The sequence below is a fragment of the Argentina anserina genome, chromosome 4, assembly GCF_933775445.1.
Source record: "Argentina anserina chromosome 4, drPotAnse1.1, whole genome shotgun sequence".
NCBI lineage: Eukaryota > Viridiplantae > Streptophyta > Magnoliopsida > Rosales > Rosaceae > Argentina > Argentina anserina.
In genome coordinates, this window is record NC_065875.1 from 3,611,556 (window position 1) to 3,683,644 (window position 72,089).

Genomic DNA, 72,089 nt, shown 5'->3' on the forward strand with positions numbered 1-72,089 from the left:
TCCACAGAGCCCTCAACAAACCTCACCTGAAAATTCTGAGGCTCAATCTACACCAAGCTCAACACCAATAAGGATGAGAAGGTTGAATGATGTGTATGCAAGCTGCAATGGCTGCTTGTTTGAGCCAGAAAAATTTGAAGATGCAGTAAAAGAAGATGAATGGAGGGTAGCAATGAAGGAGGAAATAAATGTGATTGTGAAAAACAACACTTGGGAGTTAGTTGAGAAACCAGACAACAAGGATGTCATTGGTTTGAAGTGGATTTATAAAACCAAGCTGAAGGCAGATGGTTCTGTGGAAAGAAATAAAGCAAGATTGGTGGCAAAAAGGTATGCACAGATACCTGGAGTTGATTGCAATGAAACGTTTGCACCAGTGGCAAGGCATGAGACCATAAGAGGTCTGATTTCCATTGCTGCACAAAAAGGCTGGTATCTACACCAGTTGGATGTCAAGTCTACATTTCTAAATGGAGTGCTGAAAGAAGAAGTTTTTGTGGAGCAACCACAAGGGTTCATCATAAAGGGCAAAGAGCAGAAGGTGTACAAATTGAAGAAAGCTCTATATGGCTTGAAACAAGCACCAAGAGCTTGGTATGGTGAAATCGATTCATATTTTACAGAGAGAGGTTTTAAAAGAAGTGAGAATGAGCCTGCTCTTTACACCAAAACTGAAGGTACTTCAAGTATACTTATTGTCTCCTTATATGTTGATGATTTAGTATTTACTGGAAGTTGTGAAAAAATGATTTTTGATTTCAAGTCTGATATGATGTTGAAATATGAAATGAGTGATTTGGGAATATTGCATTATTTTCTGGGAATTGAGATAGTTCAAACTGTGGAAGGAATTTTTATCTCACAGAAAAAATATGCAAAGGAAATTTTAGAGAAGTTTAAGATGCTAGGATGCAAGCCAGTGGCTACTCCTCTAGTTGTCAATGAAAAATTTTCAAAAGAAGATGGAAGTGGTAGTGCATATGAGAGTTTATACAGAAGCCTAGTGGGAAGCTTGCTATACTTGACTGCAACAAGACCAGATATAATGTATGCTGCAAGCTTGATGTCCAGATTTATGCACAACCCTACTAAGATTCACTATGGAGCTGCTAAGAGAATCCTGAGATACATCCAAGGTACTATGGACTTTGGAATACTGTATGAGAGGAATGTGGAACCAAAACTCTTTGGCTTTTGTGACAGTGACTGGGGAGGAAGTGTTGATGATTTGAAAAGTACATCAGGTTATACTTTCACACTAGGAACTGGTGTATTCTCTTGGGCTTCAAAGAAGCAAAAATCAGTGGCTTTATCCACAACTGAAGCTGAGTATGTGTCTGTATCGATTGCCACTTCACAAGCAATTTGGCTAAGAAGAGTCATAAATGACTTTGGTGAGAAGCAAGGGTCTGCAACAACTATTTTCTGTGATAACAAATCTGCAATTGCTATGAGCAAGAATCCAGTTTATCACAGCAGGGCAAAACACATTGCCTTGAAGTTTCACTACATCAGAGGTGCAGTTGAAGAAAATGAAGTTGATTTGATATACTGCAATACTGAAGACCAAGTGGCAGATATCTTCACCAAGGCTCTGCCAAGAGAAAGATTTATATATCTAAGAGGTTTGCTAGGAGTGAAGAAGCAAAGCATTAAGAGGGAGTGTTGATGTTAATGACTTCCTGCTGCAACTAGGAAACTGCTGCAGAAAAATCTAATAAGATTTTCCAACTGCAGTTTACTGTTTTCTCCACTCAAAAACAATCATAGATATTTTGTGTAATTCAATTTCAGTTTGAGTTCTTCTCCTTGCATATTTTGTAGGTTAACCTTTCATTTTGCTTCACTATATAAAGTGAGAGATGCTTGATCAATATGTAAGGACTAAGGAAATTATAAGATCTGGAAATATCAATACAGCTGCATGTTCAGTTTGTTTTCAAATCTATATTTTGTTCTTCATACTCATCTTGCTACTGCAAGATTGATTGTTCAATCTGCTCAATCATATCCTGTTACATAACAAGATAGAGGAATCGAATTCTAACATTTTGCCCCCAGTTCTCGAATCTACTGATCAAGTTCAAGTGTTGAACAGTTTTTACAGTAGCATGTTGAGATTCTTAACAGATTTCTTCCGCGTACGGTCGTCCACCAGTTCTCTGCTTGGCCAAATGAGTGAACCTTCTCGTTCGCCCGAAGGTGATGATAATACAGCGATCTCCGCACCTTACCACTACCGTTACATATATGGTTCAGATGCCTTTTAAAAAGGCATGCATCTTTAAGAAGATAACCTGGAGTCTAAATGTTGAAAAGAAAAACTGGAATACCATATATCTTTATATACTTAATACTTCACATCATATATGTACATTTAATGCACCACACACTTTCCAGAGTTAGCTGAAATAAGCTAGTAGAATACATCTTTGTAAATTTTTAAAATTGTACCGACAAAGCTACCGGCTTAGCTACTTAAGAAATTACTTCCCACATTAGATTAGGTATATGTATTCCACCCTTCTTCCGAAGCATTCCTAATAGGCAAGTACTATCAAACTTTATATGATTCCTAATTTCTAAGAGCAACATATAATTGATGTTTACAAACTGGGGCTCTATATATATTGCTAAACCAGTGTTTCAATAACGTGAGTATGGGGCCAGAAAGATATAATATGGAAGAATCAAAGTGGCACAAACTCCCAGTTGAAATTGTAGAGTTGATCTTGAAAAAGTTGGCTTCCATCGACATTCTCCGCTTCGAAGCAGTTTGTTCTTCTTGGAGATTAGCTGCAAAATCTTATGTTGCTTCCCCGTATTACCATCCCTTGCCTCAAGCTCCATGGCTCATGCTTCGCAATGATCAAGACGATAACAAAAGTTGCCAATTCTTTAGTGTCGAGGAGAAAAGGGTTTACACCATTCCGAATGTGTTTGAAGGCTTCCATGATGATTGTTGCGTGGGTTCTTCCAATGGCTGGCTGGTGATTATGGACAAGAAAGCTGCCTTATATCTTTTGAATCCGATTTCAAGAGCTACCATTGAACTCCCAGATATTCAGACTCTTCCTGACTTCTCCATCAACTTTTCAAGTGATCATATTTCAAAAACTATCGTTTCGTCGGACCCTTCTCGCAGCAATAACTTTGTCGTGGCAGTGTTAACTAGACAATATTCATCGTTATCAAGATTTGGATTCTACAAGCATGAAGATAAAACATGGAAAAGCTTAGATGGTGCACGTCACAGAGGCTATCAGGGTATTATATTCCACCACGAACAACTCTATGCACTGAGATTGAACGCCGAAGTAGATCTTTGGGACTTTGGGAAGCCAGTTCCTGTGAAAACCACATACCTATGCGTATAGTAGGCTATGAGACTTATTTGGTAGAGTCATTGGGTGACATTTTGCAAGTGAAGCGGATTTATCAAAGGAAGTTGTATGGTGATTTCTACATAACATCGCACTTTCTGGTGTACAGGATGAATTTTGTTGGAAAATAGTTGGAAAAACCATTTAAAACCAAATTTTAATTGATTAATTAAATTAAGTTAAACTTATAATTAATCAAAGATGAACATAGATTTGAGTTCTCCATAATGAGGGCTACAAGATCATATGTTTGTTTGTGTAATTTGGTTTGTGGGTGAATAAGAAATTGTCACTCAAAGATGGCTACTTAGAATGAGGGAAATGTATTTGTCCCACATTTGAAAAGAGAAGTGTTGAAAATACTTTATATAGAATCCATTGTGTATAAATTGTAAAGTCTGTAAGTTTTTTTATACCCTCTCGCGCACGCGCAGGGGTGCAAATCTTATTTCATAAGGGAAACCCGTGCGACCTGCGGACACGAATGCAACACCGAATTGAGGGTCGGATTCTTTTTGCATTTCCGAAAATTCGATTTTGACTTTTCAAATTCTCTTGACTGTTCAAATTCTAACAACTGAGTTATTGTGTGTTATGAAGAATTATAACAGAATTGAAATCAATATTTATAACTCATGTATGTAATGATCTTTTGATTTCTATAACAGCCATCTTATTAATTGCTTATTGCAAATCCTCACAGTATAAATAGCCACCATCCTTTCATTGTAAGATGATCCAATTCGAAACACAATCCTCTCCCACTCTCAAAATTCTTAGCTTTTCTCTAGTGATAGAAAGAGGTACATTTCGAGTTCGTTGAAGGTTCTAGTTAGTAGTGCAACTTCCTAGAATCGTTTAGTCGTTATATCCTCGGAGACAAGTGCCAAGCATCCTTGCACCGGTAGAGAATGCGTAAACGTCTTAAGGACAATGTGGTATCACACACGTCTCGACTAGTTCTTCCATCATCAATCGTTCGGTATTTTGGTTGAATTCTTTTTCGTGTTCTTCGTTTCTGATTTATAATTATTTATAATTCAACTTATTAAATTATATATGCAATATATCACTGTTTATATAGCAAATTTAACAGTGGGAGAAAGTGGAATGTTTGGGTGAGCGGATTTTGTTTTGGGGTCAACATGGATCGGTAAAATCATCAGCGACACATTTTACCAAATTTGATGAAAACTCGATATACCATTATGATAACGAAGCTAGTCATAATGTCGGTGTATACAGCCTAACAACTAAAAATTTTAAGCCATTTCACAAATTTGAGAAGTGGAGAACTGATCGAGCACCCTTTTGGATTGTTCCCAATCTTTGTGCAAGTAACAGTATTCCGCGGTCTGCTCTTCATTCATCTCTTTGAACTCCCATGAGAGAGAGAGAGAGAGAGAGAGAGAGAGAGAGAGAGAGAGGGAGATTACCACAATGAGTTCTTCTGGAAGTATGCTGCAAACTCTTACATCGCTGCACCTCGATCATTACAAGCCTTTGCCTCAATCTCCATGGCTTGCGCTTGGTAAGGGTCAAGAAGATCGACAACAGTTGCCGGTTTTCAGTGTCGACGAGAAAATGGTCTACACCATCAAGATCGTATATATTATTTAAAGGCTGTTGTGTTGGCTTATCATTTGGGTCATTGGGTGGCTGGTGGTTATGAACTTATGATCAAGGACAATCTTAAATCTTCTCAATAATCCAGTTTCTGGTGAAAGCATTCAGCGGCGGATCCACATAGAGGCCAGTCTAGGCACCTGCCTAGGCTGAGTTTTTACTTTACCCTTGATTATACAAGTTAGTTGTAGGTAAGAGGCATGAAAAAATAGCAGAACAAAAAAAAGGAAAACCCAGTAGAATTTGACGAAGAAAAAAAAACTTCCAGCGCACTTTTGTTCACAAACTATAAGTGTAACGACCCTAAAATTTCGAGCTTAAAAACTCAAAATCTTAAAATCGTTAAACACAAAAATAATCTCAATGAAATCGAAATCATTTTAATGTTGCAGCGGATCACATCTGAGTTTAAAATATAACTCAGTCAAGCCGATTATTACAAACCCAAATGATAATTCAACATATAACGAATGGAATTGTATAATCCTCACAACAACCTCACAAATAAAATCACACCAAATCTCACACACAATCCACGCTGGAACCTCACCACGACTGGATGCGATCGACTTCGAGTCTTCGGAGTCGTCACTCAATCACCACTACTCAGCACCTGTGGAAGTATCCCCTACACCATTGAATTGGTGCACCGGGATTGTAAACACAAACCCGGTAAGCTTATAGCTCGTATGAGTAAAATCACAATACAGTTCGCATATCAATATATACGAAAGATCACAAAACACAAATATAAATGCCCTCATGAGTCAATAGTCAGCCCATCTGGTTGACCCAAAGAAATATGAAATAAAACGCTCATGAGGAAATTAAGTAACCCTTCTGGTTACCCAATGCATTTATAATACGGGTACCAAGAACGCAGGTACACATCTGTTACCCCTCTCGTAATACACCGCTGATATTGGATAGCCACCCGCTACCCAACATCCAAAACAATCTGAGTACCCATGAGCAGATAACCACCCGTTACCTCGCATGCAGTACTACTCTGATATTGGGTAACCACCCGCTACCCAACATCCAAAACAATCTGAGTACTCATGAGTAGATAACCACCCGTTACCTCACATGAAGTACTATGGTGATATTGGGTAACCACCCGCTACCCAACATCCAAAACAATCTGAGTACTCATGAGTAGATAACCACCCGTTACCTCACATGAAGTACTATGGTGATATTGGGTAACCACCCGCTACCCAACATCCAAAACAATCTGAGTACTCATGAGTAGATAACCACCCGTTACCTCACATGAAGTACTATGGCTGACAGACTAGAGCTCTAACTGTATCGTAACTTTCGCCCGGCCAAAGGCTAGGTTCCGACTTGCCAAACACGTACAATAATCTCACATCATATTGTACCAATCACGTCCGAAGACAAATCAACATTTAAACAATCTCAATGTTAAAAATCACGTACAATAATCTCACATTATATTGTACGTTTTAAGACTTTCACGATATAACCACAATAAAATCATAACAGTATATTATATAGCAAACTATATATATTCGTATTTATTTACCATTTATACAATATATGCATAGTCCACTATATCCTATACATGTCATATTTCATAAACACCTGAAAATTACGTACGATAATCTCACATCATATCGTACCATTTGAATCACATACACATGCCAAATTTTTCTGTCACTGAAATGACTATTTTTAATGAATTAATAACAGTACGTAATTTAATGAACTATATATATATATGTACTTATTACCATTATACTGTATATATGTAGTCCACTAAATTATATACATGTTGTAATTCATTTAATAAACACACTTGCAAAATGTTGAATCACCACGAGGGTAGATTCGTAATTCAGTGAGATCTTACTCACCTTATCGACTCGAGCGTAATTCCACAATTCCCGATGATATTCCTTTCCTCGATTTAATGATCACCTTGAACAGATAAGAAAAGAATTTAGAATCGTTTCGTAACCTTTAAATGCCGAAACAGTAATAATCGGTTACTGTTCAGCAATTTTTGGTTTTACGAAGTTACTGTTCAGTGGTACTATTCACTGTTACTATTCTCGGATACTGTACAAATATGCAATTAATACGTATTTCTGTACGTATAAATATTAATACGTATTTCTGTACGTATAAATATTAATACGTATTTCTGTACGTATAAATATTAATACGTATTTTCTGTACGTATAAATATTCTATACGTATTTCTGTACGTATAAATATTAATACGTATTTCTATACGTATAAATATTAATACGTATTTCTGTACGTATACGTACGATTTAAATATAAATACAAATTCAGTAAATAGAATTTACTAAATTACCCTTTTACAAAATTACTTTTTACATTTACTGAAAGTAATTTATATTTACATTTACCGAAGGTAAAATTTAATTACATTTACCGTAGTAAATAAAAATTACATTTACATTTACCGTACACAGTAAATTACCAAAATACCCTTCTGTCAAAACTGTTTCCACCGCCGCACGTGGCGGCGCGTGTGGCACACGCGCCACCTCCGGCGGGCCGCGCGTGGGGCCCACGCGCCGAGGCTAAAAGTCGTGAAGGAAGTTTTCGCAACCGATCGACGGAATAAAAGTCGATATAAACGTTACGGAAATGTAACGTTTTTCAATTTAAACGTTCCGAGAACGTTTCCGTTTCTCGTTTACTAACGTCGCAACCAATTACGTTCATTCTAATAAAATTCGAAATTTTATAGAATTCCAAATCAACTAACATTGTTTAAAAATTTAGGGTTATTACAATAAGAACCACATCGTTTTATTAAATGTTAGACCAATTATACTCCTTTTAGAACTCAATTAGCTAGAAATGAGAGACTTTGACAGATTATAAATCTGTAACTCTTCCACTTAATTAGCAAATACATTCCTAATATTTGAGCCTTAGCTTCCAGTCATTAAAAAAACGTACAAGATGAGTTGCAAACATATATTTCAGATATTGCATCTGATGAGTCTGAATGAGGTCGTTGTTTTTCATATAAAAAAAACTAGTGATATATCTCGGCATGCTATATATCTCTTCCTTTATTAGTAATTGCATTTTCTTTTAATCTATTTTTATTTAAGACTATTATTTATTTTAAAATTTTACTTATTAGAATGAGAATTGCCTTGGTTGATTGAAATTTCTGGATCCGCCATTGAAAGCATTCAACTTTCAGATATTCGAGCTCTTGTTGGATTTTCCAATTTCTCTAGTAGTGATATATTGGAAGCTGTCCTGTCCTCGGAATAAGTTTTTCTGCACGATTTGCACTAGAGAAAATCTATGAGCATGAAGACAATACATGCATGGAGTTAGTTGCCTGCTATTCGTAGCTATTCAAACATTGTATTCCTAGTTCCTACTATTCTACAACGGCGAACTATCACATCGTTGCCGAATCGGAAGATGATGTTCAAGTTTGGGACTTTGAATTGATAAATCCCAACCCGGGCATAAGACGGGCATGCACTGTAAATCATTTCAAACCGCGCAGGCTAAGCAATCCATCTACGAGTCTCAGTTGTATAGTGGCGTCAGTGGGTGAGCTTTGGCGTGTGACGTTGGTGTTTAGTAGTTCCTACGAACAACCGTACTATGAGATCTCTAAGATGAATTATGTTGGTACTTCAGTACTTCTACTTGGGAGAAAGTGAAAATTTTGATCACAGATTTATAATTTTTATTCCAAGGGGAACGATGACATTATCCGCCCCACATTTTACAGCAGTTGAAGAAAATTCGATTTACTTGACGTCTTGTACACAAGGTTTGATGAAGGTATAGTGGTATGGCGCCCCAATGCCCACAAGCTAAGTCTGATGATCCAATAACGCATCTAATAGACAGACACGTTCTTTATTGTTCCCAGAATATCTCTGAGTTAAGCATGTTATGAGTTTGCTTGTTTAGAGCACTTCTGTTGGGATTTGATGAATGGATGTCTAAATTCAGCTACCTTCATTAAGCAATCTTGGTATCAATTAACGTCAAAGATGAGCCAAAAGCCAAACTAACATTCTTCGACGAAGCAGTATGAACACCACTTGGTGGTCTTTCAAAAACAACGTTCATCTTTTCTTGTCCAACATGCACCAAACCTTCACTTTCTATATTTTCTAATCTTTCTAGACAAAGAAGCTCAATTAGGAATCTGGAAAGATTGTCAGAGTTGTTCTTTCCTATTTTCGATGGGTACAGATTTCAAGCGCCATGATCAGTAACTAATGTTTTGATTAAAAAAAATTGATAAAAATCTGTGTCGAAAATCTGTATCCAAAACATTAGATCACCTGTTCGCCGAAAATAAATATCCACAGAACGAAAACGAACTCCAAACTTAGGTGCTTGAAATCTGTAACTGATTAATATATCTGGAGCATGTCAGGTTACAAATCAATAATGATTTATCCAACTCAAGACCGATCAACAAAACAGAAGGAAATACAATATCAGAAACCAATCACTTGTAGGCTCTCCAGATAGGGCACATACATTTTCCAGCAACTATCAACTAGTTCAGGACATGGGAGAGATGCCAACTGACACATCAAAAAAGTCTAGATAGAGTTCCACCATTAGCTGTATTTATCATTCTTCAAGTGGTGGCCTTCCAACGAATTTAATTGAGTTGAATACATCTGGTTTCAAGTTTGCGGCCATGTTATTGCATTATCTAGTGTGTGTGTGTGTGTGTGTGTGTGTGTATTTACAACAGAACCATAGAGGAACTGGTAAGAGATGCATGATCAGCAGTTGAGTGTTATATGTAAATTACACAAATTGTTTGCAGATGACATGTACCTGTATCAGCTTTGGGCGTTTAGTTTCTCTAACAGAATCTTGTTTAAAATCCCTGGATTTGCTTTTCCTTTTGACAGTTTCATTATCTGCGCAGAGTTTAAAAGTTCGAACCACCTCACTTACAAAAGGGAGAGTGGACAGGGGAGATAAATGTAAACTACACTTCGTATCACAAAAGATTGTATCCATTGATTGGACAAAAGTTTACCTGGCCAGCAAAATAACCTTGAAGCTTAGTCTTTCCACTGCGATATTGGTCCAGCTGCTTTGGATTCTCTGACAATACCTTTTCTACCATTTTCTCGATCTCAATGGGATCTACAATCTGTTACAACCAAAATAATTAGAGACAAATCAATTTTATAACAAATTATATTGTTATATCATTATCCTAAGATGATTATATTTTCAGATTTCTTAGCTGCAGATAAATTCTGTTTTCCATCATATAATTTTAAGAACTTATTATGTAAAGTAGAGAAATTAAAAGTCCATACAGCTGTGTTTGTCCTTTCTAATGATTCCACCAATTGACCATCTAACGCATATAGGACATACTATTGATGGAAACAAACAAAAAAAGCGCTTGTCTTTTGACTTCTCAAACTAGAAACCATCTTGAGAAATTCCAATAGTAGATATGAAATCCCCAAACTTTTAATTGAAATCTAGAATGTTGTTTTTAAGAAATGTGGTGATAGATGTTGAATTTTGTGTGCGTGTGTGTCCATTCCAATGATTCCACAGCATATAGGACACTATTAATGGAAACAAAAAAAGCATTTGTGTTTTGACACTCAAACTAGAAAACATCTTGGGGAAGTTCGAATAATAGATATGAATTCCCCAAACATTTAAAAGAACTGGACTGTTGTTTTTAAGAAAAGTAGTGATAGATGTTGAATTTGGAATGAGAAACTAAAGAAAAAAAGACATAAGTGAATGCCATATTAAGTGGTTCCACAGGCTCTGACTTGTGACCATAGATCCATCAAGTATTAACACATCTGACCAGTTTAAACAATTATGTGTTATGAACTAAAAAAACCTGGCAATACAGTAAACAACTTGCCTGAACTAAATCTTTTTCTTCTATCAGTCCCTTCACAGTACCACCTTTTGCTAGTAGCTCAAACAATATCTGCAAATTTATTGATTTAGATATAGATTTTTGTGTAAATTGTCCCAACACAAATAAGAAATCATTACCTGTTTCCCTATCTTCCCACTAATAGTCCCATCTTTTATGTAAGCTATTAACTCAGCCAACTCTTGGGGGGAAAGCTTGACCTCAGGGATGGTCAACTCTTCATTTTTCATATATGCAGCAATATCACTCATTATCCAGTTGGCAGCTAGCTTTGCATCAGCCCCCTTTGTAATAGTAGTGTCAAAGAAATCTGCGACCTAAGGTATACATTAACCATGTGCACCACTTCAGGTCATGTAAAATGATATACCATTTAAATACATATCACTAGCATTACTTTAAATTTTAATATAAAAGGCTCATTAAAGGATACAATACTTGAAACATCAAGCACTAAAACCTTCTGGTAACATATTACACCAAGTGCACAGACCATTGAAGAAGACACACATTTACTTTTATTTTGTTCTTTCCTTCTTTCTAATTTTCTCTTTCAATCCAATTTTCTATTTCCCCGACAATTTATCTTGTCTGAAATGAAGATTGATGACTTAACCTCAGTAACTATTTTATTTTTATTTCGGAAATGTCTAGCAATAATATGAACACTTGAACAGAGTACATTTACCTTTTTCATATTTCTTAGCTACACTGTCGAATATTCAAGCAGCCAGAAATCAACTTCTTCTTTGTTCTTTTAATAACAAATTCGAGAACAATTATCAACATCTAGGCAGAGCAAACATTTAGAAGAATAATACAGGGGACTCACATTCATGTCGTTAGCAAGGAAAAGAACGTCCTGCATGCTTAGGCCCATCTTTTCATACCTTCGACGCTTCATTTCTGGAAGCTCAGGCAGAGAGTCTTGAATACTATCAACATAATCTTTGGTGAGAAAAACTCCTGGAAGGTCTGGTTCAGGAAAATATCGGTAATCAGATAGTCCTTCTTTCTTCCTCATGGTAAATGTTTTCTGAACGTTACAATAGTGTTAACGAGGCATGTAACTAGACACAAAGGAAATGACAACTATACAGTATTGTACTAGTTTGACAAGATGATAAGAGAAAGTAAAATCACCTGAGCGCCTTCTTCCCAGAGCCGTGTTTCCTGTACAATTTCTTTTTCTTGGCCCTGACTATGAAGAAGCACCTGCCTCGAAATTTCATAATCAATTGCCCTGGTCACATTTGAAAAGGAGTTCATATTTTTTATCTCCACCTGCCAATGTAAGAGATTGATGAGGCACCAAAGGCAATAAATGATAGTATTATTATCATCAAATGACTGAAAGAAAAACAAATTGTTTTGCAACTTCTTTCTTCTTCTCACCTTTTCAGTTCGTGTTTGTGTATTGTGACTCATGGATTTCTAATTTCGGAGCTGTGACTTCAACAGTCAATTATATAAAACGCATACATATAATCTCCTTTATGTTGTTAAACATAAAGCAGTAATTTTCTCTCTTTTTATATCACTCTTGTCATTCAGGTACTATAGCGTTTATCTTTGTGTTTGATGGCACATGCCTTATCTATGGGAAAATGACATCAAGAACTAAAAGTAACAAAATTGACATCTCCTACTATTCACTATCATCGAAGTAAGGAAACAAGCAGTTCATTCAATGGAATACTTGATAACGATTTCAAGAGCACTAGTAGTTGAAGTTGGACAACATACCTGCGGGATTGGTTATGATTATGGTGAGCTTAGAAAGCCAACCATTTAAAATACATAATGGTAATAGAAGAATAAAAAAAAGGTTTCTGGTTATTATAGTTGCAGGGAACTTAAGGGTTATTATAGTTCAAATACCAAGAGATAGTTTTTTTTTTTGTGAGGAGGACCAAGAGATAGCTGCTCTCCTTATTTATATGAACTAACCAAGTCTTGAATTATTTATAATTTTATATATTATCAGTGACTAACTTGGACTCTTAAAGTATCATTGAGACTATTGTTTAGACCGAATATGCAGTGGTTTTGGTGTCGACCATATGGTCTATGCCTTGGAGTGTACTTCTTTTCTAGCCAAGCTGTAGGTAATACAACATTAGTTTCAATCCAGCCTTCCGACTTTCATGATTCCGTCTGATATGTGCGATCACATTCTGGAATTTCACACCAAAAACAAATCTACAGTATTTTATTTTGAGATATATTGGTCCCAGTCAATTTGCATTGCTGAAATCTTGACTCTTAGGCATGTCAAGATAATATTGTAAATGATAACCAGATATTAACAAAGTATGGATGACTAATCAAACTCAGCAAGATCTTTCATTTGCAATGATTTTAATTATCTTCACAACATTCCATTATTTTGATTATTTAGTGATTGTGGTAATGTTCCTCAGTCCCTTGTTCTTCTCTTCTTTTCTTTACACATTATCTCGTTATAATGGAACATTTGCTCCTAAAACAATAAATCAACAAATTAAAGCTACTTGCCTTCGTTCCAAAGTGTAATTGCCCAATTGGTCGAACAGAAACATTGACATCACAACGAAGTGAACCTTCTTGCATATTGCCATTACTCACTCCCAAATACCGAACCACCCTCTGTATTTCTGCAGCATATTCTGCAGCTTCAGTGCCATTTCTCATATCAGGTTCAGAAACAATCTCGAGCAAGGGCACACCCGCTCTATTTAGATCAACCTGCAGAGAATAACAAACAAATAAACATTACTTTATAAGAACTAGAAATTGTTTGATGGCATATAGGAAGGGAAAGGTACTTTCCTGTGAACGACTTCCATCATCTGAATGCATCAGCTTCCCAGCATCCTCTTCCATGTGAACTCTCGTAATGCCAAACTTCCTATGCCCACCACCAAACTCTACTGGAATATCCAAATCAATGTAGCCCCCGGTTGCAATTGGAACATCAAACTGTGATATTTGGTACCCCTTAGGAAGGTCCGCATAAAAGTATTGTTTCCTATCAAACTTAGAGTTCAATGCCAACTTGCAATTGAGTGCAAGTCCAACTTTGACAGCAGACTCAATGACCTTAAAGTTCAGAATAGGTAAAGCACCTGGCAGACCCATACAGATGGGGCAAATACTAGTGTTTGGTTGAGATGCATAATTATAGGGGCAACTACAAAAGGCCTTGGTAACAGTAGACAGCTGGACATGGGTTTCGATACCTATGACTGCTTCATAGTCCTTCAAGACATTCTCCAGTGTCTTATTCTGGGTCACGTTAGAAACTCTCACTTGTCGGGGCTTAACCTTTTCTTGGGTGGCTGCTTGGGTTTGTGCACTTCTAACTGTGCAGTACAAAAGAACATTCTTTCTTCGGAGTAACGTGGTGGGTTGTAACACAAAAGGGTGGCTCTGGAAGCTTCTGAAAATTGTGGAGGCCATATTCTGAATTCGATATCAAACAGTGCGGGGGCGGGTCTTTGCAAACATATTGGCCTGAAAATATCATATTTTGAATCTACATTCATGATAAATATCTAAACTTGAACAACAAATGATAACTCAATCAATACCAAAAACAAATCCAATACAGATAATCCTTTTCAATTAATCAAAACACAAACAGAAGCTATTGAAATCAATCAAATAGAGTGTACAGAAGAGAACCTCAGAATGGTTAAGAGTTGATTGCCTTAGTCGAGTTTAGGGAATGGAGTTTTGGGCTACAAAAAACAAAAGGGGAAGTTAAAGTTTCGATCTTTAAGGCGAAATTCAGTGATAATATATACCTCAATTCTATTCAACAAGCCAACCTAAGCATTCAGATACATTGCAATCAAGTTCTCTCAGGCATTTCATCAGACACGTTCAGTGTGTAAAAACAAACAAACCATCTTTTCTCTTTTTTTGCAGAGATTAAAAGTCATAAGAACTATCCAATACAGAGCGAAGCTACATTAGAGGCGTGTTTCCTATGCTGGGTTCAATTACACTGTCAAAGTTGCAGTCTTTAATTTGGTTTGGTTTGTAATATAGAACAAAATTGAGAGAAAATAAGCCAAAATGAGAACACTTACTTGTAAACCCACAAGTTGATAGTGTGGCCAACAAGAGTGAAGAGTGGGTGCTTACTTTGGTTAAAGGGAGTGAAGTGAAAGGTGAGGTGAGTTGGGTTAAGTGGAAGTGTGGAACAGAAACAGCAGCACCCAGAATCAGATAATGAAAAGAACCCAGTTCAACATAACTTTGCCCCTTCACTTTAGATTTGTCTTTTTAAACTAGGACAGTAGAGACAACGTAACATTCAAGTGGACGTGCCGGAGTGGTTATCGGGCATGACTAGAAATCATGTGGGCTTTGCCCGCGCAGGTTCGAATCCTGCCGTCCACGATTCTTTATTTCTTACTTCTATTTTTTTTCAAGGCTCGAAGTTTCCACATCCCAAGCTTTCCTTATGGTTCAAGACACATATGAAGTCAAGGACTCAAAGCTATGCCGTGCACGGTGGTTGGTCTTGTTCTCTGCTAACATTTACTATATATTAGACGCGCTATAGGTGGTACTGTTCTTAAGGAAATGGGTCGGGTTTTGCAATTGGTCGGGTTGCCAGGTGTTGGGTATTTGTTTGTTGATTGCCAGCTGTTGAGTTTATGTGGCTGTGTCTTTTCTTCCTTTCCTTTTCTTTTGAATCAGCACACATTACACAGAGAGGAGAGGGATAACAAATTTTTGGCCGATCGGCTTGGCATCTGAGACGAAGGCATCTTTTCCCACCAAAATTAGTTTCCATTATGATTAGCTCCAGGCATTGGGTCTGCAAGAGATGAAGGAGTTCGGTCAGCAAGAGAAGAGAAGAGGAGAGAGATCGTTCGGCAAATAACTGCCGGTTTTTGGTTGTGTCGCCTTCCTTCTTCTTTGCCAATACATAAAGGTAATTAGGTTTAGTTTTGTGATCTCTGGGTTTGGTTCAATCGCGAATTTCAGCTGGGGTGGGTTTTTGTGGAAGATTGTTCATTGATTTTTTCTGAATCTGACTTTGCTATGGATTTGGTTTCCATTCCTTAATTGGTTTCTTCTGGCTTTGTAAGAGATAGATAACAAAATACTGTCATAGTTTATGATTGGGAGTGATACAGAGCTACGATACTAATTGGTAATCCTGTTTAATTATCATGGGGTTTATCAAGCCGGCGAGACTGTTGTGAAAATAGCTGAATTTTAAAGCGGAGAGAGAGAGAAACATAAGTGATAGAGGGGAGAGTTTGGTCTGCAATTAAAGATAAGAGGGGAGCAATTCTAATGATTTCGTTGGTGATCTCATATGGCAAGAGAACAAGTGAGGTTTGCTTACTTTTGTTAAGTTTCTGATTTGATATCATGGGACTAACTATTTTTCTTTATTGTAAACCTCCACCGCCTGCTCAGTCTGCTCCGTCGCAGCACGAAGTAGCGCTTCAGCAGCAGCAACTCGGCGCTGGATCTCTGAGCTTCAACAGTAACATGTCTAAAGAGGATGAGGAGATGTCAATGTCAGCTCTCTTCACTTTCAAGGCCAAGGAGGAAGAGATCCAGAGGAAGAAGTTAGAGGTGAGTGAGACGTGTTGAAGAAGAGACCAAGCACTTGGCTACTATTCGTGAGGTTTGTCTTTCCTCATTTCTCTTCTACTTCAACAATAACAGGTTCTACCACTTTGAACTGACATATACATATATATATATATATATATATATATATTTATATATATATTAGGTTTCAAGTATTTGAGCTCAGATTTTGAGGTTTTTGTAAATAGAGCTAAACACTTAACTGTCACTAATTTCTTGGCAATTTTCTGGAACTTTTTGGTTAACAATCTTTCATGAAAAACTCAGACCTCAAATGTTTTATCCAATTAAGTCACCTTTTTGTTATTTCCGTTTTCAAATCAAGGTCGAAGATTAACTATGTTGTGAAGAAATATTGCAGAACACTATGATTCTTGGGTATTAATTTATGTTACAATTTTTATTCTCTACCATTTTTATTCTTGGTTGTTGATAATTGGTTAGCTTCCTCTGAAAATGATATTTATTTTTCATGTTTGGAAGTTAATTATATCTTTCATCTATATTTTACTCAGTGTGTGCATTCTTGACAGATTGGTAACACCAGATACATGGAGTATAGTAGCTAGAAAAAGGCAACATGACAAAGACCTGGAAGCTCATTGAGATTATTGAAACTGATTGGACTTTGGTCTTTTAGGGTGTTTGCATGCTAGGAACAAAAGTTTTAAGGTTAGATTAACTCATCATCCATATCACACAAGAATACATTCATGTTGCACTACTTCATATAAATGGTAGCCACGTGTCTAAAAAAATTAATAAAGTTGTCAATCTTTTTTTTCACCTCCACTGTACAAGTGTCATAAAAGTAAACAAATTTTCTTGCCTCAACCAACTTCTTTCATTGGTTTGCCAGATTTCCCTTTATAATTACACTTCTGGTTTAAAACATTGTCTAAAGTGTTCATTGTTTGTTTCGTCAAGATTTAAAATATCTACTCTAAGGTGCATATCATTCCATGAGTTAGGCATTATCGAGTTGATGTTCAAATGGTCGTTTATTGTATTTTCTATGATGTGTCTGCAACTTCAATCATTTTGTCTTGCATCTGTTAAACCATCATTCATTTTTATCTTATTTTACTCTTATTGACTCATAATCACGGAGACGATTCTCTGATTTCAGATTTGGGCATTTCATTCACTCAGTTGCAAATTCCCTGCAAGCACAAGAATTATGTTTCATTCAGGTGAGGCGGATTTTATAGTTTTAGTATCTATATGTGTATGTGTCTATGTTGGTATATATATAATTAATTGAGTTTCTAATTAAGCAGAGGTTGGATATCGTTTTGTTTGGTTATAATCTGAACCTTATGGTGCAACTTTCTTTTTACCATTTTATTTATTTATTTATTTCTACTAGAATGGTTGTTGTGTTGTTGTTTCAATGTTTCATTTACAATTTGTACTCTTGATTGGCCATAATGACAGTACTATGATGTAATCCATGTAGATTATAGGTTTATCCCAGATCCCTGTAAATCTTCATTAAAACACGCATAGTCGAACTCATACATGAATGCATGCATGATAAGAGCTAACTTGGTTAGTGTTATTTTTTGTGAAAAAATATGAACCTTAGATATTATGGAGGAGTTTAAGACGACTAGCTCTGGTGAAAATGCTAGGGTAGATACCACATATATCACTATATCATAGTCAAAGTTAATCTTATGAGGCTAGCAGCCCCGGTAATTTTTTTTAAAGCAATCATATATCAATATTCATGTAACAACTGGATTGACATCTAATTCTCAGCCTCATGCCAACTAAAAAATTATCACCTACTCGATTCATCCTTAATAATTTTTACACGACTGACAATAGCAATCATATGTAGCTATAGATAACGTTTTTTATTTGTTTTCACCTGAGAAAAAAAAATAGATCAATGCGAAATATGCCTCTATATTCGGGAACCATTTTCACTCTTCTTTTTCTATTTTCTCTGTGAAACTTATATTCAGTTGTGACTTGCTATTTTATCAATTGTTGCTATTACAAGCACACAACAAAGAAGTCGACTGGAGAGTTACAAGCAGACTGGATAGCCCTGTTATATTACAAATGAATTAAATTGAAAATGTAAATGCTTTTGTTAACCTGGAATGAATCAAATAATCAGTGTCAGTTGGGCAACAATCTCTGAGATAGTGTAAATAGCCAAGCTTGGCTCTTATATACCTGTTTTTTTTTTTTTGGAATTCTGAATGATTAATAATCATTTAAGAGCCCATATAAGAAGTTAAGAACAATGGATACAAAGAAGTAATTTTTTACCATGATCAAAGTACACAGACCCGCAGCAATGCGCGGACCATCTATCTAGTATATATTACACACACGTTGTGCCGTGATATGAATCACCAAAAAAACAAAGGAGGAATAGGAATGGAGGGACCGCAGCATTGGAGGCCCAGATTGTCGTTCAGGAGCGCCACCATAATGATGTGCTTGCTGAACCTCTTCACTGTTCTTCTTTTGCTTCAGGGCTTTCTCTCCTCTGCTTCTTCCCGCTCCAAATCCGCATCCACTGCAGGTCCATTTCTTCTCTCCTTTTCATAATTTGGCACTTGGGTATTGTTTGTCTTTGCAAAACTTGATGACCCATCATTTGAATTTGCTAAATTTGTGATCTTTAGTGTGTGGTTAGATCAATTAAGAGTTTTGGGTTTTTCCTTGAGGAATCCAATTACTAAGGGTTTGTTCATGAGTTTATTTGGAATGGATTGATTGAATCTTTATAGAGAAGCTGAAAACTCTATGAGAAGTTGTTAATAATTTGGATGCAGTACAGCTTATAAGGTGAAATCTTGATTAGTTAACTAGATGGTCACTGTGAGATTAAACGCATCAATCTTGTGGCTTTAATTCAATGCACTCCATTATCCAACAGTGGGATTGTTGAACAGCCATGAAGTTTGACTGGGGAACCAGAATGAACACCGCGTCGTCTAATTCCATTTTAGGTTCTGTAATAGAAGAGTTCCTTCTATCCTTCAGTTAGTGAACACCGTGTAAGAGTAATTTTGTTAAACACAGAGTTTCTGTATATGTACTTAGAGTAAATCTCAAATGATGGTAGACTGGTGGTTGTCTTCAGTAATTTGTTCAGTTTCATATCGTGATGTGTCTTGATTTCCGATATGGATCATTAGATTTCTTACATATACTTCAGTCTACTTCGATTTAGGTCCAATGTCTGGACAACAGAGCATAAGGGCTTAACAACTCACTCCATCAAAACCGAACCTAGCTAGATATTGCCCTTTGCTAAAAAAGAAGACGCACTATTGGTTCCTAGGGCCTTATTACTTTCGATTCTAATTTCTGCCAGGACTGACTAGAGCTCCGTATTCATTAGTAACCGATGCCTTACTCAACATTTTCTGTCTTAATTTTATTTTTTCATTTAGTCCCATTTTTCAACTGACGGATCAGTTGCAACTAAGATCACTTTTTTAGACTAGATTTATCTTACTGTGAACCTGTGAAGTACAAAAAATGGAATCTAACTTGATGATCATAATGAGCTATTATAAGAAAAATATTGTGGTGATTGTTAACATATTTCTTTGACTGAGCCATTGCAGTTCTTGTCCTGTACATACAAATTTCTCTATAAAACATTGGAGAATCTGATTTATTGATGCACGATCTTTTCTCTACCAACTGCAGCCACGCTCAGGTATGTTAGAGAATCTGAAGAGATCCGTCTTGCTATGCAACCCCTGGAACTAATAAAAAGAGTAAGTATGGATGTTATTATAGGACTGCCGTAATTACTATTCTAGTTATAATTATCTAGCTACTGGTTGTTTAATTATAAATGAAGTGGTGAGTGCCCATGTACAAATTAGATTAAAGTTGTTTTCTGCATGGGCTTTCTCGGTTTTCTTTGAATATTATGTTTCCATACTCGATCTGCCAGACAGTTTGTAATTATTGATTTTCACTAAAAGCTGGGATCATGTTTAAATTGTTTCTTTTCAAATCAAACAACTAGTTATCCTGATCAAAACTTCTTCTCTTGTCAGGTGAGGGAAATCCAACGAGAAGCATCTGGAGAACCAGAAACAGTCCAAGAGAAAGAGATAAGGCAGACAGTTGCAGTTGACCTTTCCAAAAGATTGAAGGATTTGCGTTCTACTAATGATGCTAACAGCCTGAAAGGTTAATATAATTAATATTTGTCTAACCATATTTTTTTTCCTATTTTTTTTCTCTCTTACTAATTGATCTTGCGGTAAGCTAAATTCTAGTACTAGACTATTGGGCATTTGTGTTTCCAGCTCATTGTTTTGATTGTGGATGCACGTGTTCTCCCTGTCTGTGTTGTATAGTGGAGAAGTTTCGTGTCTATTTAGTCTTTGATTACTTTTAGCGTTTTTCTTTTCTAAGATTGCATTTGTTTAATATGTATTTTGCATATTAACTCTGTGAGAGCTACAATAAGTAATATTGGTGAACAATTGTATATGCATTTTTTCCATAATTGTGTCACAGCACTTGCGGAATCCCGTCTGTAGGTCCGGAAGCGTCATGTCTGTTAGACTGTTACTTTTAAATAGACCATATATTCTTCCATTGGATATAGGATTTGCTGCAAGGAACTCATCAAGCACTATTCACTCGTAGTATGCCTGCTGTTGATGCTGGATATGGTTTTTGTTGTTTATTGTGTGATTTACATGTATGTCTATGCCTGCCTGAGTGCCCGGTGAACAATTTATTGATAATATCATGACCTCATGTTTTGAGTAAATGAATGTTTTGGTTTCCTCTTGTTTCCGTAGATGTTTAAAATGGGTTTATTATCATATTCTGCAGCCTTGGAAGAATGGCGTAAACGGAAGATGGAACGCGCAAGACTACGGGGCCTGGAGAAAAATGGAACAATACTCACCTCTCAAGCTTGAGCCATCTTTCTTTCTTGTTAACTGTTGATAGTATACTTCAATTTGAACACCAAAGTTGTCTGGATATCAAGATGTATCGTATATCTGATTCTGATTTATAAGCACAAAGAACATGTATACTTGTATACACTGAATTGGAGCAAAAGATTGGATGTATCTAAGCAGGGAAGTAACCCAAATAAGCAAGATAACAAGCTGAACAAATTATTTCCGAAGTATGAAAGTTTCACAACATTCCACCATCCAGCAAGGAAAAGATGTCAACTGAGGTTCTTGTTTCTGCAGTGAAACGCACGAGGACATTTCCTCCAGCCATATGTCGTATGATGTACCTAAAGCTTGTTATTCAGATGATCAACTGCCCTCTTTGGGAAGACTACTTATGAAACCACCATCTATGCAAAGCATAATACACATTAAGGGGCACGAGATTGATTTGCACAATGAAAATGATGCTGTTGGGAATTGGTTTGAGGATGTGTTTGTGGCCAGTCTAACACAGCATAAAAGACTTTCGGCAAGCACTAGGCACTAACCTCCTGGCTACTCCAAAATATATTATGCACTCTCAAATTCCCATTCTGCCTTTGCTAGTGCTACTTATTGCATACTTGGGGCTTGTTTTGGTTTCTGAACTGAAGGCATCATCTGGCTTGTTTTTTGCTTCACAACTTTCTCCTCTCATCTTCAGCACTACTGCGTCTTTCGTACTCAGGTCTCAGGGTGCTAGTACTTGCTCTTGGATGCCCCACTTTTCGCAGTTACTAGGATGGCTGGTTTATTTCATACCCTTGCTTTGAGTTCATTTTGTAGTTCTCTTGTATAACTAGTCATTGTTGTTCTAGTTTATCTAGTTCTCTAACTTTGTAAATGTAGTGTGCTTACAGTCAGAGCATTGGAAATTTGGAATTATTGACTATACACTCTCATTGTTGTCCATTAGAATATCCCACTTAAGAACGTGTTTAAGAATCAAAACTGAAAATTAAGTTCGAGGGGTAGATTTGTGAGTGATTATTCGTCTGTCAGAATAGTAATGTGACCAAATGTGTTTCTTAAGTCATCAGATTCAGACATAACACCTAGCTTCTATTTTTTCCATTCCATTTGAGATTCGCAAGAAGCAATCCTATCCGAGGTTATTGCAAACCACGCCCACTCAACATCTATTACAAATTGGGACCAAATGTCTACCAATTTCTGTCTCTTCTGCTTCTAATATTTTTTTTTCTATATTATTTAGGACGTTTTAGATGCCTTCTCTTTGTAGTTTTTCTCTATATCATGATGTCTTTTATTTGGAGGTGATTCTATTTGCACCTCCAAAATGGCTAAGTGTATTTTCAGTGCTTATTACACCTCCAAAAATAACAAAGTGTACTTCCAATGCTTATTAGTATTTACATGCGAGTTGAAAAGTCAATTAAGAAAAGATAAAAGATGGAGATGCATTTAGCCATTTCGGAGGTGGAAATAGAATTCCCCTATCATGAGAAAAAAAAACACCTTGGAAATAGTTTAGACCGAGCTTGGCCTTACTGGTTTTGGCTATCTAAGAAATGGTCATGCATTTGGAAGTGTATGGCGTTCCTTAGACCCTTACAAGTTACAACCGAAGCTTGTCCTAATCATTTTGAGGCATTACAGATTGTAGTATTAGCTAGTTATTCAAAACTTCAGGTAACGGCAGCAGTTCCTTGCTCAAGCCCACAGTATATGTTTTATCAAAGATTCAGAAGCAACCCCATAAGTCATAAAGAAATGGATCTTTGCAAACATCAAGTGGGAATACTAATTATACAATTTATGTACAAACTTCAGCCATTTGTCATTATATATACAATGCTACAAGTGGGTACAAGGGATTAGTACAGTTGGGTTTACAAGCTTGATAAACCTAAAGGGCAAGTATTATCAGTCGTAGTAGAATTGCTTGGCTGTGCAGGGCAGACTTTGTCATCAAAGAAGTCGAGAAATTATAAACAGTGAAAAATGTCAAGCGCATCATTGCAGCTACGTCTGTGGCTTGGTCAGCGAGCAACGTAATTGCAGTTTTTCTTCTCCACCTGGTAGCTGCAATTGTCGTGTACATCAGCCAAGCCAATACTTTTGGATCATCTGACAGGAAAATTTACATTGCCAGCATATACAAAAATTAAGGACCAGGGAACTCAAAAGCGAGATAGCAAATTTTCCGTAAACAGGGCCTGAATGAATTCTGCATAAGATAGTAAAGATACAGATCTAGTGAGCATAATGTATATATGACAATAGATTATCTAACTTCAAATGCAATATGCAACAATCACCAGGTACGTCCTACATGATATTGTAACCAGAGTCACAATTGGCCACTCTTGCTTATAATTATATAAAAATTGGACATATAAATAACTTAGAAGACTCGTGCTTACCCAGAAGCAAAACACTAAACTTTTCCAAACAAGATCATCATTTCCTAAAACTAATACATCTTGAATAAGTGTTTGATTGTGTGTGCAGATGGCGTGTGTGCACAAGCATGGATTGTGTGATAATACATTTTTGACAAACATAAAGCAATAACGCTGCTTAGTTTTGTAGCAAAGCGATCACTTGACATAGTTCCTATTCATAGAAGTGACTTGGTCACAGAGAAAATGTCCTTTGCGGTTCCTAACACAGGCTAAAGATCATAAGCAAGACAAGCAAAAATGAGTAGTGGCTAGAATCACATAAACCACCCACTACCCCACCTTTAGCTCGGTGAGAGTAAAGATCAGGATCGACTAGCCCTGCCAAGAATTCTAAAGGTTGAAAAATAATTCCTTGTCAGCATGAAAAGTAGAAACAATTAGTACTCTATACAGGACATATTATCTAGGGTGCAGTATGTTGAAGGGATGGCTATTTAGAAAGTATATAGATTGTGAAACTATGCCAGGCAGCTAACATTACTAAGACAACCGCTAAGAATCGTTTTGACACAAGGATGGGTTTGTGATGATACTAATAATGACATTGATACTGCTTACTGGTCTGAATATACTTGCACAACGAAGACATGCTAGAAATAGCCATTGAGTATGATTTTTAAAAGGAAATTGACAAGAGTTTGGGCAGGTCATGAATTTATTCTCATTGGCATATGGATGGGTGGGCTTAAGATTAAAACAAAAATACCTATATACTAAGTAATGGTAGTAGGAAACTGATACAGCAGATATCATCTGAAAGGGATAGATTCTACAACTGGCTATATCTGTGTCATATCCAAGTAGTATTACTTCCAAGTCTTGTTGAAGCATATTCAATAATTGAATGTAATGCATATGTGTTATGTCTGGAACTTAATGATGTGCCTAGAAATTCGTGATTGCATGCCTATTTAGAGAAGTACTAAGTATACTAAAGTTATAAAATTTCTAAGGCAAAAGCATGCATCAAGCAAACTAGATAGCATCTATATCTATAACCCTGACAAAGAAGTTAAGCTAAATCTTCCACACTAACTAGAACCCTAGTTTATAAGTTTGACAATTACTTATTGTGGACTGGGTAATCAGATATCATATACTAATCCCAAGAAGAAGAGAAGCAATAAATCCCACTCTAGTATTATGAAATGCAGGATGTTTTGAGGAAACCGATGACGTTTTTAATTCATGAAAATGATGCTACATGGAATGACTTTTGCGAACCCAAGGATGTTCATGGGTTCCCTGTTCCCATATCCTGGGTACATCATTCCGACCTGAAAGCTAAATCAGTAAATCACTCCCAAGCTGTGTACCAAACATAGGAAAGGAATTCATACACAATCTTGATTCCCAAAATTGCAAACAGACACTACCTAAATTAAATGCCTGGCATGATTTTGTACAATGTAATTAAATTACCTTAAATGCCTCCTGCAGACATCAGCTATGCTGAATATTAACAACTTCTGTTCTAGGGAACTTATTTATGAGAAAAAAGATTGCACAATACTTACCATCTTTATCTTAAAACAAAAATACTAGTCCCATGGGTAAAACGACTCCCCCCTAATTACTAGACAACCATGCAAAAATCAGCCCATAAACTACTTTGGCTAGAGTCAGCAAAGAAATAAAGTAGCCCTTTGACATCGCACAAAAGACATTACTTCATCTTCAGCTAGAAAGGATCTCCAAGAAGTGGTAATTAAGTCATCTTACCATTTATATAGTATATGTGAAAAGCTTTTATGTGAGGAAATGTAGTATATAGTTCTGATAGACAGATAATTCATCAATCGGATATATATATACATATACCAATAGAACTTATAGGAGTGGCACTGAGCCTGCTTCCATCCACCAAATAAAACGCTGAAATATCACTCTACTTCCCCGTGACTAAAAAAGAAAGAAACAAAAACAAATACAAAAGAAAGCAAAAACATACAAACAAACAAAAAAGAAAGCAAACAAAACATTTTCTCTGAATTACTGATATATTGCCTTTTTGTCATAGCGACCACAACTCTATATAGAAATCATTATGCTTGCTTTTCAATGCATACCCACATATCAGACCCAAGATGAAGTTTTACCTTTACCTGAGTTGAGACCCCCTTCAACAACTACTAGAGACACTAGACAACTACAATAGTCCTTAGACAAAAAAAAAAGATTTCTAGTTCTTAACTTTCCCAACAAAGACATTTTAGAAGTTAGATATACAATTAACATATCTTTAATTGAAATCTCAGGTATAGTTAAATCTCAGGAACAACTATTTGAAATTCACCACAATCTAGGAATCACCGAAACGGACGAGGACATTTAACTCGAATGACATTGCAACTTTCTAAAAACAAGGACTGACACGTTACGGTCTTGGACATTCATATTAAGTATATTAGTTAAAAGACTATATACATAACGCTGAAGGAAATAAATGCATTGTCATACTACCAAATAATGCACAATAAATTAAGATACCTATTCCATCAGTCAAGAGATACTCAAAACGGTTCTTATATATATTTGCAATCATAACCTCAAAAGTACATGCTGCTTTGTTGAATGAAATTGAAAAAACACCTAAAAAGTGTGCTCAGACGACACAGGTATCACTGCTGTGTTCATAGGAATATCAAAGTAAACCAACACTGATACAAGAAGTGTTAAGAGGCGCGATGGGGAGTGTTAATGTGGCAGTTGATCTAGATAAGAACATAAATCTTATTGAGATGCCCTTTGTATTTTTTATCCTTAACGTGTAACAACCAATATGTTGATCAACAATAAGTTCTACAGATGATCAAGTTTGAACAGTTCATCATTAAGAACTTAGCTTTTGCCAACAAAGACATCCCGTTTAGTATTTTAATGTGGCAAAATTAACATCTGCACAAGTTCTACTACTTGAAAATGACCACAACAAAATAATGCATGATTACAAATGACAAATTTGTACTGCTAGATGCACCAAATTTGGTGACTGCAATTTCAGTGTTTGCCGTACTAATAGGGGTTCGGGGACCGGAAAGTATATAACTCTATAACGCACTTGTTTAAATGAAAGTCTACATTAATCATTTGGGTCATCAACAAATATGTCTATGTATTGTAGTCAAATGAACCATTACTAGACCTGCTCACTTAGAATGCCCCCCCCCCCCCCAACTGACTAACCATCACTAGACCTGATCCAGCTGACATAAACAAATGAACCCATTGTAGTCAAATATAACACAGTCCTGGCATCTCACACACAGAAAGAGCTCGTAGAGATATCTCACACACAGAAAGAGCTCGTAGAGATAAAATACTATATCTACAGACCCTCCTATATAATAGCGATGTTACAACCACTCCAAAATTAGGTATTACTTCGCTAACTCATAAAAATTTATTTCAAGTTTCAGACATTTCTTATATATATAATAAAACTAAATTATTTGATAAGTTTTATTTAATAAGTTTACTTGTGTGAATCCCATTTGAACTGCATTTATCACCGCCTCATGCGATGCTAATACCACTATTTGAGATGGCATCATAGGTATTTCATCAGTCTTTACATGAATATTAATGTATATACCAACATAAACTTAATGACAACGAACAACCAATTATTGTCATTTTTATTGCCACAAGGAACAGAAAGAGGAATTGTTACCACCTTGGCACCTTTTGTCCATTTTATTCAGCTTTGGAAGCAGTTTGAAAGAAGAATACAAATAAGTCAAAGCATAGCTGGCCACTTCAGACCACCTAATCCTACCCAACCTAGAATACGTCCCTTTCTTTTGCTAATCATAATCCATATGGATAAGCTATCCATATTAATAAGAAATAAATAAAAGGATATTGTATCCAATTTCCTGATGACTACTCAATATCTCAACCAGAATAGTAGTACTATAAGGGGGGAAATTTGACTTTCTTCTAGAACATGAACAAGACCGGAAATATGTGGATACTCAGTAACATATAGAGAAAACCAAAACTAGTGGTCAATATATTGCCCCGATAAAGACTGCTGAAAGCAGATTTAGCCATGAGCAGACAGCCTATGTTCTAGTAGTAGGTTTAAACAGTCTGCTGCTGACAATCTATTCTAGTACTAGGTTCAACAGCCTCTGTTCCTCTAATGTTGATGCTCAATTTCCAGACTGCAGTTAACCAGATTAACTATCTCAAACTAAGTCCATGATATGTTCTAAATGTAGCTGCAAATTACTACTCATACTAATCATCCAAAACCAAAACAATATACTTAATCAGTTAATTGAAAGATTATTCTAGATACATTCAAGATGCAACCACTAAGCTTTTATCCTTCGAGTATGTACCTTTGCAAAAACATCTTAACTATTTAATACACAGCCTAATGTCCCAATGAAAACTAATGAAACTGCCATGCCCCGAAAGAGGCATAAATAAAAGAGGTAAAGCAATACTAATATGAACGGAAAACAATTGCATATGAAACAAACTGATGAAGAAATTATCCAAATACTACCATAGAGGCAAGGCAGATAAATAAAAAAGTAACCAAATTCATAACAAAATGAATGGCAATATGCTATTTTTTTTTTAAATGAACAAAAGTTCCACAGAAATACATGCCTCTCAATAATATAGAACAACACAGAAAATTCCATCTCATGGACCAGAAATAATGCACACACTCTACACGACTACACCTAAGATGAATGATGATTGACAATAAATATTGAATTCAAGCTATGACAAACGACAGGAAAAGACACCCTAACTGTATGTAATCACAACAATCAGAAGGGAATCAGGGGAACGCAGGAAAGAATGAAACATATATAGAAGTTCTTTTTGAAATGAAGTTAGCTTTACCTTACGGCGGCATATTCCCATAACTTTGTCGGGCATGTATCACACCTTCAAAATTCGTCAGTTACAGATAGCAAGTTTGCCTGTCCATTCATCAGCCACTGCTACCCCATAGTCAAGGCTTAACTCCCTCATAGGAGGAATGTTCTCCATTGCAAATAGCATAAGATGAGGAAACATCAGGTTGTTGTGATCATAGAGAATGAACTGCACCATCACATTTGGAGTGCTACTCTGACTCATATAACAAGCAACATTCCTCATTTTTGACACATCCATTGCAAAATCCAGAGGGGGAATTGCCGGAAAAGTAGGACGCACATAATCAGGATAAATCTGAGATAAGTTTCCCCATTCTGCCCATTTATCAGCAAACCGATGGGGATAAATCAAGCTATCACCATCCATAGCAAAGATATGAGCCTGCTCCCTTGTGAGAATAACTCCTGTATACTCGCATATAAAACCACCGGCATGTATCAAGTCCAAAGACCTAACTCCCCAACCTGTTTCCCTTGATCTAAACACTTCTAGTCTCTTTTTCAATCCATTTTGGCTGACACGATTCTTACACCCTGGGGGACAACGGCAGAAGGCCCCACACTCAAACACCACAGGCTTCCCCCTCAAAAGAAACCCACTCTGATCATAAGGATACTCCCCTCCGTTTTTCATGGCGCAGAAGCAACCGTCATTACAACCACTAACACACTCACAGCCATGGCCATTTGCCGACTGATGATACACATGAGTCGGAAATGCAGCCGTCCTAAGATACTCATAATACAACGGATCCTGATCATCATCAATGTCATTAAAAAGCAACACCGGAATCTTCTCCCTCTGCTGCGAGAGGTCCAAACTAAGATAACCCCTCGGCCTCACAGACAAGGGCCTAGTCCTAAGACTCTCTGCAAACTTAAGCACCGAGCTCCCCATCTCGGGCTGCCCCTCAATCCTCAGCAACTTAAACTTATACACACCAAACCCCGATTTCCCAACATCAAGCCAAGTCTCTATAATCCTATACAAACCATCATACACATACACCTTTTGCGAAACCGCACTCTGTATCTTCCTCCCCCTAATAACCCTCACATCAATGCCGTAATGCATACTCCTCTCCAATGCCAAGTTCCCTCCCTCGAGCTTCTGGTGTGCACATTGCTTGTTGAGCTTGTCCTGCCCTCCATGCCCTGTGTAGATGATCATATCGCCGGCATCCTCGTCGTCCTCGTAGCCACCGGAGACGATAATGCTCGTTGCAATCGGCTCCCTATTGGAGCTCTGGCTCCCCGGGAGGTAGTCGATTCCGGCCTGGACCTGGCCGTGTAATCCCACCACACAAAGCTCCATTCTGAAGAAGAACAAGTCGCCGATGTAGACCCCTGGGATGGACCCCACGATGCGTTTGTCGCGGTTGAGCCAGAGGCCGCGGTCCCGGAGCACCGACGCGGCCCGTAAGTCGCCCCGGGTCCGTTTCCCCTGACCCGGATTCTTCTTCTCTTCTTCGGCGATTGAGATGATCCGAATCGCGTCGTAGAGCATCCGCGTCTTCCTGACGACATCGCGGAAGTAGCGGTGGTCCTCGACGCTGAGATCGGTGACTCGGACGAGCTCGTTCGACCGCTGCGGGTACTTTTTCCGGTGGACGGCCTCCGCCAGCTGCCGGTTCTGGCCGTTGTCCTCCACCGGGACCATCGCGCCGGTCTCCGGGTCCAACACCACGCCGTCCTCCTCTCCTCCGCCGCCGCCGCCGTTATGGATTCCTTTGGCGAAGGCGGTGTGGAAGAGCTCCTGAATGCGGTGGAACTCGGAGTAGACGGTGGTCTGGTCGGCGGGGGTGGCAGCCGGAGGGGTAGTTTGGGAAATGAGGAAAATGTCGGAGGGATCTTGTGGCGGTTGGGGTGGTTGTGGAGCGGTGGCGGTGTCCATGGAATCATCGTAAGGCTCGGCTTTGGGTTCGATTTTGGGGACCCTGAGCGGGGCTACGGCGGGATTGGGGGCGGGTGGAGGAGGAGGAGGAGGGGTAGGGGAGGCATTGAGGTCAAGAATTGGGAGGCGGGAGCCCATGTGGAAGGTGAGAGGGTTTGGTTTGAATTAGGGTTTTGGGGAGAAGAAGAAGAAGAAGAAGAAGGGAGCTACTTTCATGGCGGAGTTGGAAATGGAGCTCTGCTGCTGCTCTCTCTCTCTCTCTCTCTGTTGTTTGTGACGTCAACAACAAAATTGAAAGAAAATGAAAGGGAGATTTTGAGTCATTGTTTTACTTGGACCGAAATGCCCCTCCACCTTCCTTGAGGCTTGAGCTTAGGACAGCAGCGAGGAGAGTGTGTGGTGTGTTTCAAATTTTTGGTATGAACCCCCAATGGAAATTGGACTTTTTTGACACCATGTTTCTCCATCTTGAGGAGGACTTGGAAATGGAAATGAACAGCATGGGTTCGTGTGGATCCTTATGCGTCTACTTTGACAAATAATGAGATCTAAATCTAAAGTCAAAACAAATGACTTTATCATCCATTATATAAACCATTTCAATATGTGAGAGGTCAAACAATACTTTATATTTACTGACCTGAACGGTTGCAACAAGAAGCATATTACCAAATAAAGTTTAGGCTAGACAAAATCAACAACAAACAAATGTCATTTTACTCTCTTTTATTCATTTTGTTATATCTTTTCTTTGATGATAAAAATGTCATTGTTTGAGCCAAACGGAACCCCCAATATATCTTCATCTTTCTTTCTTTTTTTGTTACCATATCTTTTAAGTTATGTAATTTACACACCCAGATTCTCTATGACTTTATCTTTCAACCAAAAACTTTTTGATGATTAATGGATTGCTATCATTATTGTTTTAAAAAAACACCATCATTTATTTCTACTATTTTAATTTGATTATGTTTTGGAGGTTCCCTAACTACCCTCTCGGTTTGGATAGTCACTACTCACTACATAAATACTAAGTTAACAATAGCTTGGTTAGTTTGTAGACAAAATCAAATTAAATGTAATAAATAGATAGAGAGGGTGGGTGGGTGTAAAAGTAAATTCAGAATTAGTCTACTCATTTCATTATATAATCGCTGCTGATGTGTGTATGATTTGTTTTTCAAAAGTATGGAAATAGGTGAGGATATGTAGTGGAGATATGAAGTTATTGCATCTACCCACTATCTTTTTCTTTTTTATAATTTATATTTTTTATTTTATTAATTACGGTTTTATTCTTTTATAATTTAAAAATTGATTTAAATTAATTTATAGTCTAGCGTTATTAATGTATCTTCACGCATCTTTTGCTTATTAATAGTAAAATTATAGCAGTAATTAAGGCTACATTAAATATAATAGATGTTGACTGATAAGTTATTATCGTTGATCGTAAATGCCTTAAGCTACTTCCATCAGTTACTTTGACGGAATATTTTTGTGTATGGTGTTTAATTGGCCTAATTGTGAGAGGATGAGAGAGCTCCATTTTTTTCTCATAGTGATCTCAACTTCAACTTTTTGAAATCTTGGTGCCATTTGGCGACGTTGCTCTCCCTCTTGGTAGAGCAATATCGTGATGGTGTTGTCCACAGTGGAATGATACGCATGGACGATTGTGTTAGCGACATGAGATTTTTCCCACGAGACTCTTTGTTTGTGTTGATAGAGGCTACAATGTCATTGGTATGGCGTCAAGCAAATTTAGTGGCTTTGTAACAAGACTCTAGCTGGCAGGGAGGATGCTAAGTGGCGAACCTTCAGACTTGTTGGTGAGCGAATGATGTCGGATCTATTTTGTTCTGAATCGGCATCAGTGCTAGGCTTTAGGGCTTCTAGTCGGTGATCGTGTGGTGGTACTAATTTCAATGATTGTCAAATTTGTGGCCTACGAGGTCGTGGAGTTTCGAGACGAGAGTTGTTTTGAGCTAAATTTGAGTTTGACTATGCTCTTTATATTGAAGTATACAACCAAAGAGTTGTTTTATACTTTGTACTAAATTATGATTATCAAAGTTATGTCAGAATGATTCCTCTCTATGACCATCAAGAATTCAAGAGATTAAAATCCAGTTTTAGAGGTACTACCTAGATTATGTTTTGTTCAAACAAAAAAAAATGTATTCTCTTTATATCCTCTATGGGCATGGAAAATTGCAACTCCCAAATTGGAAATCCCTATATGGTGGGGATTCCTAAAGGTAACACATAATAATTTAGGCATTAATACTTTTGTCTAATGTTGTAATAAATATATGGAATGCCCATATGGTGGGGATTCCTAAAGGTAACACAAACTTCCTAAACATACCTCCAAGACTATTTTTCTTTGATTTGGTGACCACACTATTTTTTCCAGGGTGGTCCGACTTGTTTGGCGAATTATATCGGTTTTTGCCCAGCCCTAGATAAATATAAAATTTGCCATCCTCTTCATATTCCCTTTGGTATTGAGCGAGCACCTCAGCCTCGAGAGTTCGGGGTCCATTAAACTCATGTGGATCCACTCTCACAAAAGTGTTGATTATGTTGTTGCTCATGGTCTCCAAATAAACAATTCATGGATCTCTTAATGCATCCTTAGCCTGATCATCCTCATAGTCATCACTTCCACTAGACATGTAAGCCGAATTGCATACATCCATCATAAAAAATGAAGTATTACGACTACACAAATTAAACGCTAAAAATTTGTTTTCCATCCTGGTAAGTAGAGAGTTGCTCAAAAACTTCTTGCGAGCAACATTGTAATACAGTTAAATTGCATTATAGAGATCATTTGCATTGTTAAAGGTTGCAAAATCTATGCTAGCCAAAAGCTTATCTTTTTTCTTGCTCTGATGGACACTAATTTTCAGGATGTTGGAACTAGAGTAAGACATTTTTAACTAATGAAGAAGATATGTTTGGCTAAGGAAGAAGAGTTTTGATATGTTGGCTTGTGAAATGAAATGAAGCTAAAGTGGAGACACATCTATGATATATGTAGCTGGGAGGGGAGACTCTATCCTTCTTTCGTGACATTGCATTATCATTTCTAGTTAAGTTAACCATCTCTCTCTCTCTCTCTCATTGTTTTTGTTACCAAATAAAGATGCAAATCACCAATGAGATTTTGATGCAAACATCGACTGCAAGTTTGCGGTTTTTGTAATATCAATATTTCTAATCTCGATTACCGACACAATTATAACTAATTAATTGACATTTATCTTAAATGTCGGAAATGTAATTTAATACGTTGATATTAAACTACACGTCGTCACGAGCACATAAGTGTTCTCTGAATAACTATCTGATGCCCGATTTTTGTTTTACGAATTTTTAAAGTTTATTTGTTTATAAATGTTATTCTGAATTTTTTTTTCTTTTTCATTTTTGGTTTTTAATTTAAGCCTTCTGAGAGAACAACCAAATCGTAAGGCCCAATATTCGAACCTATTTTTCTTAGCTCAATTCTCTTACCTTTTTGTTTTGTCACTTCACTCTTCCTCCTAATTTTCTGCACGATAGCAGAGAGAGAGAACTCTCCCTGCCTCTTCACCGAACACCGACAAAGCTTGTCCTCTGCCTCAAGCTACTGTCCGGTGATTCCAAACACATGCAATGGAATCACCTTACTCACCATTTCATTCTCTATCTATCAACATCAAAAACCTCTCCATACAACCCCAATTTTAGACAAATTGGAGCTAGTGTAGTGAGGGTCCAATGAGGAGCTCCGACGCCCAATTGAAGCTTCAACCACCGCTTTCAATTTCTGTTGAGTAAGCTTAAGTTCATTTCTTTGGAAACCCAGTCTAATTCCTCTTTCGATTTCAAGAATTTAGCCTAATTTCATGTTCTATGTTTTATGGGTTTTGACACCGTCGTCGTGTAACCACCGTCAACTTCCTTCTCGGCGTTACCAAGGTTCTCCAATGGGCATATCAACTTTATCCTAGTAAGCCCAATCAAACATCCGCTCCTATTTCTTTTTCCAATGCAATCGCCCTTTGTTTTTCTATGAATCAGTCCTTGATCATCTTTCCTCCTCTGTTTCGATTCTGGGTATAGAAACTACTAATTTTATCTTCTAGGTGATGTGGTAGCTACGTGGAGACCTTGAAGTGAGTGTGGAATGCAACGGTGTGGTAGTAACAGCTCGGATTCAAGAGGACAGAGCCCAACAACCTCCAAATATATGACTTTGAGTTCAAGAAGGTAGAAAGCCATCCCTTCATGGCTCTGATATATAGATTTGATGTTTTTGAATTGTTGTTGATGTTGAACTGGGTTTGCATGTTGATTTTGGAGTAATCGGAGATGGGTTTATGTTGGCGGAAACGTTATCGAATAGATAAGGATGAAAAATGAGTTTTTTTACGATTTTCAGTTTACCCTTTTTTACAGTTCACTGTCAATGTGAAATTACTATTATGTGTCACGCCCCAACTCAATTAAAGGTATAAACTCGAGTTAAGATGGTATCATACTTGCAATAGGTTTAATAAAGAGGGTGAGCTAAATTTAGTAGGCTAACTAAAATCCTAACAAAAATTTTATTTTCAAACACAATTAACAAAATCACATTGCAAGTAAACAATGCATGAATATGATGTTCACTCTCAATTCTGCATCACTCTCAAATCTATAAATTTTCTCTTTATTAGTTATCTCGTAAAATTCATGGCCTCCAAACCCGAAACCCTATAAGATCATTTTACCGGCATCCGTTAAAGAGGCTTATTTTCCCTAAATCTATACACATGTGGGCTGACCATGGATCTTGGATACCCTATGAGTAAACTCAACTACACAAGGGTTTTCAATAACAAATTTCATATCCCAACACTCATATTTTCTTTAACTTCCAACTCTCTTTTCCCCAATGAAACTATATATGTTCATGCATCACATACTTATAAGCAAGAACACTTGCTTTCTAAAATAACTTTATAATATTAGTTCAAAAATAAAAACACATGATTTCCCAACATAAATATTTTTATATCTAACCAATGTTTTGAAAACAATCAACATTTACCATTCAACATTTAAATCAAACAATGTCAAACATATCACACAATTACATATATAAACACCCCCATCAAACCCTACCTCGTAATTCCTAGCGCAAAACTCGAGATCAGACTTTGCTCCTAGACTTAAGGATCACTAAGAACGTCTCAAGAACCGTACCGAAGGAGTAAATACATACACAACAATGAATAAAACTAAAATTAGTAACATTGTCATTGTAGACTATATGACAAAGGTAATTGTGAATCAACAACTCTACTTAGTCATCATACTGAAATACATAAAACATATAAAAAATACACTAAGGAACACTACTAGATGACCACAGTTGCAGCTTAATTAAGGACCCATTTTAAAAACAAAATTCATGTTTTCCCAAGTTTAAAACAATGAGAGACTCACTGACTTCAACTTTAGTTTTAAATAACATAAGACTAGTAAAATCTATTGATCTATGACCTAATTGAAAGATGACATTACAAACTTTAAGTACATAGTTTATATTCGGAAAACAAAGCTTTGAGCAGAAAATTATGATCTTTCAAAGTTATGGCAAAATAAACAAAAACCCAGATTTCTAGTTTTCCTAAAAAATTAGCTGATTTTCGGAAAGCTTTTGGCATAGCAAATATAGTCCAAATCCAGTGATTCTTTAACGTACATAAAGCTTAAACAATGAGATTTTCAGATATACTTTTAGATTTCAAAACAAAGATACGAGCTGAAAGATATCTCAATTTAAAGTAAGCACATAAATTAGTTTTTTGTAAAATTTTCAGAATTTTCAGATTTGTTTCCACTCCTTTTAAATCAAGTTTTGAGGTAACAAATGAAGCTTCAATGCTTGGAAAAGAGTATGTTCAATCCAAAAACCAACAAACATTTTAAACTTCACAACCCAAGAATCATAAGCATCATAAAATTGATTAGAACATCCAAAACTCAAGAACAATGTTCTTGAACTTCAACCACATTAACCAAGACCAAAACTCACAACATATAATCAATTTCCTAAACTAGATAACAAATTTTGGTATGAAACAAGAATTTAAAACGAAAACAAGAGGAAATCACCTTAATCTAAAAACAAATATCTAACTTTGGGTCTAAAACTATTAAAATAATTGAACTACCTTAAGATGAAGAAGACTAGGCTTTTAGTTCCCAAATTCCTTACAATTTTTTGTCTCTCTTTGCCCTCTGCCTCACTCCCTCTCTCAGTATATCAAATAAACTATTGACACTATTTGGCCAGTTAGGAAGGACTTGAGAGCGACTCTCCTTTCCTCCAATCACATTGCTCATCTAAATCCACCTCTTACTTCAAAACCAGTTCTCAACTGATGACACCTCCTGCTTAAACTCTCCCACCCAAAATAGCGAAGCGTACTTCATACTCTAGCATATCTCAGACTCTCCTCTCTTATTTTTTTTCTTAAGAAAAGATAAAAATAAATAAAATAAAATTGCAAATGAAAATGGTTTAGTCCTAAACTCCTAATAAATGAAAAATGCAGACTTAGGGTGTCACATTATGCCCCTAGTAGAGAATTATTGTTTTACAGTTTGGCTTTATTAGTTTACGGTTTTATCCTAAGTTATCTTTTTACTATTTACCAAATGATTTTAACGGTTTTATTTTTATTGAGGTAACTTAATGAAAACTCATTTTTAATTAAATGACGACGAATTAACGTAACGCTTAATTACGACTAATATTAGTTCGGATTTCCGCCTTGTTCGAAATGGAGAACTGTATAACTTAGAAATGTGTTGGTATAATAAATAAATCATCGATACGATTCTGAGTAGCTTTAGTATCCTTAAAGTATGCTTAGTATCGCTCAACATTTGAAATTGGTCTCTTTTTTAGTTTTCCGAGTATTAGTCGATAATTGATCAAGATGGTCAACTCATGAGAATTGAGTCAACTTACGATACTCAAATTTGGTATTAACTCTTTTGATAAATGGATTTAGAGTTGATGCTACGAGATCGTACAAGGTTGAAGCAGCAGCAGCATTACGTTGAAATTGGGCTAACAGCACGGATTCTGCTCTTCATTCCAAGTAGGGTGAGCTAACCTCTTATGTGTTAATTTCATGCCCTTTAAATTCCTTGGCAATGCCTCAGTGGTTGTTTATGAATTAAAGTGCATTATGATTTGAGAATAGTAAAATCAAGGATAGACAGATATACATGTGTGTAGACCTGAGAATTAATGGGGCTCGGGAGTCCGGTCACCTCATGGTGTCGATAACCATAAACCTTCGAAGGGGTAATGTCATGTTTAAGACTTGGATCCATTCTTTACTATTTTATTGAACAACAAAGGCAATCGAACACGACTTAAGAGGTGACTCATTCACCTTCTAGTCGTTAGGATCAGTCACCACTGATTGAATATTTATTTGATGGTCATCCATATGCATTGTTTGCATGTTTTCCCTTAAAAGAAACTTAACCCTTTTATTAAAGGTTTATAGCACGTGCTCACATCTAAATGATTTAAGATTTCATAAAACTTAGTCTATCTTACTTTCAAACCACATACATGGGCGGCCCTATTGGGTGAACGAAGATGAAACTCACTCTTACTATAATTTTTTGTGCATGTTAGAAAACAATAAAGGTTTAGGAAACGTGAAGTTTAGAAGTACATCAGCCTTCAATTACTTTGTCTTGGCGTTGATGCTAACTTTATTAGATAGTTTGATAGACCATGAACATAAACGATATATCCACTTTGATTAAAAAGAGACCATATCTCAACAAACTAAAGGTCATATATGTTCTTGGGTTTTTTTTTGTTCCATTCCTCATCAATTTTGTTATCCTCTTATAGCTTGACATGCTGTCAGGATAACAACATCACCCTTCTTAACTCCTAACGAAACATACCTTTAACAATGATTCAATTGTATCCAAATACAGAAGCCAAACCCAGACCACTATTATCAACACCACACCCATCATCTTAAAAAGAAAATCCACACACACCTCAATTAATTCAATCAAAACAGCGCATTACCTTGTCTAAGTCCTGCTTCAACTCTTGCATTTTCTTGTTGGAAGCTTCATAATCGAACTTCTTCTTGTTTAATGCTTCACAATCGAACTTCTTCATAGCTTTCGATGCAGATGCATTTCCCTTCAGATACTTGTTGATATCACGATATATCAAATGGAGATCCACAACTAAAACAAACAAAACAGCCTCTCGCCTAAACACCTGGATCTCTTTCTAGGAATCCGAGATATTGTTCGCCTGCATAGATTCCTGGTTTTCACCACCACATCCAGATGAAAAGTCTTTACCTGCTCTTCAAATTCAATCAGTGGTCCAGGGACTTGGTCATCGCTGGAGAAAACGATGACGGTGACTTGTTGAGCCATCGGGGATGAGGGAGATCTGTGAGAGAGGGATTGATGGAGTTCGCGAGAGAGCAACTGAGGGTTTTTCTCTTTAAAATATTAGCTCAAAATATATTTAACAAAACAAGAGAGCAAGCTGAGGGTATTTCTAATCTTTGTAGGGGTGTATAACTGTATATGCAGTTTTATTTTTGTTTTTTGTTTACACAACTACTGTGGCGAACGAAATGATAAAAAGTTAAAAGCGCGCGTGATCTCCACTCGATCCAATTTCTAGGGTTCGTCGTCGATGGCGGAGACGATTCACTCAGCAGACGACATGAACGACTCACCGATTCAGATTCCGGAGGCCCCCGCCCCGACCCCACCACTTTGACATTACCCCCGCCCCCTCTCCTCTCAAGGCAAGCTGATGTCCCACGACATCGCAAGGGGATTGAGCGTTGATTTGGGAGCTGACTAGTCGAGTACTCTGTCTCACAATGCATAGTTTATGTAAGGTAATCTTTATTGCTTTTTTTTTTTTTGCTACTAATCTTGGGTTTTTTTCCTGTAGTATGATTCATTATCCTTATGGTTTCTTTGGAGGTTCTATATATTTATCCCTTTTCTTAACCAGCTATCTGGTCGTACTATATGCTTCAGAATGATCTTATCATTCATATTAATATTTGAGTGCATGGTTGAATGAGTGAGGCTCCATTCTGAGAATTATACATTTGACTAGGAACTCATAGAAACAAACAACACAACAACCTGCCTAAACGCCTGGATTTCCTTCTAGGAATCTGAGGTATTGTTTGTCTGGATCCTGGTTTTCACTTTTCACCACCACATCCGGATCAAAAGTCTTCACCCACTCTTCGAACTCAATCAGTGGTCCGGGGACGGTGACTTGTTGAGCCATCGCGGATAAGGAAGATCTGTGAGAGAGGGATTGATGGAGTTCGCGAGAGAGCGACTGCAGGTTTTTCTCTTAAACAAAATTAGCTCAATATATATTTAATAAAATGGATACGGTTTTATTGGTTTTCCACCCAAATCAATTTGATTTGATCAGTTTTTGGCTTAAATCGGTTTTTGCCCGGGCCTACTAGCAAAATCCTATTAATACTTACGCTAGTCAGAACTGGACACATGCAAGCCATGAACCGATCAAACATTGACGTAGAGTCTCACATCACATAATCGATGTGTTTTAGAGAAGATTAATGAAAAATATACAAAGACATTTGGGCATGTCCCCCCCCCCCCCCCCCCCCCAGATCAAACTTGACCTCAAGCACTATACGGGTTCGATTGGTTTGGGACGGGATGAGATTTAGCCCGTACCGATATTAATGGTTTGGAATCGTAAATTTCAAGGGTTGGTACCAAAATCATACCACTACAAATTAGTTCAGGACGAGTTCAGTAAATTAGCAATCTAAATTTGCACTTTTGCATGTACGTTCATCTATTTGCAATTAACTAATGTAAATTAGCATGGTAAACCTACAAACGTGTAAATGAAGAAAGTGCATTAATTCGAAAAATTCCGTATGGATCATACACATACCAAACTGACCCGCTTGGAAGTTTTCGGTATAAATTTTGCATAAGAGGGAGAAATTTTACTTATTCATCTTGACCTATTAGAATTCGGCTCGGTATGTTTGGTTTCAACCAATTTTTTGATATCATATCTCAACCCTAAAGTGTTCTGTTACCCGTTGTGTAGCTACTATAGTGTTATTTCCCTTGTTTTTAAAATATTTACCTTTGACACCTTTACCCACTCCCAATCCATTTAAACTAACAGATTCTGTTAGTTGCTAAATTACAAATTTTTCCTTGTTTTTTGTTTTTTGTTTTTTGTTTTAGGAAAATACTGAGGGTTGACGAGTGCTCGATTACTCGACATCAATATTTAACCCTGAACACATCATAGTAGTATAAAGCAAGAGGGTATCGTTCACAAACCGGGGATCCAGCCAGGGCTTAGGATCACAGTACTTACACGAATTCATAAAGGTTTTAAGGTTTGATATAGATTTTGGATTGAGTCATAAAAACAGTAAATAAAACCTAAGCTAATATATACATGTGATCAACCAACCAACACATAAACAATCACCAAAACATCTCATACAAAGAAAATCGAACCAAGCTCTATGTCTTTCTTCTAGCATCATGCCGAGACCATATATTGAACAACTAAGGTTGGATCATGCAATCTAAGTTCCAAATCAGTAACCTATATGCATAGACACTTAACACATTCAAGTCTTGCCACTCGGCTTCATTGAAATATAACATGTTCATCTTACCACATAATCCCAAAGTCATGCATATCGAATTCATTAAGTATGTCACCTACTTAACCCCCAATCATGCAATTTCGAAAATCATATAGAAAAGAATAAACATATTCATAGCATAAGTCTTTAATCCAACAACCTAAATATCATGCTACAATCGTACACATAACACTTAGAAATCAAAATTGATCAAGAACAAGGTTCGGCAGAAACCAAAAACAGAAATTCCATAAAACCAAAACATAATTTCGAATCCTTTACATAAGTTGAATCAAGTAGCTATTTCATAGACAAAATTGAAACAAGATTACTCTACACAAATCGCAACTCATCCAAGAACAAGAATAAAACCAAAAACCGAATTGAAATAAAGAGAGAATCATGGTTACACTTTATCAATCAATCGATCCTACAAGGTGTAGCCAAGACTTCTATGGATGAAACCTCTTCTCAATCGTGCTTCAAGGCTATAGATAAAGGTGGAGAATGGTGGAATCGGTTTTAGGATTTCTTGGAAGGATGAATGATGAATTCGGCAGAGCTATGGTTGTGTTTGTGTATAGGGCTGATGATGTTGCTGAATGGAGAGGCCGGCCTCTATATATAGAGGTGTAGGAAGCCTTCTTGCCGTGCCATAAGGAGATAGAATCCAATTGGGAAACTGAAATCCTCTTTGTTATGGATTTGATTTATGTACTCCATATCCAACTTGATGTAGGAAACCAAGTCCAATAGGGAGATCACTTTAAGGGCTGTACGGCAATCTCTTGGTCCAACTAGAAGTAGCTAGGCCGGCCTCCTCTTCTCCTTGTTCAACTCGAATATGATTTCCTTGTTCAACTAGGAATGCAACTCGGCAACTCTCCTTTCTTTCCAAATATGATTTGTCTTTCCTGAAAAGAAATCGTCGATTAAGAAATAGGAAAGAATGAAAATAGGAAAGTAGAGTCCTAGTCGAGTAAGGAATCCTAGCTCAATAAGGATTTCTAACACTTAGCACAATTTCATCATCAAATCATCCAAATTCGAAATAGCTCTACCTAAAACATACATATGACACATATGAACCTAAAACAACTAAATAAGAAGTAACAAAGCATAAGAATAGGGCATATAATCATTAAGAACGTCACACTTTGTGCTCCTATCAACAACCCCACACTTAGACTTTGCTAGTCCCTTAGCAAACACTAAAAAGGGAAATCAAAACATAAACGAAATCAATACACTAAAGCTATCGACACAACATTCTAATGCCTTCAACATTTTGTCTCAGAGATCTTCAAACTCATAGCATCAAGAATAACACGCAATCGAAATAGATAAGATGAATTCAATGGTTAATAAACATGAAATTTCGTTTAACAAGTAAGACATGGCAGAAACAAAGGTGATTTTAAGCTCGACATGTTCAAACAAGTTCAAATTCAACTCACATAGGATATGCACTCCAAATCTTTTCTCTCAAGAACATGGCATATGCTTAAAAGCTTTTCACACACAAGAGTTATGAACATAGTGAAAATCGAAAACCTCATGAAAGATACCAATCATATGCACAAATGAACCCAAACCATATGCTTACTTATGAAACAAACTCCACAAATCAAGAGCTACTCATTTTAAGAATCATGTGGATCTTTTAGAAAATGGTAGGCTAGGCTCGGCATGGATATATTTTCAAGGTAAAAGGAATCACAAAGGTCATCCTCAAGACTTAGCAGAGCAAAACATCCACCTTATGTCGCCATACTCCATAAAAACAAGGGTCAAATATCATCATGTTGGACCCATTCTTCCCTTTAAACATTGTGAAAACGAACAAAGGCTGAGTATAACATTATTGAGCCTTCAACAAATACATCACAACTCCAAATTCACATAAACAAGTATGTATGCCGAGATCATCATTCAAATTTTTTCCTCTTTTCTTGCCGTGCATCATGAATCTTTTCTTTATTTTTCACACGGCATCAATACATTTTTCTTTATTTTCATACTCTTTTCACGGCATAACATACATACAATAGCATAACCCCACACTTGAATCAAATCATCACTCCATATTAACATCCAAAAATCGGCTCTGCCAAGCCTCACAGACAAGGTAGAGATATAACTATACTAAGCAAGGATATAACATGTTGGTAATGAAAGAAAAGGCTTAACGTAGGCTCAAAGGGGTTAACACTAAGGTGTCCCAAGCAGGGCTCAAATAAGGATACGGCTTTTTGGCTTTAAGTGGTGGAAATCCTAAAAAGATCCAACAATCCTTTTCAAAATCAGAGTATATTATGATACAAAGCTTCGAAAGTTTCACAAAGTAAGTTCTAGCATTCTCTAGTTCATTGCAATTCTATGGCATATGAATTGATCAAAATAGATGTAATGAGGTTATAATGCCAAGAAACGATAGAGTAAACTCTCCAAAGAAAGACACATATATATGGCTCGAATCTCACATAGGTTACATGAATTCAAACAAGTAAGGAACATGCTCATTCTGTACCTAAGTTTCAAATTCCTCATCTACTACATGTTCGTACAAAATCTACACATCGATTAACCATCAAATAACAATGAAGTTCATTCCAATATCATGATCATCTATCAACCATAAATTCAAAGATCAACTCATCCTAGACAGTCAAAGGCATACCTAGGACTCAAAACAAAAACAAAACAACTAAACAACTTCAAAAATCGAAAAACAGAACCAAAATGACACTAAAATTTCGAAAATCAAAACACAAAATTGAAACACATAAGCATCAAACACTAGAATTCAACGAATGATGAATACCCCACCCCACACTTAAAACTTACATTGCCCTCAATGTACAATATGATAAGCAACGAAATTTAGAAAGAGATAAGGGATAAGAAAATGCAAACACTCGTTGATGGCTCCTTCTTTGGCTTAAGTTTAGAGTCTATAGCCTAGACTATCTCCAAAGCATCACTCGCTTGCCGTAGGATCAAGGAGAGACGTCTCCTCCACATTGTGTTCCACGAAATTGTCATAGTACGGCTTCAAGCGATGTCCATTGACCGTGAATTCCTTTCCATGCACCATGCTTTTGATCTGAATAGCACCAGAAGGAAAAACATTAGTAACAACAAACGGTCCAAGCCACCTAGAACGGAGCTTGCCCGGAAACAATCTAAGTCGAGAATTAAACAAAAGAACTTTCTGCCCAACGACAAAGTGTTTCTTCCTAATCATGCGGTCATGGAATGTCTTAGTCTTCTCCTTGTAAACCATTGCCGAATCATAGGCCTCATTCCTAATCTCTTCGAGCTCATGCAATTGCAACTTCCTATGTAATCCGGCCTCATCAATATCCATGTTAAAATTCTTCACAGCCCACCATGCACGATGTTCAAGCTCCACGGGAAGATGGCACGCCTTGCCATAGACTAGTCGAAATGGTGACATGCCTAGGGGAGTCTTGTATGCCGTCCTATAGGCCCAAAGAGCATCATCCAATCGTTGAGACCAATCCTTGCGTGATGGTCCAACAGACTTCTCTAAAATTCTCTTGATCTCACGATTAGATAGCTCTACTTGTCCACTTGTTTGAGGGTGATAAGGCGTAGCAACCTTATGCTTAATTCCATACTTCTTCAACAACGCCTCAATGGTCCGGTTGCAAAAGTGAGATCCTCCATCACTAATGATAACTCTCGGCATACCAAACCTAGAGAAAATGTTAGAACGAAGGAAATCTGCAACAACTCGAGAATCATTAGTCCGGGTGGCCTTTGCTTCCACCCATTTCGAAACATAGTCAACACAAACGAGTATGTATAAGAAACCATTGGAGCTAGGGAAAGGTTCCATGAAATCAATACCCCAACAATCAAAATTTTCAACATAGATAATCGGTGTCATAGGCATTTGATCTCTAGATCCTAAGTTTCCCATATGTTGGCACCTATCACAAGTCATGCAAAAATGATATGCATCTTTGAAAATTGTAGGCCAAAAGAAACCACATTCGAGCACCTTAAGAGCAGTCCTACGTGAACCAAAATGTCCTCCACAAGATTCAGAATGGCAAAATGTAAGTATAGAATGATGTTCATGTTCAGGGACACACCTCCTAATGATTTGATCAACACAATGTTTCCACAAGTATGGTTCATCCCAAACATAATACTTAGCTAATGCCTTGAGTCTATTCTTTTGTGCATGCGATAAAGTATCCGGAAATTGCTTAGAAACAAGATAATTGACAATATCTGCATACCATGGCTCACTTACCTCAACTCGAAAGAGTTGCTCATCCGGAAAGCTCTCTTGGATGGCCAAGGGCTCGGCATCTCTTACCAAACGACTCAAGTGATCCGCCACAACATTGTCACTTCCCTTCTTGTCCTTGATCTCGAGATCAAATTCTTGGAGTAGAAGAATCCATCGAATCAATCTCGGTTTGGCATCCTTCTTTGTCATTAAATACTTCAAAGCTGCATGGTCAGTGTAAACAATAACTTTAGATTGAAGTAAGTAAGAACGAAACTTATCTAGAGCAAAGATCACGGCAAGAAGTTCTTTTTCAGTTGTGGTGTAGTTTTGTTGAGCATCATTGAGCGTTCGTGAGGCATAGTAGATGGCGTAGGGCTGCTTGTCCTTCCTTTGCCCTAGCACGGCTCCAACTGCATAGTCGGAGGCATCACACATCAACTCAAATGGCAAGGACCAATCCGGCGGTGCCATGATTGGTGCTGAAGTTAGGAGCTTCTTCAAGGTCTCGAATGCATGCTTGCAATCATCATCAAAGTGGAATGGGACGTCCTTTTGAAGCAATGAACTCATTGGTCTCGCAATCTTGGAAAAATCCTTGATAAACCTACGATAGAAACCTGCATGTCCAAGAAACGATCGAACATCCCTCACACTTGTGGGGAGGGGTAAGTGACGCACAAGATCTATTTTAGACTTATCAACCTCAATTCCTCTAGATGAAACAATATGACCTAAGACAATACCTTGCGTGACCATAAAGTGACATTTTTCCCAATTCAAAACCAAGTTAGTTTCTTCACAACGTTTGAGCACAAGTTCAACATTTTCTAAACAAGTTTCGAAATCTTCACCATAGACAGAAAAATCATCCATGAAAACTTCAATTTTAGAACCAATATACTCGGAGAAAATGTGATACATACAACGTTGAAACGTACCTGGGGCGTTGCATAAACCAAAAGGCATGCGACGATAGGCAAACGTACCAAAAGGGCATGTGAATGTAGTCTTCTCTTGATCTTCTTCCGCAACACTTATTTGGTTGTATCCACTATATCCATCAAGGAAACAATAGAAAGAGTGACCAGCTAACCTTTCAAGCATTTGATCAATGAATGGCAATGGCATGTGATCCTTCCTTGTTGTCGCATTGAGCTTCCTATAGTCAATACATACCCTATGTCCGATCACTGTCCTTTGAGGCACCAACTCGTTGTCCTTGTTCTTCACCACCGTGATGCCTGACTTCTTTGACACAACTTGAATAGGTGAGATCCACCTACTATCCGAGATGGGGTAGATCACGCCACAATCGTGCAACTTAGTGATTTCATCCTTTACAACTTGCATCATTGGTGGATGAAGGCGTCTCTGACCTTCCTTAGTTGGTTTGGCGCCATCTTCTAGCAATATTCGATGCACACACATGGTAGGGCTGATCCCTTTGATGTCGGCTATGGTCCATCCTATTGCCGTCTTGTGTCTCTTCAACACTTCAATCAATCTCTCTTCTTGCTCCTCATTTAGTCAGATGAAATGATCATGGGCAATGTATCCTCTTCTCCTAGAAACGCATACTTCAAGTGGTCCGGAAGAACCTTAAGATCAAGCTTTGGAGCTTGCACCACAGAAGGAAGATTCTTGTTAGTAGTTAAGAGAATTGGACTAGGAGAGACAAAGCTTACCTCACGTGCAACCTCAAGAGAGGTCACGTTCTCCAGAGTGAAGGATGGCACGGCATTGTTTGCTTCTAACTCCGAAATGTTAGAACCATCACTTGTAAATCCGGCCCCTTGGGCAATGGTGAGTGCCAACTCGTCATTTGTCAAGGTATCAAGATAGTTATCTGCAAGGGAATCAAGAATGTCAACTGAAAAACAATCACTTAATTCCGAAAGAGGATACCTCATAGCTTCAAAGATGTTGAAGCTAATCACTTCACCATCAAACTCAAAGGTGAGTGATCCACTAAAGACATCGATTTTGGTTCTTGCGGTCCTCATGAAGGGGCGGCCTAACAAGATAGGAACCTCCTTGTCATCTGCCTCCGTTGGCTCCATGTCTATGACATAGAAGTCGGCAGGAAAGATCAAGCTCGAAACCTGCACAAGAACATCTTCAACATAGCCCAAAGGGACTTTGTTGGAACAATCAGCCAATCGAATCACAACATTATCACGTTTCAAATCACCTAGACCTAGGTTCTCATAGATATAGTGCGGCATTACATTGATAGATGCACCTAAGTCTAACATTATCTTTTCAAATGTCATGTTTCCGATTGTACAAGGGATAGAAAAACTCCCTGGATCCTTAAGCTTTGGTGGTAGCTTCCTTTGGAGCACGGCAGAAACCGTCTCACTCATTGTGACAACCTCCTTCTCTCGAGTCATCCTCTTGTTGGTGCACAATTCTTTCAAAAACTTAGCATACTTAGGATTTTGTTGTATGCACTCAATAAGAGGCATGTTCACTTCCACCTTCTTGAAAATGTCGAGCATGGCTTGATCAGAGTCATCCTTCTTTTGCTTTGCAAATCTACTAGGGAAGGGAACACGAGGAAGATCATTAGTTGAAACCAAACCACTAGAGTTAGGATCCTTACCTTTGTCATGCACGGCATGATCTCCTTTTGGTAGAGGCACGGCATCATTGGCCTTAGAGGAGGCAGGGTCCTTCTCTAAGTCTTTGGCATTGTAATTCTCGGCCTCTTGTCCTTTAGAAGGCACAGCCTTCTTGTGTTGCTCCAATGGAGCATCCAAGGTCCTCCCACTTCGTGTCACCATGGCCTTGACGTTCGGATTAGGCTCAGTTTGGCTCGGCAACTTCCCTCCTTCATGGATCTTGCCCATGAAATCGATCACTTGTCCCATCTGCTTCTTAAGCTCGGTTATGTCTTTAGAATGAGCTTGTTGACCTGTAACTAAAGCTTGAGTAGCAGAGTTTAGATTTTGTTGCCCTTGAGCAAGAGACTTCAAAAGTTCATCATAATTAGGTGAAGATGCATTATTCGAACCATGAACATTAGAGTTAAAGGGAGAAGAACCTTGAGGTACCTGAGGCCTCACAAACAAACCTGAAGGACGAGGTCCTTGACCTTGAGCATTGGATGGTTGAGCATTGTTGCTCCAACGAAAATTTGGATGGTCTCTAAGTCCAGGGTTGTATGTGTTCGAGTATGGATCGTACCTAGGCCTTTGTTGCCCCATAAAGTTCAACTCTTCTTCAGTCATTGCCCCATTTGGACAATTGTCAGTCGTGTGATCCTTGAAAGAACAAATGCCACATGCTTGAGGGTTGATGCTCGAACCATTGAATGCCTTGACTAGCACGTCAAGCTTCCTTTCTAAAGTTGCCATCTGATTCCTTGCATCAACATCATACACCCCACGGCTCTTGCTTCCTCTCTTCTCCTTGGAACTAAATTGGCGATTGTTGTCAGCCAAGTCATCAATCAAGGTATAAGCTTCTTGACCGGTCTTGTTCATAAAGGTGCAGCCACATGCCGAGTCCACCATGCTCTTATTGGTGGTGTCGAGTCCTTCATAGAAGAATTGCACCAAGTCATCCAACGAAATACCATGGTGAGGGCACTTCCTTTGTAGTTCCTGAAATTCCTCCCAAGCCTCATAGAGTGAATCACCATCTTTTTGAGTGAAGTTCTGAATCTCCCTCCTAAGTCTTTTCGTGAGTTGAGCAGGGAAGAATTGCTTCAAGAACCTCCTAGTCATTTCGTCCCATGTAGTGATGATTCCTGCAGGCAAAGAATACAACCAACGTTTAGCATCATCCTTAAGGGTAAATGGGAACAAAAGCAACCTCAAGCCTTCTTGAGAAAGATGATGAATCGATTGGAGCTTGCAAATGTCCAAGAACTCCCTAAGGTGAACATTAGGGTCTTCCATTGAAGAGCCAGAGTACTTAGGCAGCTGCCCAAGCAATTGAACAGGAATGGAGAAGTTAGCTTCATCAGGTGGAGTGAAAGCAATGCATGAGGGTGATTCCGGGGTGGTGGGAATGAATGCATTCTTTAGTGCCATTGGAGCACCAACATGGATTATGTCACGGCCCGCAATTGTGTCTAAGTCTGACTTGAAGACGAAGGGGAAGGAAAGATCCTCCTCTTCTTCTGATCTAGGTGAAGAGTTTAAGTTTGAATTGCTTGGAGATGTTTCGAAATTCAAAGGTCTACTTATGAAAGAGTTGTTCAAATCTCTAAGTGCTTGAATTCGATCCTTGAGCTCTTGTGTCTTCTTAGAAAATTCGGACATGCATAGTACCTGTTTATATGAAAGGTAACGAGTTAGCCTTGAAGAATACATAATGGATACATAAAATTCGTGTCTTCCCTTAGTCATACACGCACACTTAAGGGGAAGAGCACGGCAACTATGTTGTTTACAAAGAGTTAGTTCTTTACGTTTTCACAAGTTCATACAATTCACAAGTTCTTTGTGCTATTTCAATGATTGAATGATCGATTGATTCTAAGTTGTAAATCAAGGTGGACGTGCGGCCTAAGTATTGATGCCTAGACACAAGATCAAGTCTTTGTTTCAGAAGGCCTTTAGCTCAATCAGAGATAGTGAACATGGTAGGACTCATTTTTTGAACTACGGAGAGCGAACTCCCTATCGACTCCATCACCGAGATGTATGTCAGTCAGTAGTTCTCTGAGATCCAATTTTGGTCCCATGCACCAGAGTAATAAAAGAGCGTGCCCCTTACTCAGCTGGACTTAACCTCATGTGTTAGACAAATCTCCAAGTGTTAATAAAAGCCGCCCTCGACCTCATGCAAACTCGAGAGCTAGCATGAAGGGTTAAGGCTAATATTAACAAAAGGGACTTTACCTATTCCGTTCGATTTACAACCTACAACAATCATTCACTCAAGCACCAAAACAACAACCTAAGATACATTACTATATGTTACACGAAATAAGAATAAGAATATACAAATGTACAATATTCACAATGAATTCGTAGTAAAAGTTAGGGATCCATCTCTAATGGATCCCCGGCAACGGCGCCATTTGATGAGTGCTCGATTACTCGACATCAATATTTAACCCTGAACACATCATAGTAGTATAAAGCAAGAGGGTATCGTTCACAAACCGGGGATCCAGCCAGGGCTTAGGATCACAGTACTTACACGAATTCATAAAGGTTTTAAGGTTTGATATAGATTTTGGATTGAGTCATAAAAACAGTAAATAAAACCTAAGCTAATATATACATGTGATCAACCAACCAACACATAAACAATCACCAAAACATCTCATACAAAGAAAATCGAACCAAGCTCTATGTCTTTCTTCTAGCATCATGCCGAGACCATATATTGAACAACTAAGGTTGGATCATGCAATCTAAGTTCCAAATCAGTAACCTATATGCATAGACACTTAACACATTCAAGTCTTGCCACTCGGCTTCATTGAAATATAACATGTTCATCTTACCACATAATCCCAAAGCCATGCATATCGAATTCATTAAGTATGTCACCTACTTAACCCCCAATCATGCAATTTCGAAAATCATATAGAAAAGAATAAACATATTCATAGCATAAGTCTTTAATCCAACAACCTAAATATCATGCTACAATCGTACACATAACACTTAGAAATCAAAATTGATCAAGAACAAGGTTCGGCAGAAACCAAAAACAGAAATTCCATAAAACCAAAATATAATTTCGAATCTTTTACATAAGTTGAATCAAGTAGCTATTTCATAGACAAAATTGAAACAAGATTACTCTACACAAATCGTAACTCATCCAAGAACAAGAATAAAACCAAAAACCGAATTGAAATAAAGAGAGAATCATGGTTACACTTTATCAATCAATCGATCCTACAAGGTGTAGCCAAGACTTCTATGGATGAAACCTCTTCTCAATCGTGCTTCAAGGCTATAGATAAAGGTGGAGAATGGTGGAATCGGTTTTAGGATTTCTTGGAAGGATGAATGATGAATTCGGCAGAGCTATGGCTGTGTTTGTGTATAGGGCTGATGATGTTGCTGAATGGAGAGGCCGGCCTCTATATATAGAGGTGTAGGAAGCCTTCTTGCCGTGCCATAAGGAGATAGAATCCAATTGGGAAACTGAAATCCTCTTTGTTATGGATTTGATTTATGTACTCCATATCCAACTTGATGTAGGAAACCAAGTCCAATAGGGAGATCACTTTAAGGGCTGTACGGCAATCTCTTGGTCCAACTAGGAGTAGCTAGGCCGGCCTCCTCTTCTCCTTGTTCAACTCGAATATGATTTCCTTGTTCAACTAGGAATGCAACTCGGCAACTCTCCTTTCTTTCCAAATATGATTTGTCTTTCCTGAAAAGAAATCGTCGATTAAGAAATATGAAAGAATGAAAATAGGAAAGTAGAGTCCTAGTCGAGTAAGGAATCCTAGCTCAATTAGGATTTCTAACACTTAGCACAATTTCATCATCAAATCATCCAAATTCGAAATAGCTCTACCTAAAACATACATATGACACATATGAACCTAAAACAACTAAATAAGAAGTAACAAAGCATAAGAATAGGGCATATAATCATTAAGAACGTCACACTTTGTGCTCCTATCAAGGGTCAGTAGCATTAGGCCTTTTTTAGTGTTAGTAACATTGCGTTGTTTTTTTGAGTCAATAGCATTACGCCAGTTTTGAGAGGTGTATTATGTTGTGTTGAGGGTCAGTAGCATTACACTGTTTTGAGGGTCAATAGCATTAAGATGTGTTGAGGGTCAATAACATTACCTTTGTTTTAGGGTTAGCTAGTAGAGTTACACCATTTTTAGATTGGATGTGAAATGGATTCAATCTAAAACAATTGAGGGTCAGTAGACTAGACTCTTACTATGATAATAACTCAAAAATACTTACTGTAAGCCCCAGGAATATTAACGAGCTTAGTTGAGATTGTACAGTGACTATTTTTGTAATCTCGGTGATTAATTAAAGTAAATGTTCGAAAATATTATTTATAGTATTCAGTCAAGTCAATCTCTCTTGATTTAAGATGTAATATTTAATTACATGTTACGATAAGTAATTGAGAATTTTGGTGAATTTGACGGATTACTGAGATGTTAATAATGATTTTCCTAAAGTTGAAACATATAAAGAAATTATTTGGAACATCAGAAAATGGTTACGGTGCGATCTAGGCGGTAGAATGAAGGTCGATTAATCTCAGTCCTTGGAATTAAGTGGGTATCAGCTAAGTATAAATTGGAGGAAAGGATTTATTCTGAAGCATTTTGGGAGAAACAGATCCGAGTCTTGCGACCCGACCTCCTCCTTTCGCGACCAGAGAGACCACGCGCAGACCATCGATCCTTCTCCGCCGTCGAACCCGCTCCGACCGCCGTATCGCCTCCTTCTTGATCACCTCAACGTCGTCGACATCTTCCTAGCTTCGGTCTCTTCGATCGACGACCGTGGAGGAAGAAATTGCTGCGAACAATATCGAGCTTCTAGGTGGCTTCTGCGTTTCCAAGCCATCCATTTAGCTGTTTCTAGTATGAAAATCGTTCCACTTATTGTCCTCATCGATCTGGTGATTTAGTTTGAACGATTGGTAGACTAATTCGATTTTGGATTTTTTCTGGGTTTGTTGTTCTTCGCGGCTCTTCGGCGCCGGCAATGCTTTTGGCTTCTCTTGGCGTGGTTTCCGTCTTCATTGTGTTCTGTAGCTGAGCTTGAAGTGGATTATTAGCTGAACTCTAAGGTTCCTTAATTAAAGTGAAGCTAGCAGAGAGTTTCTTGCCCATCAATTCGTTGAGAAAGCTGCTGGTTGCAATATTTAAAGGTAATTGCAGTTTTGAGTGAAAATCAAGGCTAATTATAGGGCTGCTATGAATTCTAGATTGCTGAAACGAAAGTTGTAAAGGAATTCCTAGAGTGGAGAATCTCTAAAGTTTGAACAATTCCCTGTAACTGAGATTTTGGAGATTTCTGATATACTGTTGAGTTAGTTTCAGTTCTTGTAATTGTACAATGAGTTGGAAACTCTTTGGTTATGGCTGCTACAATGAAATTGATATCCATGGTTATAGAGTTTTGTGGGAATGTTTTGGTTAATTCCCTGTAAATGGGAATTGGTGGGAAATGGCTGGTATTGATTATTGAAAGTTCTGGGTTTCTATTTGTTATGGAAACCTGTTCAAGTAGTAAATGAGATACTGTTGTGATTATGATTTTGGTATCATATATGGTTAATTGAAAAGTGAGCAGGTTTGATATTTATTGAGAACTGGCTCTATAATCATCTATGTATATATATGTATGTTCATATATGTACGTTTCAAATAAGTTTATTAAAACAAACATATATATATATATGTGCAGTTCTTATCCAGAGTGAAGTTCTAATTTTGACACACTTTTTCGGTCAAATTTTTTCACCATAAGCGATTCAATATTTAGATATGTTATTCAAGATCATCTCTATAAAGTTTCATCCAATTTGACAATGATTTGAGCTTTCAAAATTGAGATTTACACGAACCGTTCACGTTGAACAGTTTTAATTCATTCATTGATTTAATCTAATTTCAATACCTTAACGATGTCCGAATTAGATGAAATCTTGTAGAGATGATCTTGAATAGCATACCTAAATATTGAATCGCTTATCCTGAAAAAATTTGACCGAAAAGTATGCCAAAATTGGAACTTCACTCTGAAATTCCAGAGTGAAGCTTCACTCTGGATAGGGACTGTATATATATATATATATATATATATATATATACAAGCGGATGTGTAATTACTAAATCCGCCTCAATATGAAACAACTATATGAAGGAAACTTCTCGGGATCGATCAACACCAATCGATATGATTGATATATATATATATAGTGACCCTATAAAAATTTTATCCAATTCGGACCTCGTTGACCGTCGGAATTTCCGGTAAACCGAAAATAATATTAATATGTCATAAGGGAAGACCTATTACAAAAATACGAACACCAAAAGTCATTTACATATCTGAACTCACCTAATTTTTGTCACCATTTGTGTGCGGTCGCACCAATGAAATCCATTTGGCAAAGCCCCGGTCAATGAGGATTTTAATATGTCAAAACGCATCTTTTTTAGTTGACCGTTGGTACAAACGGTCAAACCATGTCCAAAACGGACGAAATTTTTACGGGGTCCCTAAATATATATACAGATCACATCTGCTGGTGTCGATCGACCAGTTTTTGAACTAGAGTTGGCGATCACCTAAGTGTCAACTAATGTATCATAACCTTTATATTATGTTTAAAATAAAACTATCACATTATGAAGCGGCTATATGAAGGAAACTTTTCGGGATCGATCGACACCAGCCGATCTGATCGGTATATATATTTAGTGACCCTATAAAAATTTCATCCATTTCGGATCTTGTTTGACCGTCGAAATTTTCGGTAAATCGAAAATACCACTAATATGCCATAAGGAAAGACCTATTACAAATATGCTAACGCCGAAAGCCATTGCATATCTGAAATCACCTAATTTATGATACCTATCGTGCGTGGTAGTAACGATGAAACTCATTTGGCAAAGCCCCGGTCAATGAGGTTTTATTATGTGAAAACGCTTGTTTTTTTGTTAACCGTTGGTACGGATGGTCAAACCATGTTCAAAACGGACGAAATTTTTACGGGTTCCCTAAATATATATACCGATCACATCTACTGGTGTCGATCGACCATATTTCAAACTGGAGTTGTCGATCGCCGAAGTGTCCACTAATGTATCATAACCTTTATATTAGGTTTATAATAAAACTATCACATTATGAAGCGACTATATGAAGGAAACTTTGCGGAATTGATCGACACCATCCGATGTAATTAGTATATATATTTAGTGATCATTTTAAAATTTCATCCAATTCGGACCTCGTTTAACCGTCGGAATTTCCGGTAAACCAAAAACAACACTAATATACCCTAAGGGATGACCCATTACGAAGATGCGAATGAGAAAATTTGTTTACATATTTGAAATCACATAATTTTTGTCATCGATCGTGCGTGGTCGCAACAATGAAACTCATTTGGCAAAACCCCGGTCAATGAGGTTTTATTATGTGAAAACGCCTCTTTTTTTGTTAACCGTTGGTACGGACGGTCAAACCATGTTCAAAATGGATGAAATTTTTACATGGTCCCTAAATATATATATCGATCACATCTATTGGTATCGATCGACAATATTTTAAAACTAGAATTTAAAAAAATTAAAACAAAAACAATTTTTTTTTCAACAAATAAAACCGAACAGAACCGAACCGAAGTTCAATTTCAGTTCGGTTTCCGATTTGAGCCCAAAACCGAACCGTTTAAACCGCATTCCACCCCTAGTTAGGGTTAATTGTTAAAAAAAATTAGAAGTATTATAGCTACTGGGCTATTGAACCTAGGGTATGTTTGGTACCTGGGATTGGTAGGGATTAGACTGTCTTATTTCCTTATATAATCATAACCCATGTTTGGCCTGAGAAGAGATTTATTGAATGGGTGTTATGTAATCTATGGGCTCACCACCACACCTTCTTAGACAACGACCACAAAACTCATGGGGTTCCATAAAGACGCATTCTATAATGCAAGTTTTCCTTCGGTAGCGAACAAGGTGAAACTCGAACCTGGTGAAACTCGAACCTTTTAGAGAGAGTGTGAAACTCATCCACTGCTGAGCTCTCCGTGGTGAAATCTCTATGTTTATTCATTCTCTATCTTGCATTAATCATCATCATTCTCCTCTACAACCCTTTTTTGTACCTTGTTTTAAAAAATTCTATTTGGAATCCAACCGAGGTTTGGTTATCTATTGAAAGTTGTTTTATGGGTGTTAGATTAATGACAAATTTGGTGTCTGTGTAGCTTGGATTTGTTAAAAATTAATCAATTTCATGGATGGGTTCTTCAGATCTACTTCTAAAACGTTTTTTTTTTCTGATCTTTCATTGAATTGATCAATGTTTTGGGTTCTTATTCTCAAGTCTGTGTGGTTCATTGATTTGATTTTCTTATATTTGAATTGGACAATGCTAGAATGATTCAACATAATTGTTTGGGTTTATTTTTGATCTAAAACGTACGTGTTTGATATAATGATTGTTCTAGGATCTTCTTCTCAAATATTTGTGGTTCATGACTTTGATTTGTTTATATTTGTTTTGGTCAACGCTAGAATGATTCAACATAAATGTTTGGGTTAATTTTTTTATCTGAAACATATATGATGGAATTGATTAATTTTTGTTCTGATTCTCTTGTTCCAATTTTGAGTTTTTTTTTACCAACAGTCCCTCAACTCTGGTGTACCTACCAATGTGATACCTCAACTCTTAATCGTACCAATGTGATACCCAGACTCTAGTATTGCTATCATTGAAGTACTTCCGTCAGTTTTTTTCAACTTCTCCGTCATCTTGGTGACGTGGCAAGTACGTGAGGCCCACAAAGAGGGTTAAAAGACAAAATTAACTCCATCTGAGAGGAACAATGTTTTTCCCGCCCTTTACCTTGAGAAACACACCCAACAATTCCAATTTTGGCACCAATTTTCCCTCCCTACTCCTTAATTTGTGTCTCTTATCTAAACTAAAGAACTACCGCCAACCAGTCGACCACAATCTGATAAAACCTAGATCAATCTCATTTTCTATTTTTACCCTAGCACTTGTTAAACTAACAGAATAAATATATAAATTTATATGGAACATCTCATTTCCACAATCTCATAAGAATATAGAAACACATAACTTAACGAAATTCAAATACATGTTTAAGTACCATTAGTTGCCACCTTTTATGTTGATCTGTCATGATTTTTGCTTGTAAGAACTAATGGTACTTAAACATGTATTTGAATTTCGTTAAGTTATGTGTTTCTATATTCTTATGAGATTGTGGAAATGAGATGTTCCATATAAATTTTTATATTTATTCTGTTAGTTTAACAAGTGCTAGGGTAAAAATAGAAAAATGAGATTGATCTAGGTTTTATCAGATTGTGGTCGACTGGTTGGTGGTAGTTCTTTAGCTAGATAAGAGACACAAATTAAGGAGTAGGGAGGGAAAATTGGCGCCAAAATTGGAATTGTTGGGTGTCTTTCTCAAGGTAAAGGGCGGGAAAAACATTGCTCCTCTCAGATAGGGTTAATTTTGTCTTTTAACCCTCTTTGTGGTTCTCACGTACTTGCCACGTCACCAAGATGACGGAGAAGTTGAAAAAAAATGACGGAAGTACTTCAATGATAACAATACTAGAGTCTGGGTATCACATTGGTACGATTAAGAGTTGAGGTATCACATTGGTAGGTACACTAGAATTGAGGGACTGTTGGTGAAAAAAACTCTCCAATTTTATGGTTGAAGAACTAAAACTATAGAGTTTGAAGAGCTAAAACATTCAAAAAGTTTATTGATTTGAGCTCTCTAGTTTTAGCTCTCATGTTTGAAGTTAATTAATTTTGCAGTTCCAATTTTATGCCATCTAGTTTGAAGAGCTAAACATTCAAAAAGTAATGATGGCATAAACTATACTCTATCTAAAACTAGATTAATCAATTTTACGGTTCCAATCTCATGTCTAAAACTAGATGTCATAAAATATACTCTGAAATCCATCATAACTTTTTTAAGTTTATTGATTTGAATGTTTATCTGAAAATTAGATATGGATTGAAGGCAAATTATGTTGTTCCTATTGGTGGAATTGTGGCACCTAGAGATAATGTGCGCTTGCACTATGCTTGTGTTAATGATGTTGAATTTGAGATGGAGACGTATTGAAAGAGCAGCCCTAAATAATCGTTCATTTGTTAGACATGAGACTCGTTTATTTTATTTAGATAATATCATAAGTAATAGTGATACCAAGTGTGTAAACGAATTAAGAACGGATAGAAGAACTTTTGGCCTATTGTGTGAACTATTACGTACAGTTGGTAGGATAAAGAGTGATGGGTTGGTGTCTGTGGAGGAGCAAGTATGTATGTTTGTACATATACTTGCACATCATATGAAAAGTCATACTATTAGAGGTAGATTTTTTCGATCTAGAGAGACTGTCAGTAGGTACTTTCATTCTATACTACAAGGTGTTCTGTGACTGCAAGGTAGTTTGTTAAGGGTACCAGATCCAGTACTTCCTGACTGCACAGATCATAGATGGAAGTTTTTTAAGGTTAGTTTATCTTAGGGACTCAATTTTTGAAATAATTGATTGCTACTTGGCTGATCTAGGTTATACAGTTGATATTATTTCATGAACCTTTTGTTTTAATAGAATTGCTTGGCCGCACTAGATGGAACTTACATTAGAGTACGTGTCCCTGCAAGTGACAAGCCAAGATATCGAACGAGAAAGGGTGAAGTTGCTACAAATGTATTAGTTGTTTGTTCTCGTGACTTACAATTCATATTTGTCTTGCCGGGTTGGGAAGGATCGGCATCAGACTCTAGACTTCTTCATGATGCAGTCACTAGGCCTAATGGATTAAGAGTTCCCACTGATATGACAGTAACCAACAAAGTTTAGATTATATTGAGACTGGTTTTGTGCCTTTATACATATTAATAGAATTTTATTTTGGCTATTAGGTTATTATTACCTTGTAGATGGTGGTTATACGAATGGTGAGAGATTTCTTGCATCATATAGAGGAACAAGGTATCACCTATCAGAATGAGGTGATAGAAATTTACCTAGGGATCATGTGGAATATTTTAACATGAAGCATTCCAAGGCAAAAAATGTTATAGAACGCTGTTTTGGAATGCTAAAAGGAATGTGAGGAATACTAAGGAGTCCGTCATTTTATCCAATAAGGACACAATGTCGAATAATTACAACTTGTTGCCTTTTGCATAATTTAATTATGAGAGATATGTTCGTTGATCCAATGTAGCATGTAGTATTTCCATTAGATGCACATGATGGGGAAGAAGTTAATGTGATTGGCAATGTTGAATCTTCTGATCAATAGAGTGCTTGGAGGACTAACTTGGCTTTAGAGATGTTTAATGAGTGGAGGGGAAGAAGGGTTGCAAGGGAAGCAAGAGCAGCACAAGTTGAAGAAATTATTGCAAGAGATGCAAGAGCTGCAAGGGATGCTAGGGATGCAGGGGCCACAAGGGATGCACGAGATGAAACAAATGGAAGATTTGCAAGGACATAGATTGTAGTTGCTGCATTATTATCCAATTTGAATTTGGCTGATTATGAAATCTTAGTATCACTTTTAACTTTGTATGACCTCTTTGTTATTAGACTTTGGTTGTATTTTCATTGCTTTGTTTGTTTTTAGTGTTGATTACTATCCTTGCTGAAACTGAATTGGTTTCAAATATATGAATTAAAACATACTGGTCGTTATTTGATATATATGTATATATATATATATCTCATTATATATATGTGTGTGTTGGTTGTTATCAAACTTTATTGTTATGTTGATATAGTTCATCATGATTATATTTATTTTCTTATTGACTGATGAAATGTATTGTTGATCTTTGTTATTCTTTTAGAATTGAAGGGGGTGATGAGAATTCAGAACAAGGGAAAAGGCGTATTTGGACTAACTTTGAAGTATAAGCTTTATTGAATGTTCTTGATGGTATGGTTACTAGTGGACAACGTTGTGACACTGGAACTTTCAAATCTGGTACACTGCGGAAAATAGAGGCTGATTTGGATCTATTATGTCCTAATTCCAATTTGAAGGCAAACCCACATATTGGCTCAAAGTTGAAGAAACTTAAGATGGATTATAGCATTGTCTATGACATGATAAATAAGAGTGGATTTGCATGGAATGACATAAAAAGTGTGTTGAAGTTGAAAACAATGAAGTATGAGAATGTATGAGCATGTAATGATTTAAATTCTTTATTCTTTGTGATTAAAAATTTCAGATTCATAAGATCATTAAGAATTAGCTAATTTCAGTTTTCTTTTCTATGGTAGCACAATAAAAATGCAAAAGGATGGAGAAACAAGCCTTTTCCAGTGTATGAGAGACTAGCTAACATATTTGGGAATGACCGTGCTAATGGAAATGCGACTGAAGTCCCTGCTGAGATGGTTGAGTATCAGAGCAATGAAGATGAGATAGAAGGTGAGAATGATACAAGCCTCATGTCAATAAGCAAAGATGGCAGTGGATCTCAGTCCATTGGAAAAAAAAGGAAAAGAACTGATGAAGATAAAATTTTGGTTGCATTTGGTAAGTTTTTTGAAGAATCTGGAAAAAGAATGAAATTGGTGACCGATGCCATAGTGAAAGGTAATGAAAATCGATCTGATATTGCTGAGGAACTTAACAATATGGGACTCTCTGTCCTAGACCGAATTGAGGTATTGAAAATCATTCTGGAGAAACCCCAAAATATTTTTGTGTTCATGTCCTTAGATAATGAAGCAAAAAAAAAAGTATGTTGATAATCTACTCGCCGGTATTAGTAGAGAGTCTACCTAGTTTTCGACGTATATTGCCGCCTCATACAATGTTTGACAAGCCTGTTCTGCAAATGAACACTCATTTTGTAATTGCTAAAAAGCATTCAGGTTCTGTTTTCTGTTGATAGAGAGTTCAGCCTTCATTGTTGTATAATTGGTGGACTTGTCAATGTGTAAAAAATGTTCACTCTTATTTTGATTGTGGTGGCTTAATTAATCTATGAAATTGTGAATATCGTATCTTTGGACTTCTTGTTGGCACTTTCTTGTTAAATTTCTTCTTGGTGGTAAAGCTTTTATGAAAATATATATATCAGTCACATTTATTATAAGTAGGGCAATTTTGTTTTTACAAATTTATTAAAGAAGTCTGTACCAAAATGAAATTATGATGGAAGTGACGAGCTACTACAACATAAATATGTAGCTTTATATCTAAATTGTTTATATAATAATTATAATATATCGTTTCATGCTTTAAACAATAGTTTGCAACCAGGAAAAAAAAATTTGATGTGCAGAATTAGTCAAGCCCACTACATCACCAAACATGGGATATGATTATTGTCATTATTCTGGTCTCTTATCCCAAGTTGAACCAAACATGGGTTATGTGTTAGTTTAAAATAAAGTAAGCTAGTGTATGACAATGTTACTTAATAAATTAAGGTGAGTCAGCACAATCTCAGTATCAAACATACCCCTATTGTGCTATTAGCATGAGTGCATATATGGAGAATTGATATCATTACGGAGAATGATAATTATTTGGTGATTGATATATGAATGGGTAGAGTTAGTTTGATGAAATTCCATATTTAAATGGATGCAAGCTTTGCACAGAGAATTTAAAGAAATGATGTTTTCTTAATTTTATGGAATTGTTGGGTGCCCTTAGTAGTTATGGGCACACCCAACGTACACTTTATTTCAATTGGAAATAAGGATTTTGTCGTTGGTTTGTCAACATGATTAGTTTTGTTTTATCAAGGAATATTATTTGAACGATTTATCGTCGTGGTTGCTTGGTTATCAATAAATGTGTCGATATTTATCTATATTATAATAAAGTAAACTCACGTTGTCAACCAAAATAGTTGTGAAAAGACATGAGAACCCTCTTACCATATTTTATTTTTGATAAACTTATGATATATGAAGAGTATCTATGTAAATAACAAAATATATAAAATAAATAAAAATAATAATAAATAATTATCCATAACTTCCCCCACTATCTTCACAAATAACTTCCCAGCCTATATTGTTATCTGTGGGTAACTTCCTCCTCTCTCTATATCATATGCGTATGTGTGAAGACTAGTCTTAATGACTATTATGTCAGATTAGGGACTCCAGTTCTAGGCTGCACGGAATCGGGTACGGGTACTTGGAAGCGAAACGTTTGGAAACACGAAAGCGTGTTTTTCAAATTTTTTAAGAAGCGGGTACGTTTTGGAAACATCGAAATAAAAAATATATATATATATTATACAAAAAATAAATATAATAATAAATTTTTAGTTTAAGTAACTCAAAATCTCAAATAACTTAAATAACCTGGTGTTCAACATTCGAAATAATACAAATATAATGAGAGATCTAGGTATCAACAAGAGAGAGGGATGGGCGGCGACTCAGCGGGAGGTCAAAAATATGTCGAAATAAGTCATTTGACTCGACGAAGATAGATTTAGCCCTTTATTTAAAAAATAAAAAAAACATAAAGCCCTTTATTTTTGTGGAAATTCGCGTTTCCAAAACATATTTTTCTATAAATACGTTTCCGTGTTTCCTAGCTCCAGTTGCTCGATGAACAAAAGTGGAAAGTGCGTGACTCGCAGAGTACGCAAGGGAAAACATTGGAATCCAAGTAGAGATTCTTTATATATCTCGATCAGAGGTTTCCACAGTTTATTTATAAAATGGTGCATGTGTGATTTGGTTATTTTAAATACAAATATATTAACCGAACCGCGAGAGAGATGATAGCTTGAGAGTGAGGGGTGTTACTGAACTCCTTGGGTTCAATCCCCCAAACCTCTGGAGGGTTTATTCACACTGGTCATGTGAGTTCCCATCTTAAAGATGGACTTGAAACGTGTGTGTGTGTGTGTGTGTGTGTGTGTGTGTGTGTGTGTGTGTGTATAGCTAGGTAGCAGACGCTCTTGCTACGCTTACATATTTTACAATATATATGAGGTAAGGTCGTGTAGTTGGTCTCTAAGACCGGCCATCATGTACTATTTGGATATTGGGCCAGTGTATTGAGAATCTTGCACCGATTCTCGAGTCTAAACATATTTGTGAAAGTTTGACTTTTTTTTATTTTTTAAATTGGTTTTTACACTGGCTAACCAAATATATGTTTTCAAAACTAATCGAAACATCCTACAACAATGTGTCTACATGTACTATGCACTGGTACATGATAGTAGAGGACGGGGCAGAGTGTGAGTGTGATTCAGGTTTGTTAAACCATATATTCATTGGTTTCAGACTGAAATCTATTCATGTTTGCGAATTCTAGAACTTGGTTAAAGCTAGTTCTTGTTTAGCTTTATTAGAAATCTTTTCTATAATTTGTTATTTCGAGTTGTTAGTTCTATCAAGTTCTGGACAGACAAATATATTTTTAAACATAAAGATTTCACCTCAAAATTATTTTAGAGCTTCTGTTGTGTTACTCAAAAAGTTTAAACAAAATTGCCTTGCGTTTCTTTAAAATGTAAATCATGTTTTTAGTTTATGTTTTATAGACTTACGACATTGTGACACATTTAAACTGATGAGGTGTAATTTGGGGCGTTACTCTTATCGTACTGTTACTAACTAACATTAAGCCTCTACAGCCAAAATAATTATCTTCATGCTCACAAAACTCTTCCCTACTATCTCTAACCAATGTGCTCACACAATTGTAAACACCACAGGAATCAGACCCAAAAACGACGTTGCTAACGAATGTTGTGCAGACTTAGCTTTATGATGACCTGAAAATGCTAAATAATACAATAGATCCAATCAGTTTCTAATTTTACACAACAGAAATAAAGTGAGGTAGAGTAATCACAAATCACAATACCAATTGAATTTAAAAAAAAAGGAAATAAAGCATATTTGTAATGAGTTTACCATCAAATGTGACACAAAGGCTAACAAAACACAAAGTTACAGTAGATCGAGAACCATAATAACGCCATAATTCACACAAATCCGACATATACTTGTCAAAATAAACAACCAACCCAAATAAATTAGCGATGAAACACAGAGATCTGGATAAACCAAATCGTCGATTCACTAGCTTCAAAATCTAGAGCTGACAGAGCATAAAAATATTAAGCAAAAATTGGAGCAGAAAACAAACATTATTTAATTTGAGAGTGGTGAGAAATCTGTTTGCCTAGTAGAAGAATAATTCATCGTCGCGATTGTCATCTTCCTATACGAGAGGTTGAGCCATCAAAAAACCAAAATGAATATGGACAGTAATGAGGGACATCTTGGTCTTTATATCAACATCTCCCGTTTCTCTTGGAGATGGATCGAGCATACCTTAAGCTTGGAATTATAGGATCTGGTCGAAATTGATAAATCGGGTGATAGCAAAGATGGTGGAGTTTGGGGAAGAGAGGATGAGCTCCCCCGTAATGGTGAAGCCGAAGACGCGGACCTGCAAGCGCTGAAAGAGATGCCGGTGAGGAAGCTCTGGTGCGGGTGTGGTTATTGAGAGAGAATATTATTGATAACGACGCGTTACGGGTAATTAGCGCACGGTAAAAGACTCATTAGACTTTGTCACTGGTAATTTTGGATGCAAAAGTGTAGGTATTATTCAATTAATTAGTTAGGTTTTTGCTCTATAAAGTGAGTGAAATGATGATCAAGTTCATTGCTTACCATATATGCTTAAAAGTGGTGAAAACTAAGTATGCCAAACCCCTCTTTAGACTTTGAATATATATGAGGATTTGATCTGAATAAGCTAGCGAATGCCCTAGTGAGGTTGTACCAAATTGTCGTTCTGAGAAGCCTTTGGAATGGAAACAAATTTGTCGCATACTTCATGTCCAACACATTAAGTAAATGTCAATTTTATAATACTATAATTATAAATTTGTTAAGAAAAATGACATTTAACATTTACTTAGAATGATAGGCATAAAATGAACATAATAAAGGTGGATGATAAATTTACGTCCCTTAAGAAGCGAGCACAATATTTTGACCTTCCAGTTAGTTACTCAAATTTGTTGTCATCACACTATGGAGCCTGTAGTTAATGAATGATGATGTCTGTAATTTACGTCCCTTAAGAAGCGAGCACAATATTTTGACCTTCCAGTTAGTTACTTAAATTTGTTGTCATCACACTATGGAGCCTGTAGTTAATGAATGATGATGTCTGTATGGCCATGGGTGCATACAATCAACATGCATGCATGATTGCATATACATGATGATGATCTGTCAATTGCAAATACATGTAAATAAAATTGGGCACACGATCGCGAAGAGTGTGTGTTAAGAGGTTGGTATCTGGAAATATATTATCATACAATTATTACAATAGGTAGTAAATGACAACAGCTAGGGTTATATTGGAAAATAGCTAGCCGAGAACTTTTAAGAAAAATTAAAGAAAATAAAGAACATCTGCATCGAGTACTAGAGTAAAAGGTAGTGAACATCAGATGGATACAAAGATTTGAATTGCATACATGATATGAATACTAACATATGAACATAACATCAATTCATCCTATCTCGGATAGATCAAAACAGAAGGACCCAAAAATATACAGAAACTATAGACTAAGGATATTTAAGATGTGAGGCTCGATGATCGGATGATGGCAATGTGTGCCCACCCAAGCGTGCGGGAAGATGATCGAGGGCTAAAAACACATTAATCCAAAGGAAAGTAGAGCATATTGATAGTCCAAAATAGTTAGAGATAATCGATCGAGGGTCAAAAAAGTTTTCTTAGCTAAAAAAAGTCAAGTAGCTAGGGATTAATGGGTCAAAGTGAATATGATTCAGTGCTTCATGAAAGTTTTGGAAGAACAAGAATTAATTAATTAAGACATTAAGTAGTCTATCTCTAGGAGTTTTAGTGTGTTTAGTACCGCTTGAAAGTAAAGACCGACATAAACTTGATGGGGTTATTTAGTCGGCTAATGTATATATATGAAGTTAATTGATAGTAATGTGGAGATTGATCTACGACAATCAGTTTGGTTAGGCTTGCCTTCCAAAAGTTTTTGATGTGGATCGATTGCAAATGAGACATAAGCATCGCTATCAAGGGAAAGCATGTTTAGCATTGTTATCTTGCTTTGACATAAAAAAGAAGAAGTGTCTAGCTAGAAAACGGTAGGTTATGTTATTTACTTTGAGAACAAAAAAAGAAGCTTTATTCATATTCAAAGTCAAATGATTATATCAAGAACATTGAACATAGATAGATTCTCAACACTAATTCAATCAAAGAACATGAACTAATGCTCGCTCGATTCATATTAATTATATACAACCCGTTCTGCATTAACTAATGAGGCTCAAATCTTGACCACATTGATCTTAATTTTGTCCAAGCTACTAGTAATTAATCAATGATGGGTCTTGATTAATGAGTTGTCATATATCATATCATTCATATCATCATATGTACCCAGATCTTATCTTCCCAACTTCTTACGCGGAAGGGTATATAACGGCGACTCTTGCTTTACAGAGATTACTCCTATTAAGTCCGTATTGAATTACTCACTTGAGTCACTTCAAGAATATCCAATATACAGCGTTCGAGTTTTAACTCTGGCATCAGTTTGTGACCAGCAGGTTCAAGAGATCTTTAGGTTCTTGCATTGCATGTGTTGTATTAGGGGATAAGTGTGGCTTTATTGTGATTGTGTGTGGCTTTTAGTCTAATGGCATGTTTACTAACATATAATGAAATTGAGAATAAATGAAGGGCACATTTACTTGCATGAAATAGAATTCATCAAGAATAAGAGTTGGGAGAAATAAGAGACGGAATGAAATTGTATGTGGAGATTTCAATTCCATTGAGACTTGTATTGTTTACTTACAATAAGGAATCATAATTAATAATGATTTAATTATTAATATACCCCTCAGTATTATGGTACAAGATGACCGAGTAAAATGATTTATTCTTGCTCATTTGTAATGTCTTTGAATTTTGACAATGTATATATGCTATTATTTCTGTATTTGTAGTTATGTGAACTAAATTATAATTAGAGATAGGGAGAACACGGCAATAACAAAGGTTTTTAATTAAAAATATCACATCGTTCTTAGTATTATATATATATATATATATATCTATTTGTGTGTGTAAGCAATTGAGTGATTTCTAGTTTTATTTTTGTTTTTATTTTTATTTATGTAGAAATTCATTGACATCTGGAAACTGAAATTGTATTTTTATATAGATTATATTGATAATTATGCTACGAGACTTAATTTTAAAGCTACAGTATTGTTGTAAAATTATTAGAAATTTTGTTTTGATCTTGCATATATGATTTGAAGCATTCTTTTGATAGTTTTTGATCGGATTTAACCAAGAAAATCTGAATTTTATCCTTCTTTGATGTTATTTGAAAGTATATGGGGTAAATTAATTAAAATAAAAGTTTAAGGAGTAAACTGATTTGAGGTGTAAAATTTAGAGAGTAAATTGAAATTATTTCTTTTTATTATTATTTAGCATATTTTCGATAGCCAATTTTTATTATTTTAGAGTTGAGTAATTTCGGATTATTGCAATTATTTGAGCATATTTTGGGCATAAAATTTTGATTCCATAACTTTAATTCATAAACCCAGCTCCCCTCTTGGTATTTGAAATCCGAGTTGTCAAGGAATTGAAAAGTGGAACCCACACATATTTTGATTTTATCATATGTAAGTAAACGCAAGAATTCCATCGTCGCGGAATCATTCATTTATTTCTCAATTTTATTACAACTTATCTTTGGTAATAGATAGATTTAGTGTTAGTAAACTGATCATATGACTTCACGCAAAATTAACTATCATCAGCTAGCGCTTCTCTATTATTCCGGAGAAGATGGGATCATGATTCGTTTGAGACTTTGCTGCAGTAGAAACACTAACAGCATTATTGTACGAATCACCGAAAGCCATTGTTTATGGGAAATCGGGGTCCCAATTAGGAACAAGCGCAGGATCGATGATGAACGCCAAAACGGAATTCACAATGAGTTTTGACCCTATTTTTCTGATATCTCTACTCTTCGATCATTTGATTATTCTTCTGATCTCCTAGCCTTTTTACCGGCCAAGATAGCTACGGTCAACCCCCGTAGACTTGAAGTCAATGAAATTTGCTATCCAATTAGGATAATTCATTAATTAATGTTCTACAGCTGGACTACAACTGAGATAATTCATGCACTAACGTCCTTAATCAAGTTCATACCTACCGTGAAGATGAATATCTTGATCAATTCTGCAGTGGTCATCTGCAGATATTTTTTTTTTCCCAATTCACGTTTTATGAAATTCTAGCATGATATAGAAACTATCAGTTTCTAATTGAGTTCCGATTATTGAAACTATCATGTATCTATAATGGTTCAGATATTGAAGATAACTAGCTTGGGTAAGACGTACATCTGGCTTCAATCTAGATCAACCCTGATATACATATATATGCATGCAGCTTAATTATTGTCTGATATTGTTGGATCTAGCTAGCAGCTTAGATTAGCTAGAGCATTTGGAGTTCTTCATTGAAAAAAGCATATGGCTAAGTAGCTAGTCATATATTAGTCTATATATGAGATTGTGTCACACGTACACTATGCTCTTGGGGGTGACTAAAGTAATGGCATGTTTATGAATACACAATCTATTTCTATCAAATCATATATATTGTTTTAATGGATTCTACATCACTACATGCATATTGCAGTACTATCGTTATTTTGATTTTCAAAATTTTGTAACACAATAATACTGACTGTTATCTTTCTATACATAGAGCACATTGCTTGGACGTAAACTTGGAAGGAAAAGCTATCGATGAGCACAGCATGCAACAGTATAAACTTATATAACTGCAGGTAATAAATCAAAGAAGATAATTACTTAAAAGTGTTAAACCCTAGGGGTACGTAAGCAAGGCTGGAGCATGTGCCAGCGTTAACAGCCTACACAATTTTATAAGACGAGGGAGGTATAATTTTTTCTGCAAGGCCATATCTCGTAGTATCTCATAAAATAATTGAACGAATATAATTATTTAATTGAAAAAGGGAAATTCGAAATAAGGGAAATGAAAAACACTCATATATATGTAAACTTTTTCTACCATAACTCTAGCTTTTCACCTTTCATATTGGATTAGTAGAACATTCAAGCTGGTGAATGAAAGAGACAGAGATGGATCGACTCGCCAGAGAGAGAGAGAGAGAGAGAGAGAGAGAGAGTTACTGTTAGCAGATGAAGTGCAGAACTACAAAGGAGTAGAACTTTTACTTTTAACTCAGTAAACATGCAAGGATGCACCCAGGATATATAAGTATATATATATGTCTATAGCTATACTTTTCACCTCTCAGTAAAGTGATTGAAATTCAATTGGTTGTTCGTGATTTGCCTAGGTAGGTAATGAAGTTGAACTACTAAGCTACTACTTATCAAATAGCGTACAAGTTAGTAAAAAATAAAAAAGGAGTTAAAGAATCGACAGTTAAATGCTTCATTTCATTTATCCAGAATGAACGTTGCAGACATGATACTGGGTAACAACAGATGCAAAATTACTAAAATTAATATTTTTATGAAATTAATTAAAGAAACTAAATCTCAGCATTACAACTCCAATTAGTACACATGATCGATTGATCGAGCATGCGCCTAATTAATAATTATGCATTCATAACTTAATTACCATCAGCAATGGATTCTTGATTAACTAAGATTTTCTTACACTGCCGTACTAATACTGATGAACGAATCGAAAAACTAAGATAATCTTAGTTTTGTGCAAAGATATACATCGAGAGCCACTTGCGTGGAACTGATATCCTATGAGTCTTGCTTTATTATTGAGAGCTATCAAATCGATCTTGTAGACGTAGATATATAATTGTATAACTAAGATCCTGTCGATTATGATTTCTGGGATCATACTATTTTCAGCATTATTGGATTTTTGAATTTCTACTTTTACCCAAATAGAAACTTAGCTACGATGCACAAATCAAGTAACCTCATTAACAATCGGCTCCTTCCTTAGTGAAATTCCAACTCAACGAGAATATCAAGCACCAAAATCAGATTAATACTTAAACAATAACAATAGAGTATAGCCAGTTATGTATACAGAACATCATGAACTCATTGAGCTTTCAAAATCTGATTAGAGAGAGAAAATGCTTCTAGAAACAAGAGTACATGATGCCACAACATTCTCTTATAGTAAATGTGACGAGGCACGATTAATTAAAAATTAGGGTTTGTAACCCCCACCTCATGCCCTAAATTTTATCCTAATCTGCTTGATACCGACACCCGTAAAGAAAAATCAAAGCAAAGAGGTAGTAGAATAAGGAACATCAGATCTTTCTAGCTTAACCAGCATACTCAGCTGTTAATGCTGTTAATTGCAGCAGGAATTATTGTATTCTATGCCATCACTTTTCTTGATTATCCGTACTAATTAAGCACGGGTTAGTATCTTAAGAAAATTTGATACGATATCATGACTAAGAAACACATGAATATTTCATGCAATTAATTATATAAGGTTGGTGGGTGGCTGGGATAAAAATTGAAGGAAAAAACTCGAAGATTTTGCGGGGGACACAAGTGAACTTTGATAGTGATGAACTATATATATATCAGATAAAGCAAATGACATAGAGTAGTCCAGCGATCTCGATCTTTTTTATTAGCAGCATAGTATTATTGACTAGTATATTAAGACTAGTCATTAGTGAAGGTAGACCTCATCATTTAACCAGCAGATCCGAAAAGCTCGTAGAGGGCAGCGAGCCCGATGAGTTTTTACCCAGCCCGCGTGAAAACCCGTCAAAGCCCGCTTCCGTGGGTAGAGGGTCGGACTTAGATTAGAAGGGTAAAACCGGCCCGCCAAAAGCCCGTAAAGCACGGCCCGTAAAAGCCTGTTAAATAATAAAATATTATACATACATATTTTATTAGATTTAGAATAAAACTATCGCATTATGAAGCAAGTATATGAAGGAAACTTCTCGGGATCGATCAACACCAGCCGATATGATCGCTACATATATTTAGTGACCCTGTAAAAATTTCATTCAATTCGGACCTCGTCTGACCGTCGAAATTTCCGATAAACCGAAAACAACACCAATATACCATAAAGGAAGACTCATTACTAAAATGCGAACACCGAAAACCGTTTACATATTTGAAATCACCTAATTTTTGTCACCGATTGTGTGCGGTCACACCAAGGAAACCTATTTGGCAAATCTCCGGTCAATGGGAGTTTTAATAGGTCAAAACACATCTTTTTTAGTTGACCGTAAGTACGGATGGTCAAACAAAGTTTAAAACGGACGAATTTTTACGAGTTCACTAAATATATATACTGATCACATTTGTTGTTGTCGATCGACCGTATTTCGAACTGGAGTTGTCAATCGCCAAATGTCCACTAATGTATCATAATCTTTATATTAGGTTTATAACAAAACTATCGCATGATGACGCGACTATATGAAAGAAACTTATCGGGATCGATCGACACCAGCCGATGTAATTGGTATATATATTTAGTGATCATGTAAAAATTTA

At 36.6% G+C, this 72,089-nt stretch overlaps 4 protein-coding genes, 1 long non-coding RNA gene and 2 other non-coding genes across 7 annotated transcripts; 5 read left to right on the forward strand and 2 right to left on the reverse strand.

Annotated features, from left to right (window-relative positions):
- The first annotated feature begins 2,660 nt into the window (after positions 1-2,660).
- On the forward strand, positions 2,661-3,377 carry LOC126792033 (putative F-box protein At4g22660). The gene has a single exon (XM_050518539.1). It carries the CDS (start codon positions 2,661-2,663, stop codon positions 3,375-3,377), a length of 717 nt encoding a protein of 238 aa, XP_050374496.1.
- Positions 3,378-9,395: 6,018 nt separating this feature from the next.
- LOC126790426 (glutamyl-tRNA(Gln) amidotransferase subunit B, chloroplastic/mitochondrial) lies at positions 9,396-15,159 on the reverse strand. Its single transcript, XM_050516648.1, has 11 exons — positions 15,021-15,159; positions 14,611-14,666; positions 13,755-14,439; positions 13,462-13,670; positions 12,088-12,228; positions 11,777-11,980; positions 11,064-11,261; positions 10,927-10,995; positions 10,063-10,179; positions 9,855-9,940; positions 9,396-9,726 (listed from the first exon to the last, which is right to left on the reverse strand). Exons 3-10 carry the CDS (start codon positions 14,383-14,385, stop codon positions 9,860-9,862), a joined length of 1,650 nt encoding a protein of 549 aa, XP_050372605.1. The 5' UTR covers positions 14,386-14,439; positions 14,611-14,666; positions 15,021-15,159; the 3' UTR covers positions 9,396-9,726; positions 9,855-9,859.
- A 92-nt stretch (positions 15,160-15,251) lies between these two features.
- On the forward strand, positions 15,252-15,333 carry TRNAS-AGA (transfer RNA serine (anticodon AGA)). Its single transcript has one exon. It is a non-coding gene; the product is annotated as a tRNA-Ser (tRNA).
- Positions 15,334-16,374: 1,041 nt separating this feature from the next.
- LOC126792530 (uncharacterized) lies at positions 16,375-17,742 on the forward strand. Its single transcript, XR_007671926.1, has 3 exons — positions 16,375-16,582; positions 17,082-17,220; positions 17,678-17,742. It is a non-coding gene; the product is annotated as an uncharacterized LOC126792530 (long non-coding RNA).
- Positions 17,743-18,865: 1,123 nt separating this feature from the next.
- Positions 18,866-21,625, forward strand: LOC126792528 (uncharacterized). Its single transcript, XM_050518935.1, has 4 exons — positions 18,866-19,093; positions 20,233-20,303; positions 20,592-20,727; positions 21,385-21,625. Exons 1-4 carry the CDS (start codon positions 18,913-18,915, stop codon positions 21,471-21,473), a joined length of 477 nt encoding a protein of 158 aa, XP_050374892.1. The 5' UTR covers positions 18,866-18,912; the 3' UTR covers positions 21,474-21,625.
- Positions 21,626-23,230: 1,605 nt separating this feature from the next.
- Positions 23,231-30,940, reverse strand: LOC126792523 (histone-lysine N-methyltransferase family member SUVH9). Its single transcript, XM_050518930.1, has 2 exons — positions 28,799-30,940; positions 23,231-23,691 (listed from the first exon to the last, which is right to left on the reverse strand). The coding sequence occupies exon 1, from the start codon at positions 30,866-30,868 to the stop codon at positions 28,856-28,858; it is 2,013 nt and encodes a 670-aa protein (XP_050374887.1). The 5' UTR covers positions 30,869-30,940; the 3' UTR covers positions 23,231-23,691; positions 28,799-28,855.
- Positions 30,941-49,315: 18,375 nt separating this feature from the next.
- Positions 49,316-49,422, forward strand: LOC126793013 (small nucleolar RNA R71). Its single transcript, XR_007671999.1, has one exon. It is a non-coding gene; the product is annotated as a small nucleolar RNA R71 (small nucleolar RNA).
- Positions 49,423-72,089: the final 22,667 nt, after the last annotated feature.

Coding starts and splice junctions, on each gene's coding strand:
- LOC126792528 (XM_050518935.1), top strand. CDS start 18,913: ATGAATCACCAAAAAAACAAAGGAGGAATAGGAATGGAGGGACCGCAG. Junction 19,094..20,232: donor CAAATCCGCATCCACTGCAG/GTCCATTTCTTC, acceptor TACCAACTGCAG/CCACGCTCAGGTATGTTAGA. Junction 20,304..20,591: donor CCCTGGAACTAATAAAAAGA/GTAAGTATGGAT, acceptor TTCTCTTGTCAG/GTGAGGGAAATCCAACGAGA.
- LOC126790426 (XM_050516648.1), bottom strand. CDS start 14,385: ATGGCCTCCACAATTTTCAGAAGCTTCCAGAGCCACCCTTTTGTGTTA. Junction 11,981..12,087: donor TCTGGGAAGAAGGCGCTCAG/GTGATTTTACTT, acceptor TGTAACGTTCAG/AAAACATTTACCATGAGGAA. Junction 11,262..11,776: donor TCCTTGCTAACGACATGAAT/GTGAGTCCCCTG, acceptor TGTATACCTTAG/GTCGCAGATTTCTTTGACAC.
- LOC126792033 (XM_050518539.1), top strand. CDS start 2,661: ATGGGGCCAGAAAGATATAATATGGAAGAATCAAAGTGGCACAAACTC.
- LOC126792523 (XM_050518930.1), bottom strand. CDS start 30,868: ATGGGCTCCCGCCTCCCAATTCTTGACCTCAATGCCTCCCCTACCCCT.